We start from the raw sequence: 72,089 nt of genomic DNA on the forward strand, positions 1-72,089 counted from the left end.
TTATGGAATAAAAAATACTTGTTTTGATCCGCATTGATTGCACATGGGCTCGGGTCACCTGAATGGGACTTGGTTTTTGTTTTCTACATAAATATTCTCCCGAATTTTTGCCAGCTCGGTATAAACAGTAGATATCGAGATATACTTATTGAACTTTTTCTTCTTGCTCCCTTCCGTATCGGGAGCACTTCCATTTTTTTTCTTTTTCCAACATTATCGTTGGAATTAGGGACTCTAGTAGGAGTAGTTGAGTTCGCAACTGTTGTTGTTATACTTAAACTAGAAGTGGTTATAGAAGTTGGTGACATTAAGTATGCCGACCTAGCTTCTTCTACATTTATGAATCTTTGAGCTCGGTCAGTAAACTCTAGTATAGTTCAAACTGGTTTCTTTGTAGGTCATCCCATAAAGGGATCCCTCGTATTGTTCCAGCTCGGATAGCCATTATGTGGCTAATGTCATCTACATATTGAGCCCTAGAAGCCTCGATATTAAATCTCCCAATATATTTCTTAAAAGATTCTCTTGGTTATTGTTTAATATTTGCAAGGGAAGAGGCTTCGGGTTTTATGCTCCTAGCAGCTCATAATTTCTTTTTAAACTCCTTGGATAATTGCTCCCACGAGGAAGTTGAACGTTTTCAAAATTTATCGAACCAACTTTTTGTTGCCTTAATCAATGTAGCAGGGAAAAGCATACATCGAAGTTCTAAACCTATGTTGCTCACCCTCATAATAGTGTTAAATGTACTTAAGTGGCTTTCGGGTCGGTCATACCATCATAAGGTGACACATTAGGTATTTGAAATCCTGGGGGGAATGGTATGCTCAAAATATGTGGAGAAAATGGTTCGAGCTCCTCATCTGAATCATAAGCTTTCACCTTAGTATTTTCCTCTCGGAGGAGCCTAAACTGCTCCTCGAGAAGGTTGATCTGTTCTTGAACAGGATCATTAAGATGAGTTGCTCGTACCCTTGGGAGCTGGCTATTATTCTGTGGAACTCTAGCTCCATGTTGCAGTAATGGGTTGTAATTGTTCCCGTATACCGACAATATGAGATCTCCCATTTGGGCATTCAAGTGTGCTCTCAAGTCTGGGTTAGGCTAATTGAATTGCCCCCGAACTGGTTCAGGTGATCTCGAAGGTCAGGGCCATTGTTTGGGTGGTCGATAATATTGTGGTTCAATGTTGTACACGCTAACCGACCTACTCATGTCCTGACTCTTTTGATTGATTAAAATACAAAGACCAAGTGTTGTTACATAAGCTAAGTGTAAAACACTCAGGGGTCGTTTGGTATGCAGGAATCTTGAGACGGAATGAGAATCTGAACACTTTTTCATGTTTGGTACTGGGTTTGAATTTTTCTAACCCAAAAAACTGTACTCCAAGGGTTTTAACTTTTCCTGATTCTGGGCTCAAGTGAAACCTACTTGACATGTGATTTTCATATACCCAGGAATGTGAACACTACAAAAATATTATTTAAAAAAAAAAAGATATCTTAAACCAATAATTGTTTAGTTAATGACTTATTTTGTTTTTGAAGCTTATAATATCAAAACGAATATACATTATCAAACTATAAAATTATAGATAATGTTTGTTTATTTAAAACAATTGATTTGTAAAGCTTTTATATAATTACTCTAATTTAAAACAACAAATGAAATATTATTAAAAATAAAATAAGGGTATTTTTTGTATTTTTAAAAATTATACTAGATTCTAGTATTTAATAACTGTATTTTTTAATTATGTTAAAAAAAATATTTCATATGTAAATTGTTTATAAATTATAATCTAAGGGAAATTTTGGTAATTTTTTAAAATGTCATTTGCTATTTATAATTATATTATTTATTATTTTGATCAAATATATTATTATATTAATTTTATGAAAATATGAAAACTTGGCATATTCTTATGCATAACCAAACACAGAAAGTGATATTCTCAGGAATCATAGATTAAATTCCAGTGCACAACTAAAGACAGTGATACAAGTTTCTAGACTATCAGATTAACCTCTTCAACTTTCCCAGTAATTTGAAAATTGTGAACTTCTCATACCAAATGACCTATTAATGATTTCACATAGTGCAGATGTGAAATTTGAGTTTCTATTGTAGGCACTTAAAAATTGTGTTTTTGTGTCCAAAGTAATACAATGAGGTATCTAAGGATGCCCAAAAAGTTTGGAAGCATTTGGAGGTGTTCAATCCCAATTCTCATTTCCTCTTAGAAATGCCTCAAGCATTCATTAAGGTCAAAGAAATAGTTAATTTGGACAGCGATATTCCTCATGTATAAGCCTTGGTTGTGTTTTCATTAAAGAAGAAGAAGTTCAAGTGTAGTTTTAGCAAGGGTTTGAAGCTCTCAAGAAGATCCAAGAAGTTTGATATACAAACTAGGGTTTGCATTTTCTATCTCAATCTTTTATTGGTCTCTGTCAAGGATAATTGTGTGTAGATTCTTAATATTGTGGTGGTGTAATCTCACTCTCTCCCAACATTCAAATTCTCTATTATCTGAGATACATCATCATGGAAGAATCATCTTCGATTTTAGCCTTGAAATTCAGGACATAAGATTTTGTGAGATTGGATAGATTCGATGAGACTAACTTTGTTCGTTGGAAAGATAAGATTATGTTTTTGCTAACCACACTCAAAAGTGTTCTATGTCTTGGATAAGAATCTAAAAGCTATAGAACCTGTTAAGAAGGATGACACTCAATAAGTCATCAAAGAAAGGAAGAAACGCGAAGAATATGAAGTAATATGTAGGGGTCACATTCTCAATGCGCTATCAGACCAATTATATGATCTCTACACCAACACAAAAACTGCTAAGAAAATATGAGAATCATTGGAGAATAAGTACAAAGAGTAAGAAGAAGGTACAAAGAAATTTCTTATTACTCAATACATGAAATTTAATAAAATACCATAATATAACATAAAAATAATTAGTTAAGATGTCTACAACTAAGTTTTGGAGGTAACCAAATGACATTTTAAATAATATGATATAAAAATAAAGCTTTTTTATATATAAAAAAAGTAACCAATTAGTATCTTATTGGTATTGTAAGCAACTAAAATGTAACTTTTTATAATCTAGAAAAAAAATTAGGAAGCGAGACTTCTCATTTTTTTTCAAATTCTGGTATACCCAGCTAACATGGCACGACATATATGTAAATAAGTTATTTTAAGATATTTTTAGAATTAGTTTACATTTTTGAGATATTTGTGTAAATTTCTCAACAAAATATCATTATATTGGACACATCTTTGTTAATTTTTTTCTTTGAACAATTTCAAATAATGTTTTTCTTTTGACTAAGTGACAAACACTTTTAAATAGAAAGGGAAATTTGACTTTTAATACATTAAGTGACACTGTATTTAAAAAAATACCCTATCACTATATGACTCTCATTTTGGTCCTACTAATTACCTTACTACCCAAAATACCCCTGCCATTTTTTCCCACGGACTCTCCATATTCTCTCGGTCTCTCCCAAAATACCTTAGTCCCGAAGGAAAAAAACACTCAAACCCAATTGAATTCGTCAGAACCCAAGCATTGTCTTCCACGACCACGAATAAGGGCTCGGATATTGTCGGAGTTTTTGATCGGAGAAGGCGAAGGAGAAAACGTCAAGCACATAGACCAAACTTTGAGGAAACAACCCCAAAGAAAGCGAAGGTGAGGGATTTCGTTTTTAATCTGCAATATGTGTATGTGTCTGGTTTTTTTTGTTGATTTTTGTTCATAGGATAGATTGGGGCTGGGGAATGAAGAAATATGGGTTTTTTGGAGATTTTTTATGCACCTCAATAGAAATCGATAGGACTCGACAGTGTATGTTAGGGTCTGGATTTGATTGTGCCTCGATAGGCCTCAATGGGACTCGATGATATTTTAGGCATATAGAAAAATTTAGCATATACCTCGATAGGACTCGATGCTATTAGCCAAATGGCTGATTTAGTCTTTGCCTTGATAGGACTCGATGCTATTGGTCAAATGGCTGATTTAGTCTTTGCCTCGATAGGAATCGATATGCCTCAATAGGACTCGATGATATGGGTACATGGCTGATTGGAGCACCTGCCTCGATAGGACTCGATGCTATTGGCCATATGGCTTATGTAGCCTTTACCTCGATAGGAATCGATAGGACTCGATGATATGGGTTACATGGCTGATTTAGCACCTGGCTTGATAGTCCTCGATAGGACTCAATAGTAACCAGATGATATCAAGCTTTGGGATTGTTTATCACCTACCTCGATAGGCCTCGATGGGACTCAATAGGCCTCGATAGTAACTGCCTCGATAGTTACCAGATTGTTTTACATTTTTAACATTTTGTCTTTATTTTTTTTTCAGATGCCTGACCTGATTGTGTCGTTGGAGAAGCACTTTCCTGGTCGTGTCACTTATAGGGGTAGTGCTTACTTGGATACCCTTATAGAGCAGTTTCAGAGCCATGGTCTTATTGAAAGGACACATGCATGCCCGTTGGGACAGTTCTTTAAGGCGAAGCTATTTAGTATTTCTGGGGTTTTACTGCATCAACTAATGTTGTGTAAGGTAGAAAGCAAGAAGCCTGAAGAGGGTTAGTTCTACATGGGCAACACTCTGTGTAGATTTGGTATTGCAGAGTTTGCCCTAGTTACCGGGCTAAATTTTGGGAAATCATCGTCCCCAGATGAGTTGAAAGAGCATCTTTCAAGTGATCGGATCATCCAAGAATATTTTAATGGTGATTCGAAGGTGAGTTTTGGTCAGTTGGAAGATGCTTTGAAGGCCTCGACAAACCCAAAAGATGCATTTAAGCTGGGTTTGTGCTATTTGATAGAGGGGGTATTAAATGCCCTAGAGAAGACAATGATGATATGGGGTGATTCCCTGAGGATGGTTAAGGATCTTGATTAATTTTTCAAGTATCCAAGGGGGAAGTTTTCATTTAAGAAGGTTAGCAAATGAGTTCACAAGGACATGAAGAAGCAATTGAAACAATACGAGGAGAAGAAGAAATAGGGTTCAAGCAAAAAACAGAAGGAGGCGAAGTATAGTTTCTATGGCTATGCACCCGCGCCGGTGCTTCTTTATAGGGCTTTTGAGGCCATGCCATCTCTCGGGAGTAAGTTCGGTGAGAACAGTGGGAACCAGATTCTGAGGATGCTTAACTGGGCTACAAAGACTGATATCACTATTTCAACAGCTCAGTTGGTTCCTATATTCGCCAACCGTCGAGTAAGTTCCATTTTATCTTGTTAAATGTCACAAATTAATTGATTAACAATTTATTTTATTAAAGTTTTCCTAAAACATGTTATTCAACCATGCAGTTAGTGGTATTTTCCATGCTGAAGCCACGTCCTGGTGAGGTAGTCTACTACAATAGCCTCCCAGAAGTTGATTCCAGGTTATTCCCTGAGTTGGAATCAACTGTGGGGGAGGCTGGGACTGCAACGAAGGAAGTAGTAGTACCTGAGAAGGAGGCAGAGAAGCTGGTAAAAGTTGCAAAGGAAGCCTCCATTTTTTACGAGGATGTCCCGAGGGTTGAGGAGGGCACTTCACAGGCCTGTGTAGCTTCCTCTAGTCAGGTTGCCCAGCCTGATTATGAGCAATTGATGCAGAGGCTCAAGAGGGTTGAGGAGGGCCAGGGAACCTTACTTCAGAATCAGACTACGATAATGGATCAGTTGGCGCAGCTGCTTTCAGTGGTCTCAGGTCGATCCACCGACGTAAAATCAGATACAAAGTCTGATATCTTGCCTGCAGACTACGAGCCCAGTGATCAACCCTCCACTCCACAGGCCCAAACATCTGTAGTTGCCAGTGATGCTAACAGTCCCACAATGTTGCTGTCAGAGCAGCAAAGGTTAATGAGTTCGTGAGTCTTGTGCAGGGCAATATGACTGTTACTGAATATGCTCTAAAGTTTGATAGGCTTGCGAAGTTTGCACCAGATCTTGTGCCTACTGATGCTGCTAGGCAAGATCGATTTAGCAGAGGGCTTAATGCTATGATAGCCCGAGATGTCAGGATCACAACTGTACCTAGAGGAACAACTTATGCCCAGGCCGTTGAGAAGGCTCCTACTGCTGAGGAAACGGAGAACAAGATATGGAGGGAGAGTGCAGTGAGGCGTGAGGGCCGCAGAGCGGTGCCTCCTTATTCAGGGACAGGTAGGGGCGGAGGCCCCAGTGACTTCAAGAGAAAGGCTCCTGACACTTCGACCGCTGCTGGTCTTGATAGGAGGGGTCGGGGTGGTCATGGTGGCTGCTAGGGTGGCGACGAGGCATGGCGAACCTATCCAGAGTGCCCAAGGTGTAGAAGACGCCATCTGGGCGAGTGTCGGGCCAAGGCATGCTTTGTGTGCGGGGCAGTAGGGCATCTTAGGAAAGACTGCCCAACGGTGAAGAAAGGTGAAGCAGGAAAGGTGGATAGCTTGAGTCCAGCTCAAGTATTCACCTTGACTCAGGCAGAGGCCAAGGCTAGTCCCTCGGTAGTGACAGGTCAGCTTTCTAGCATTGGCACTCCTTTTACAGTATTGATTGATTCTAGTGCTACACATTCTTTTGTTTCTAGTAGAGTGATCGATAGATTGTGTAGACCTAGTGAGTATCAGACTGCAGGGTTTGGGACTTTATTGCCTACAGGGGAAATGGTAGTTTCTAGGAGATGGATTAGGGCACTGCCAGTGATGATTGATGGTAGGGAACTTTCGGTGGATCAGATTGAGTTAGATATGGAGGATTTTGATATGATTCTAGGGATGGAATGGTTGGTTAGATATGGGGCTACGATTGACTGCAGGAACAAGATGGTTACTTTTGAGCCTGAGGGCGAGGACCCTTTTGTTTTTGTGGGTGCGGTATGTGGACCCCGCGTACCCATGATTTCAGCGTTGAGAGCCAGGGACTTGTTGCAGGGGGGATGCATAGGTTTTCTGGCTAGTGTGGTGGATACTACTAGGGTTATGCCAGCAGGGCCGGGAGAGACCAAATTGGTGTGTGAGTTTTTGGATGTATTTCCTGAGGATCTACCAGGGTTGCCGCCGCGCAGGGAGATTCAATTTGAGATTGAGTTAGCACTGGGGATAGAACCAGTATCTAGGACACCGTACATAATGGCACCAGCAGAACTGAAAGAGTTGAAGATACAGTTGCAAGAACTTCTGGATTTGGGATTCATCAGGCCTAGTTATTCTCCATGGGGCGCTCCAGTGTTGTTTGTTAAGAAGAAGGATGGGACTTTGAGGATATGTATAGATTATAGAGAATTGAACAAGTTGACTATCAAGAATAAGTACCCTCTACCAAGGATGGATGACTTGTTCAATCAGCTGCAGGGAAAGACGGTGTTCTCAAAGATTGATCTACGATCTGGTTATCACCAGCTGAGGATCAAAGATGAGGATATACCGAAGATGTCCTTTCAGACACGGTATGGGCATTATGAGTTCTTGGTCATGTCTTTTGGTCTGACCAATGCCCCGGCAGCTTTTATGGATCTGATGAACAAGGTATTCAAGGATTTCTTGGATCAGTTCGTCATTGTCTTCATCGACGACATTTTGGTGTACTCCAGTTCAGAGGCAGAGCACGAGAAGCATCTTCGATGGGTTCTATAGAGGTTAAGGGAGCATCAGTTGTATGCCAAGTTTAAGAAGTGTGAGTTTTGGTTGCCAGAGGTAACTTTTCTTGGGCACATAGTTGGGGCAGAAGGGATTAAGGTGGATCCGTCCAAGGTAGAAGCAGTAAGGGATTGGTCGAGGCCAAGGAACGCCTCAGAGGTGTAAAGTTTCCTTGGGTTGGCTGGTTATTACCGACAGTTTGTAGAGGGATTCTCAAAGATTTCTTCACCGATGACAGAGTTGACAAGAAAGAATCATAAATTTGTTTCGTCAGAGAAGTGTGAGAACAGTTTTCAAGAGTTGAAGCGGTGAATTATTTCTGCACCTGTGTTGAGTCTTCCTTCGGAGGAAGGAAAGTTTGTGGTCTATTGTGATGCATCGAGGATGGGTTTAGGCTGCATGTTGATGCAGAATGAGAAAGTTATAGCCTATGCATCTCGGCAGCTGAAGGAGTATGAGCAGCGGTATCCGACTCATGATTTGGAGTTAGCAGCAGTGGTATTTGCACTGAAGGTGTGGCATCATTATTTGTATGGGGAGAAGTGCGAGATATACACTGACCACAAGAGTTTGAAATATTTCTTCACTCAGAAGGATCTGAATATGAGGCAGAGCCGTTGGTTGGAGTTGGTTAAGGATTATGACTGTGACATCCTTTACCACCCTGGGAAAGCCAACGTGGTGGCTGATGCGTTGAGCCGGAGGGGCCCAAGACAGTTGTATAGCTCCACCCAGATCTCGAGGGAATTAGCTGATGAGATGACCAGGGCAAGGATAGAACTGGTGGTAGGCCGGTTAGCTAATATTACCTTGCAGTCGACCCTATTAGAGCGGGTCAAGGAGGGTCAATTGGTGGACGCGCAGTTGCAGGAAGTTAGGTAACATGTCTTAGCGGGGACAGCTAAGGATTATTATGTTTCTGAGATAGGTTTGCTTCGGTATCAGGGACGGATTTGTGTTCCGGCAGATGAGGGGATCAGACGAGAGATACTGGATGAGTCTCACACTACGCCATACTCACTTCATCCGAGTACCACGAAGATGTATCAAGATCTACAATCATTATATTGGTGGCCCGGGATGAAGAAGGATGTGGTAGAGTATGTGTCTAGATGTTTGATGTGCCAACAGGTTAAGGCTGAGCATCAGCAGCCAGCGGGATTGCTTCAGCCCTTGGGTATTCCAAAGTGGAAGTGGGAGGATATTACGATGGATTTTGAGGGAGGATTACCTAGGACAGTTGGACTTCATGACTCGGTGTGGGTAATAGTGGACAGATACACCATGTCAGCTCATTTCCTACCAGTGAGGTCGACTTATATAGTGGAACAATATGCAGAGCTGTATGTGAGGGAGATAGTTCGTCTCCATGGGGTTCCAAAGTCTATTGTATCTGATCGAGACCCTATCTTTACCTCCAAGTTCTGGGGAGCTCTGCAAAGAGCCATGGGGACTCAGCTGAAGTTTAGCACAACTTTTCATCCTCAAACTGATGGACAATCTGAGAGGACGATTTAGGTGTTGGAGGACATGCTTAGGGCGTGTGTGATTGACTTCGAGGGGTCTTGGAGTAAGTATTTACCGTTGATTGAATTCTCGTATAACAACAGTTATCAGTCCATGATTGGAGTGGCCCCTTATGAGATGCTATACGGGAGAAAATGTAGATCACCCATACATTGGGATGAGATGGGTGAGAGGAGGAGCTTAGGACCAGACATGGTTTAGAAGACCAATGAGGCTATTGAGAAGATTCGAGCAAGAATGCTTGCTTCGCAGAGTAGACAGAAAAGCTACGCTGATCCTAAGCGTAGGAACATGGAGTTCCAAGTTGGGGACCACGTGTTTCTACAAGTTTCACCACTGAGAGGTGTGAGGAGGTTTGGAGTGAAGGGCAAGCTGAGCCCTCAGTTTGTTGGACCTTTTGAGATCCTAGAGAGGATTGGACAGGTGGCTTATAGGCTGGCCTTGCCACCGTCGCTATCAGGAGTTCACAATGTGTTCCATGTCTCCATGTTGCGGAAGTATGTTTCTGATACATCACATGTGTTGAAGTATGAGGACTTAGAGTTGCAGACAGACTTGTCCTATGAGGAGCGACCAGTTCAGATCTTGGATCGGAAGGACAAAGTCTTATGGAACAAGACAATTCCGTTAGTGAAAGTATTGTGGAGAAATAGCAAGGTCGAGGAAGCGACCTGGGAGTTAGAGACAGCTATGCGGGATCAGTATCCCGAGCTATTCAGGTAAATTTCGAGGACGAAATTCTCATTAGGAGGGGATAGTTGTAACGACCCAAAATCACTAATATGGCTTAAGGGCCTTGATTAGTGTGCCGGGAGGGCATAATTGGCTTATGTGTGAATTTATTGATTTAATGCATGATTACATGATAAGCATGCTTGTATGATTATCTGAATATAAATGTGATTAAATGGTATACTTGTGAGAACCACATTATTATGTGGGTAAATCTGCAGAGCACGACTCGAGGCGATCCTAGGGCTAAATAGCGGGGAAAAGTCACAACATAGCTTAACAGTTGACTTTGGATAAGTCAAGGTATTTTAGGTATCGGGTAGTTATTTAGACTATTGGGTTATGAAAATAAATATATGGAGATATATTTGAGGTTAGGAAGTCTAGGTGGGAATATTGAGGAATTTTACCATTTTGCCCTCGGGGACGTTTCGGTACCCCGAGCCTCGGCATTGACTCAATGGGATAAGAATAGACAGAAACTTAAGGAGAACAGTAGAACAAATATTAGACCGACCTATCTTTCTCAGCTCTTCTCTCTACTCTCTCTTTCAAGGAAAAACACAAGGAGGAACCACTGAAAATTTAGTGAATCAAGCTGGGAATTTCTGAGAATTGAGGAGGGGATTTAGAGGCTCAACTCAAGGATTGACCAAGGAACATTTAATCAAGGCTAAGGTAAGAATTAAACTGTGTTTTGAAGTTAGAAACTTTGAGTTTTTGACTGAGTAATGAGATGATTGTGATATTGATGTTAAGGTTGAATTGGAGCTGGAAAACTTGGGAATTAACAGGGATTCTGCTTAGAAAAGGAGTTCAGCTGAAGAGGTAAGTTATAATTCATGATTTAGAGGCTTAAATTCGAGTTTGGCATGGCTGGGTTTTGAGTTCTTAGGCTAGAAAGTTTCGGTAATTGAAATGGGTTTTTGATGGGTTTCTAGCCTAGGATTCAGCTGGGCTGTGTTGTTGGAATCTTGTGGGAAGTTTTTGGATAATTGAGTTGTGGATTTGAGGTGGTTTTGAGTGAGTTTGCATGAGTTTTGGGAGTTAAAAATGGTGGTTTTTCTGGGTTCGAAGGGGTAGGGTCGCGGCATAGTTCTTGGTGAGCCGCGGCCCTTCGAAGCTGATAGATGCTGAGAAAGGACGGCGGGCCGCGGCATGGTCTAAGTAGGGCCGCAACCCTTACCTGTTTTTGGGCTTTGGGTGGTCTCTGATTGGGGCCATGCTATGGCATGGATGGCTAATGCTGCAGCCCTTAAGGGATTGTGAGATTCTAGGCTTGGGAATTTAACCTAGGGTGCTCGGGATTGAATATTTTACCATGTTTGGTGAAATTCAATGTTCTCGAGATTAGAACTTTGTCTAGAAGCTCATTTAAGTTTGTTGATGGTATCCTTCACTTTGGTTGTGGATAGGTGATAAAAGCTAGGGCTCGGGAATGGAACGTGCTTGAGGAGCGTTGCTCGTAATCAGTAACCGCAAAGATTTAAGGTAAGAAAACTGCACCTGGTTGAATATATGTGATGGGACTAAGGGTTCCCTATTGTGTATGCTTGAATAGATGGTATTATGCCATGCAAGCTAATTAGTGAACCAACGACCTAAGGGTGCCAAGGGTTACACTAGTGCACAGGGCGCGCCACTGGTAGCCAAGGATAACTTAATATGCACTAAGCTCGGTTTAAGCGGGCCGGAGTCAGTGGGGTAAACAGGAGGTGCGGCCTAAGTTGTCGGCCCTGGTTATTATGTGATATGATTGTTATATGATTAATGTGGATTACTTGATGGGAGTTCATGCTTAGTGAGTTTGCTATCTGTTGTTACTGCTTGTGTTGCACATGTTTTCTTGCTGAGCCTTGGCTCACGGGTATTACGTGGTGTAGGTAAAGGCAAGGGCAAGTTTGATCAGCCTTGATTGGAGAGCTCTGCGAGCGGAATGTACATGGCCAGCTGTTCCGCTGCCACGGTTGAGGTTTAGGCAGGGACGCGAGACCCAAAGATTGTCTATTTTGCCTTAGTATGGCTAATATTTGTTTATGTACTTTTGGAAGTCTGTAAACCTACTTTTAACTCTATTTCTTTTGGGATCCTGTGTATATAACAGTTTAATTTTATAAAATGAAACTTTTGAGACCAAAACCTTTTTAACCCTAGCTCATACATGTTTAGTGACACGTTTTTAAATTAATGACTTGATTAGCAAGTCTTACACCTTTATAAGTACACAGTGTAGCGGTCCTGGCTATGCAGGGCGTTACAATACATGGGACGACGACGTGTTGAAAATGTTTAAGGGCGATGATAATCAATTCCTCGTATCATGGAAAAATATGAGTGAAATATATTTTTCCTTGCACGTCGAGAAAGCCGCACATTGGATCGCCATTGAAGTCTCCATTCCAACATGGTGCATCAACATTTATGATTCCAACCATAGCGTGCTTAGTCCGACTCTGTTGGAGGAAGTGATCAAGCCTTGGTTCTTATTGTTGTCTTCGTTGTTATGGTGTTCTGGCATGTTTGACGACCATGAGGACCTCCAGGTATCTCCTGAGCAGAACCCAAAGCCTTTTTCATATTGTCGTATTCCTCCAGAGGAGTGTCCTCAGATTAAGACAAGGCATTCCCGTATTTAACTATTGTATTTTGAAAATTGAATATCAAAGTTATTTTTATCTTGTATTGACACAAAATCGATTATATGCAGTGGGAATTATGGTATGTTTGCCATCAAACATATCGAGCATTTGGTTGCCAGGCTACCACTCAATACCGTTATCGATGAGAACATCCAGCATTTCAGGACCAAGTGGTGTGTGGACCTATTCTATCAGAATTTGTCCCCGTGATGCTCCTTACATTTTCTTGATACACATCTTGTATAGTATATCATTTAGTTAGTTTTGTATATTATTTTTTATGAAACAATATTTTTTTAAAAAGTTATTAAATAAAAAACTACTAAATTCACATAATGTGTCTGCCTCGACAAAACGCAATGGGTCAAACCAAATCTGCCTCGATAGCTACATAATAATAAATGCATATATTTAGATCAAAACCAACAAAGTATTAGAAGAAGTACTCCATATAATAAATGCAACAAAATCAATTGAATAATTACATAACACAAATTTTTAAATCCTAGCCTTACATGACTTCCTATTGTGCCCACTACCAACACATCTGCTACACTTACGTGGCTTGACAATCTTTTCCCCGCGTGAAGCATAGCGGTTTGTCTTTCGCCTACCCACTTTCTGCTTCCTAGGCCTTCCTACAAGGGTTTTCTCAATGGGGACGCCGACAACCGTATCTCTGATGTGATCAGGGATTACCCATTCATCCTCGTTCCCAACAGGGTAAATAGTATCCTTATAAGTGTCCCTCAATGCCTCGATTCTATAGTAAGGGGAACACAATGAGTAAATGTTTATGCTTCTTTTTCTGGCTGCAACAAAAGCATGTACACATGGTATCCCAATGGTTTGGAACATGCCACAAGAGCATGATTTTGTGGCCAAGTTCACCTCACCATCACCATTACCATTGACAACAAGAAATTCGTGATGACCAAGGACTTGGACATCCAGGAAAATTGCTTTATCACCTCTTTGCTTCAAATCATTTTCCATCTCAGGTGATAACACAGTTGTTGCTTTTGCAGCTCCTTCACGTCTATCTGCAAACCAAGACTAAAGAATGAATCTTATGAATTCAGGAAAAGTGGCGACTGGAAAGCTCCTTGCCTCCTTGGTTTTATTGTTAAAGCTTTCTGCGTAGTTACTCGTCATGATATTGTATCGATTACCAGGAAAATAAGCGCTACTCCACCTTTCAAAGCCAATTCCCTCTAGATATTGAGCAATGAGCGGATCAATTACCTTAATCTTGTCAAAGAACTTGTGAAATTTCGTTCTTCAAAATGCGTACGCTACCCCATGATGTCTTGCACATGGTCAGTTTTGAATTTTGCCACCACATTCATACAGATGTGATGGTAACATGCACCATGATAGGCATCTGGGAACACAGGCTCCAAAGCATGATTAGTGCTTTTATGTCTGTCCGATACAAAAGCAAGATTCTCAACGTCCCCTATGACTTCCTTCAATTTTCTCATGAAATAAGTCCAAGAGTTATAGTTCTCACTGTCCACCAATGCAAACGCAATTGGAAACAACTGGTTGTTTGCATCCAACGCAACAACACAGAGCATGTGGCCACCATACTTATTCTTCAAGAATCTGCCGTCCACACAAATGACAGGACGACAGTACTGGAAACAATGCCTAGAAACACCGAGGGAAAAGAAGCAATACAAGAAACGACCATCTTCTGCTACAAAATTAGTAATTCTACCTGGGTTCTTATGCTCCAACTGACACAGGTATCCAGGTAACTTGGAGTATGATTCCTTAGGTGTCCCTTTGACATACATAAGAGCCTTTTCTTTGCATCTCCTCGCCTTCTCATAGCTCATTTCGACCCCAAAATGGTGCTTCATGTCCTCCCTTATGTTGTTTTCCATGTACCAAGTACCATCGGTAGCAAATTTCCTCTTGATTAGGTGCCCAACAACCCACGGTGATGCTTGACGGTGGTCCTTATCTCGAATTTCTTGTGAGCATGTGTGTACTTCGTTGTATACAGTAATCTCGAACATTTCAGATTGCATTTTTTTCTTACCCCTCAATCTCCAACCACAATCAGGATCCTTGCAGGTAATTTACCACACATTAGTCCCAGATTTCTTCACCATAAACTCAAAATTATTCTTCATCACAAATATGGATGCTTTGGTTTTCAATTCAAGCTTGTTCTGAAAGAACTTCCCAAGGTGCAATTCTCCTGAAGCTTTGCTAGTTGAGGAATGATGTTGATGTGAGGCCTCTATATCCTCTTTGGTGAACATGGGAGCACTCCATGTTCTACGATCTTCACCTAAGTCCAATGGAGAACTCCATCTAAAACTATCATCGGTTCTACTTGGACCTGGACGACTACTGCTTGTCCCAGGTGTTTGCCGATCTTCTATTCTGCGCTCCTCATCTACCATAACATCTGAACTCTGTGTTGGCAAATCTGCCCTAACATCTAGCCCACCAAGATCTGTTGCATCAGCAATAGGATCGTCGTTGACATAAGGATCGTAGCCATAGGGATCGTACTCCGCTATGTCATGCAAATATGTCGGATCTCTAACCGGGATATCATCATGGACTATGTTGTCTGGATTTGTCTCGGGAACACATGTTCCAACGTCACCTTGAGTTCCTTTGAAACCATGACATGGAGGAGAAATGTTCTCTTCAAATTGAACTTTTTTATTAACGCTGGCAGAAGTCGATGCATTTCTTATACCTCCCTTCTTAATTAATGTCACACTTAGAGGAATCAGCTTCTCTACAGATTTCGATGCTAACCCAATGAATGCACGCACATGCCTATCATTTTTTATAACGGTAGGTTTGACAGATTGTGATAGGCGTGTGTACGGGACCTCAATTTTCAAGTCATGCACACATTTATCCACTTCAAGCTCATCGTACAAAATTTCAAGCAGTTGCTCATACGTCACACCCTTCTCCACGAGCAGAACTTGATTTTCAGCATCCCTGAAAATCCAATCCCTATTTTCGAGTTCCCAAACACCATTGAATGCAACAAATATGGAAACAGTCGAATCTGTAACAAAAAAAAGGTTAAAAAGTTAAACTACAACATAAAACAGCAAAATATCGATTCATATCGAGGTCAACCCATCGAGGCCCATCGAGTCCAATCGAGTCCCATCGAGGCATACACTACATAAATTAAGTTTTATGCCTCTATCGAGGTCCATCGAGGACCATCGAGTCTCATCAAGGTAGCCATTTCCCCCCTTATGTGATGGTTTTATCGAGGTCCATTGAGGAGCATCGAGTCTCATCGAGGTAGCCATTTCCCCCTTAGATGATGATGTTATCGAGGTCCATCGAGTCCTATCGAGGCAGACAAAAAAACCAAGAAATGAACGAAAATTCATTCCGACAGTGAAAAATTACAATAAAACATGAAAGCATACACATATCTGTTCGAAATATCAAAAGCAATGTTGATAAACAAGTTTCCTCACTACATATAACAAATATATACTTACCCATATAATTTTTTATTCGAAATCCAAAATGAAGTCCTTGCCTTCAAAGGATTCACAACTTGTCCTGAAATAAGCTCGAAAATTTGTATATATTAAGCTGTCTTTTTTTTTTTTTTTTTGTACAAGAGCTTGAGAGATAGAAGGGGAAAACGTGAGAGATAGAGAGGGAGAAAACAATGGGAGAAAAAGATAGGGAAATTTATGATAAGGGCATTTTTGAGAATCTAAATAATACTAGAATAAAAATGTGAGATTTTTTTCGATTGGTATAATTTTAGATTGGTATAATTTTATTATACAGTGTCACTTAATGCATTAAAAATCAAATTTTCATATAGAAATTAACTTTAAATAAAAATAATAAAAAGATTCTGTCCTTTTCCCTTTTAAACATATAGTCTTCTTATCAAATGCATTTTTCTTTTCTATTTTCAATAGATTCTTTGTTAAAGAATATGTTCGATTTTTTTCCCCTTCTCCAAGTAGAAAAGAAGTTCCTTCTACTAATAGTTCAATAATCGAAATAATTCACCTAAACAAGAAAATAATAAATTGCTTATGAAAAATTGTGTAATCCGTAAAACGACACAGTTTCAGACGCAGAATTAGGTGGCGGTAAGCCCAGAAAAGTGGTAAAATGTAGGGTCCATAAAATATCAATCTTATTTGACCATAGTGGTGATTCATTATAAAGGTAATAACCGATTGTCATAAAACTGCATCAGTACCGTTGGATATGTTGACCGAGCTAAGCACGTGAAATGACTTGACCCTACCCAGCATCTGAAGCTCTTGCCGGATAACAAAGCTCTCGCTCGCTCGCTCTGAAACCCTAGAAGGGCTTCAGTCATCCGTGATATCCTCTGTTCGTCATTTCAACAATTGCGATTTCAAGTAGGGTAAGTGTTGAATTTGATCATGGTTATAGATCTGACTTGCTTCAGCACTCTTAGCTTTGTTGGGGTCCCATTTCTATTCGTATTGATTGATCATATCCATTAATTTAATCTGTGTTAAGTTTAGTTTGACTTCTTTTTTGGGATCATTTAATTTTCTTATATCTTATATTTATTCAAATCATCTTCGGATGTAACTATATATGCACGCATATACGTATACATTTGTGATATGTGCTGTTAACTGTTATCGAATGGTTGCTTTGTCGTTTGATTTTATAGTTCTGTGGCTCTATTTGGTTTAACTTGAATTAAGGATTGAAGCCATTAACTGGACCCTGGAAAAAAAATGCATTGTAAGGTTAGCAGAAGCTGTAAACAACAGCAGGCCACTGTTTGTGTGTCATAATCTGAAATGCTCTTCACCAATTTACTACGAGGAGTGCCACAATATCTCTAGCAATGATCTTTTTCCGGTCCGACTATTATTAGTTTGTTATGAAAGCAACTTGGTTTAATGGAATGAAAATTTTATGTAGACAGTGCATTTTTTTTGGTCACTAGTACTAATTTTGTTCATTATGTTTTTCCTATTGTTTCAAATTAACAGCGAGAGCAAATATAATATTTGCCAGATTTGGATTTTATTGTCTATCTATTTCGTTTAAACCGATTCTATATATTTCTGGTTATCCTATTAAATTTGAGGCTATGTTGTGCCTCTTGTTCTCCTTTTTCATGTAATCATATGGAATGATGATTGCTCAAATCGATATGAGCTTTCACCGGTTTCCTTGCAAAACATTTAGCCAAAATAGAACAAGAGAGAAAGCAAAAACACCTATCACATACTTGATTTTTAGTGTTTTCTTTCCAGGGGTAGGGCGAGGAGGGTGGAATTAGTCTCGTGAGGTTATATGATTTGTTTTCTTCTTTGCAGCTATAGTTGTAAGTATTGCTACGGTTGAACTGTGCATGCCAGGTGTGTTAACTTTCTCCACAATTCGGCTTACATGGATAAGGAATCTACTGACTCATCTTCACCTCCTGTTAAAGCTCCTGAGGTACCTCCTGTTGCCACAGACTCTAAATCGGACAGTTCTTCCCATGACGAACCATCTAAACTATCATCATGGACCAAGAGTTTGAAATTGCCTCAGCCATTGGTGGGGACTCAAGATGGGTCGCCAACTGAAAATTCTGGGAAATCAACCTTTTCACGCTTTACGAGTGGATTAGGACTCCGCTTGTCTCCCAAATCTCCTCCAGCTGACATTTCTGATGGATCTTCAACTGAGACACAGCCTGGTTTATTTGGAACAATAACAAAAGGGTTAGTCGATTCTTCAAGGAGCGCAGTGAAGGCTGTACAGGTTAAGGCTCGCCATGTTGTCTCTCAAAATAAAAGAAGGTACCAGGTGGGTTTCTAGTTTACTTCATTGTTTTGTTTTTTGTCGTACTTATCTTTAGTTTAATCAAGTAGAAATGTAAAAAACTAATTAATGGTCTGTGTGTCTTGTAGAAAGTGATTCTCATCTATACCTTATCCAGCTAGTTCTATGATCTTCCAATCAATTGATTTTGTTATTTCAGGATATTTTAAGAGCACTTGATGTGCTGTATAGAAATAATTTAATCTTACTAGTTTCTATACGAGGCATACAATCTGTATCTTTTCAACTTTCGGAATCATGAATCTCCTGATAGTGGTTATCATAGTATCTTGACTTGGATGTGGGTACATATATGCACAAGTGGTATTCTTACCGTAAAGCATACATTATACTTGTTTTATCTATCCCTTGCTGTAGAATTTTCAGTATTTTATATTTACTTCCTTTTCTTTTCTTTTCCCCCCTTTCTTTCTTTTCTTTGTCTGATATGCATGTATGATTTGTATGGCCTTGAGTTTTCAGGAAGGGGGTTTCGATTTGGATATGACATATATCACTGAAAATATTATTGCTATGGGCTTTCCTGCTGGTGATATGAGCTCTGGATTTTTTGGATATGTTGAGGTTAGTAAGAAATTCAAGCTCTCCTTTTGAATTTTGTAGTTCCTTCTTGATGGAAAACCGTTTTATTATGTGAAATGCAGGGTTTCTACAGAAATCACATGGAAGAAGTCATTAAGTTTTTTGAAACTCATCACAAGGTAATGGGACTTTTCGATGGCTGGGGCATATCACATAAGCTTACTGCTCAATTATCTTGTATTTCTCATTTTCAGTTCCCAATATCTTATTTTTTCTTAGGGCAATTCTGATAATTGACTAGTGTAAAATATTTAGGTTTATATAAATGCCTTTGCTTAAAAGTTGGAATTCTGATGAGTTCTACCAATGATTTTACCTCACTTTTAATTCTCTCTATTTATGGCTGCAAATTTTGAAGCAGAAGGTGTTCTCTATTTCACTTATAACCAAAAAAATAATTTAGTGGTTGTGGCTCGTACACTAGTTTACAAAGTGGACAGAACTATACAAAATTAGTGTATAATATGTAGTGATGGATTAAGTTGTGTGCTCATCTTACTGAAGAAGTTGCTCTGTCTCTACTTGGTTCCAATTGATGGCGAATTTAGTGGAGAGAGAAATTTGGCTTCTTCCAAGAAAATTAATCTTCCGTCATGAATTGTTGTTTTTGTAATATCTGTTGTGTTTTAGAACCAAAAATATAATTGTCTTTTTTTTTTTGTAACTTTTGCTATTATGTTTCTTGTCATATGTGCAGGGCAAGTACAAAGTATACAATCTTTGTTCTGAGAGGTTATATGATGCATCATTGTTTGAAGGAAAGGTGAGTTCTGATGTGTCATTTAGTCATAGGTGGCAAATGATAGGTTTTGTTAGTTGATATTAGATATATCTAAACTGCACTATTGTTACAGAATATCCACTACAGTTAACATCATTTTGAATCAGATATATTATGGTAATGTGCCGAAGAAAATGGTGTTAATATAGCACTGGGCTCATGAAAAGATAGACTAGTTTTTGTCTAAATATAGCCATGTCTTCTTTGTGATATGTGATTGTACTTGTTGTTTAGGGAGGGAGGGAGTCTTATGTAGCACTTTAATGTATAAGTTCCAAGAAGGTAGTTAACTAAGTTTCATATGAAAATTATAAAAACTAAAAGCAATTATGTGTGATAATATAGTAGTTTTTGAGTTTCAGAACTTGATCCAAATTATTAGTGTCATTTTTTTTCATTATACATGCATGTAATATTCTGAATGGAGCAGGAAACGCTAATTTTTTTTTTCCATTTCAGGTGGCTAGCTTCCCATTTGATGATCATAATAGCCCCCCAATTCAGCTGATAACATTATTTTGTCTAAGTGCTTATTCTTGGTTGAAAGAAGATATTGAGAATGTAGTGGTAGTGCATTGTAAGGCAGGAATGGCTCGGACAGGGTTGATGATTTCTAGTCTTCTTCTATATCTGAAGGTAAAGATGTTGATGATGTGGTCCCCCAAAATTTTATGGTGGAAATTTTCATTTCTAATTCTTTTGTTTCACGTCTCTTCAGTTTTTTCCGACTGCTGAGGAGTCTATGGATTACTATAACCAGAAAAGATGTTTTGATGGAAAAGGGCTGGTTCTTCCAAGTCAGATTGTCAGTATATATTTCCATATTACAATTTGAATTGCACATTCTTGATAATTTTGAACTCGCTTTTACTATCACCTATCTGATAACAAATGTTTTTCTTATGGTCATGTAGAGATATGTCAAATACTTTGAACGTGTTTTAACATACTTCAATGGAGAAATTCCACCTGTACGCAGGTATGCTTTTCACTTTGTTTATTTTCTTTGCTTCTTTAAAGTTTTTTTTTTTTATATATAAACATATATATTTATATTAACATAACTTATTGGTAAATTTTGTGTAGGTGCATGCTTAGGGGTTTCCGGCTTCATAGATGCCCTTATTGGATCAGGCCCTCTATAACAGTTTCTGATCATAATGGTTGGTTGTGGCATTGCTGTTTCACCCCCACCACACACACACACATGCACACTAATGTCTTTAATGATGCGTTTTAAATACTAAACTTATCTCCACTACACAAGTTTTATATATTTTCTTAAAAAGCCCCGCTAAATGTGTAGGTGTTCTCTTCTCCTCAAAAAAGCATCCACGAACCAAAGATTTATCGGTAGGTCATATTGATTATTTTAAGCAATTATTTGATTTTTAAACTGGTCTTCTCAATATTCCATTTATTGCTTTTAGTGGTTCTTACGTTACTAGTTTTGGCTTTTGCACTTGCCTATTGTATTCACAGCCAGAAGATTATTGGTTTAGTGCTCCAAAGAAGGGGGTGATGGTCTTTGCTCTGCCTGGGGAACCTGGTCTAACCGAATTGACTGGTGATTTCAAAATCCACTTTCATGACCGCCAAGGAGATTTCTACTGGTATTCAATCTCACTTCCTCGCTGTCCATATATCTTTCTTTGCACATTCTTGTTCAGCAACTGAATTTGTTATTTGGTGGTTATGTTTCCCCCTCTTTTTTCTTTACAGCTGGTTGAACACAACAATGACAGAAAATAGAAAAATTTTAGGTACTGCTGACCTTGATGGTTTTGACAAGGTAAAAACTTATCACTGACTGCTGTCATCAAAATTTTAGTCTGTGTCACAAGTTACAACTCATAATTTGAGATATAATTTATATGTTTTTCCCTTCTTAAAAAGATACCTCTGGGCTTGGTTCAATTACAACATCCCAAATCCCAATTTGGCATTGGTCTGAAGCTCTTGGATCAAAAATTAAGTAGAGGGAACTGTTTAGGAACTTTTAGTCTTGATCATCGTTCTATCTTTGGTTTCTTAGTTCAAATGGCCATCATTTTACACTGATAATTTCATTTGGCAATGAATCTCTTTAGAGAAAACTGCCTTCCCCAGGATTTCAGGTTGAGGTTGTTATAGTAGATTATAATGGGACTGTTGCAACGACCCCTAAGGCTGAATCTACCGCAAAGACACCAGATGAAAGCTCCCAATCTAGTCCTGCGGCTGCAACTGGTGACGGGGTTGCCCCTACTCCAAACTCAAAGCCAACCAAAGACTCTGGAAATCAAGATGATGTGTTTTCAGACAGCGAGGCTGAGGAAACGGGCTCTTCAAAAAGTCAGCAAGCAGAAACAGCTTCCGCAGCCAGTGGAAATGTGGTCACTACTACCACCTCCACTTCTGAAAACAAGTCCAAACCCGATCAGATCACTAGTTTGACTAAAGCTACTGAACAAATCTCTATAGGAAATGTGGGTTCAACCCAGGTTCGTGCTACAAGTGAGCAAAACCCTGATGTTGCTGGAGCAAGTGTGCCCAGAATTGAAAATCCCAACTCGGAAAGTGAGTTCAAGGCAATGGCTGCTGATGCCTCTGTTTTTACATTTGGGGATGAGGATGATTACGAAAGTGAGTAATCCAGAAGTGAAATTTGGGAAAATCCATCTGTACATATATAGACTACGTTCAATCCGTTCCTTCAATTTGTAATTTCAAGGTTCTGGTAATTAGATTTGGTTAAAACGAAAAGATCATTTGAATGTGCAAAATAAGTCTGGGAATTTGTGACTGAATTTCGTGGAATTCATTTTAATGATTCCGAGGAAAAAAAGAAGAAAAGAAGAAACACTGTATTTTATTAGTCTTTTTATATTATCTAATCATGTTCTATATACGTCGTCTACCTTTCCGAATTCCAACGCGGCTGCCCTTAATACTTTTTTTTTTTTCTGGAAAGGCTGCCATTGTACATAATGATACAAATGTATTTATGTTCGATTATTCATTTTCAACAATAAATTCAATAAACTTGTAGACGGATCCCTAATTTTTTTTTATATAATTATATATTAAGTCAGTTAAAAAAATTATTTAATGTAAAATTTTAATAAAAATATTAATGAAGTTTTCTTAATATATATATATTTTTTTATATATTAGAGTGCTAAAAAAAGTGGAAGAGAGAGTGTAATATATAACATATTTAGCAAACATTTCATAAATTGATTCCCCCTCTAAACATTTCTTTGAATTTATTTTTTCCCTTTGCTTTTACGAAGTCAATGTCAATGACATTTTTTTATTGAGTGAGTGACATGGTCACTGGAGCTTTTTCTTTTAAAAAAAAGATTGACGATGAATTTACTCAATTGAATAAGATCAAGCAGAATCAATTTCATTATCTTATTAAGGATGAGTTATTATAGAAGCTATGGTATTGGTAGAAAAAAAGAGAAAGGATATTAGAGCACTTATATTAGCTTTGGGAAATTTATTGATGCATTAAAGGGTACCATAGCAAAATTATCCTACCCACTGTATACATATGCATTTGATCATAGTATTTTCATTAGTTCCAAAAATACCCCTCTCATTTATTTCTCACTTTCTCTCTCTACTCTCAATTCTCGGTCCTGAAACCAAAAACTCTCACTCTCCTTGCATTCACTGTGGCTTTGTCTTTTACGACCACGATAGCACAGAAAGTGGCGAGAAATCATTGCCGGAGTAGGCGGGTAGGCGAGAAAACCCACGAGATCGACTAAACAACCTCGAAATAGGAAAATGTGGGGGATTTACTTGTTTATTCTACAATAAATTGTCTGGGCCTAGTTTATTTGTTAATTTTTTGTTCATAGGATAGATCGGAGATGGGGTATGAAGAAATCTGGGTTTTTTTTCTTCGAGATTTTTATTCACTTCGATAAAAATCGATGGGCCTTGATAGTATCTGTTAGGTGTTGTCCTCGATAGGCCTCGATATAATAAGGCATATTTTTTATTTTGCATGTGCCTCGATAGTCCTCGATAGAGTTAGATATATTATGATTTTGCATTTCCTCGATATACATCGATAGGTCTCGATTGTGGTGCCTAGCATCAATATTGTTTGAGGCCTTGATAGATATAGGCATTTTTATGATTATGCATTGCCTCGATATACATCGATAAGCCTCGACAGTGGTGCCAAGCATCAACATTGTTTAAGGCATCGATAGGCTTGGATAGAATTATGCATTTTCTGATTTTACATGGGCCTCGTTAGGCCTCAATATGCCTTGATAGAATTGAGTATTTTCTTATTTTACCTATGCCTTGATAGACCTCGACAGTAATGGTCAGCATCAATATTGTGTGCTACCTCGACAGGCCTCGATAGGCCTTGATAGACCTCAATAGTTTATATGCTATTTGATTTTTTTAAACCTCGATGGGCCTCGACATGTCTCGATGGTCCTCGATAGTTACCAGATTGTTTAAAATTGTATTTTTAACAATTTTTTTTGTTTTTTTTTCAAACGTTTGATTTCATTGTACCATTGGAGAAGCATTTTCTTGGTGGTGTCATCTATAGGGGTAGTGCTTACTTGGAAACCCTTATAGAGCAGTTTAGGAGGCACAGGCTAATTGAACGAGTAGAGGCATGCCCGTTGGGACAGCTCTTTAAGGCTAAGCCCTTTACTTTTTCTGGGGTTCTACTGCATTAGCTTATGTTGCGGAAGGTGGAAAGAAAGAAGCCTGAAGAGGGCTAGTTTTACTTGGGCAACACTCTTTGCAGATTTGGGATTGCAGAGTTTGCCCTAGTCACCGGAGTGAATTTCGGGAACACCCCATCACCAGATGATCCAAGAATACTTTAATGGTGATTCCAAGGTTAGTTTCGGCCAGTTGGAAGATGCTTCGAAGGCATCAACAAACCCAGAAGATGCATTTAAGCTGGGTTTGTGCTATTTGATAGAGGGGGTACTGAATGCCGTAGTGAAGACAACACGAATATGGGGTGATTCCCTAAAGATGGTTGAGGATCTTGACTACTTTTTCAAGTATCCATGGGGGAAGCTTTCCTTCAAGAAGGTTATTAGAGGAGTTCAAAAGGACATGCAAAAACAATTGAAACATTATGAGGAGAAGAAGAAAGAGGGTTCAAGAAAAAAACAGAAGAAGTCGAAGTATAGCTTCTATGGCCTATGCCCTCGCACTTCTGTACTCATGCCAGCTATTAGGAGTAAGTATGGTGAGAATAGTGGGAACCAGATTCCCAGGATGCTTAGCTGGGCTACGAAGACTGATATCACTCTTTCAACAGCTGAATTGGTTCTTGTGTTCGCCAAGCGTCGAGTAAGTTCCACTTTATCTTATTAAATATCACAAATTAATTGATTAGCGGTTTATTTTATTAAATTTTTTCTGACACATGTTATTCGACCATGTAGTTAGTGGTATTTTCCATGCTGAAGCCACGTCCCGGTGAGGTATTCTACTACAATAGCCTCCCAGACAATGATTCCAGGTTATTCCCTGAGTTGGAATCAACTGTAGTTAAGGCTAGGACTGCAGCAGAGGAGGTAGAGCATGAGAAGGAGGTACTTCACAGGCCTGTGCACCTCCTCTAGTCAGGTTTCCCAGCCTGATTATGAGCATTTGATGCAGAGGCTCAAGAGGGTTAAGGAGGGCTAGGAAACCTTACTTCAAAATCAGACTATGATCATGACTCAATTGGTGCAGCTGATTTCAATGGTCTCAGATCGATCCACCCACTTAAAATCAGATACATAGTCTGATATCTTGCCTGATGACTATGAGCTCAGTGATCCACCCTCCACTCCACATGCCCAGACATCTCTTGTTGCCAATGATGCCGACAGTCCCAGTGTACGAGTACTACGCCGACAGTCCTGAGGAGGCAGTTGGCCTTAATGTTGTCAAGAAGAAACGCAGGCCCAAGCGTTTTGATGACTTCACCGACCTAACGAAGAGGGTGAGAGTAGATAAACAGGGGCTAGTTACTGAACCTTTGAGGAAGTGTAACCCCTAGCAGGATAAGAGCTTCCATAAGTGGATGATCGGGAAGATCGACAACAAGAGGGATCAGAACGTCCATACTGGGACGCATAGTGTGGCATGGTTCTTGCAGTTGCATATGGTTCAAACTTGGATTTGGGATTCGGTATGTAAATTACATTTATGCTTTCAATTCAATCATAAAATATGTTGATGGTACTAACGAATTTTCATGTTTTTACAGCATATTGATGCCGCTCTGCACATGCTACACCGCCGACGCCATTTTTATCATGCCGCATTTTGGGAGGATGCTGCGATCATTAACACCACCTTCCCCCAAGTGTGCCTAGGTCGTTGGAATCATTTCAAAGAGATCGACACTAAGTATACATGGGACGAGGATGTGCTAAAAATGCTGAAGGGCGATGATAATCAATTCCTCATATCCTGGCACAATGTGAGTGAAGTATATTTTTCCTTGCACGTCAAGCAAGATGTGCATTGGATCGCCATTGAAGTCTCCATTCCATTGTGGTGCATCAACATTTATGATTCCAACCATAGCGTGCTTAGTCTGACTCTGTTGGAGGAAGTGATCAAGCCTTGGTGCTTATTTTGCCTTCGTTATTGTGGTGTTTTGGAATGTTTGACGACCATGAGGACCTCCAGACATATCCTGAGCAGAAAGCAAAGCCTTTTTTGTATTGTCGCATATCTCGTGACGAGTGTCCTCAGACTAAGACAAGGTATTCCCATATTTAGTTAGTGTTTTTTGAAATCGGAATATTAAAGTTATTTTTATCTTGTATTGACACAAAATCAATTATATGCAGTGGGGATTGTGGTATGTTTGCCATCAACAATATCGAGCATTTGGTTTCCAGGCTACCACTCGATACCATTATCGATGAGAACATGCAACATTTCAGAACCAAGTAGTGTGTGGACCTATTCTATCAGAATTTGTCACCGTGATGCTCTTTACATTTTCTTGATACACCTCTTGTATAGTATAGTATATAGTTAGTTTTGTATATGATTTTTTATCAAACATTATTTTTTGATAAAGTTATTGAATAACAAACAACTAAATTCACAGAATCTGTCTGCCTCGACAAAACTCGATGGGTCAAACGAACTGCCTCGATAGGTAAAAAATAATACTTAACCAAATCTACCTCGATAGGACTCGATTGGTCTCGATAGGTAAAAATAATACTTAAACAAATCTGCCTTGATAGGCCTCGATAAGACTCAATTGGCCTCGATAGGTCCAGAGTAACACTTGACCAAATCTGCCTCGATAGACTTTGATAGGTCCGGAATAATACATAACAATATATGCCTCGATAGGACTCGATTGGACTCGATAGGTTCATAATAATACATAAACGATATCTTCCTCGATAAGCCTTGATAGAACTCGATTTTCCTTGATGGGTCCAGATTAAGGCCTATCGACGCAGTCTGACTACAGTGTCGAGGCCAATCGAATCCTATCGAGGCAGACATGAAAAATTTTGTGAAGACTATTTATTTAGATCAAAACCAACAAAGTATTAGGAGAGGTACCTGAATATAATAAATGCAGCAAAATCAATTGAATTATTACAGAATAAAAATTTCTAAAGCCTAGCCTTACATGACTTCCTATTGTGCCCACTACCACCACATCTGCTACACTTACGTGGCTTAACGATCTTCTCCCTGCACGAAGCATATCGGTTTATATTTTTCCTACCCACTTTCTGCTTCTTGGGCCTTCCTACAAGGGTTTTCTCAATGGGGACGTCGACAACCATATCTCTGATGTGATCAGGGATTACCCTCATCCTCATTCCTAACAGAGTAAATAGTTTCCTTATAAGTGTCCCTCAATGCCTCGATTCTATAGTAAGGGGGACACAATGAGTAAATGCTTATGCTTCTTTTTCTAGTTGCAGCAAAAGCATGTACACAGGGTACCCAATGGTTTGGAACATGCATCAAGAGCATGATTTTGTGGCCAAGTTCACCTCACCATCACCATTACCATCGACCACAAGAAATTCACGATGACCAAGGACTTGGACATCCAAGAAAATTGCTTTCTCACCTTTTTGCTTCACTTCCTTTTCCATCTCAGGTGATAACATAGTTGTTGCTTTTGCAGCTCTTTCACGTTTATCGGCAAACCAAGATTGAAGAGTGAATCTTATGAATTCAAGGAAAGTGGCAACTGGAAAGCTACTCGTCATGATATTGTATCAGTTTCCAAGAAAATAAGCGCTACTCCACCTTTCAAAACAAATTCCCTCAAGATATTGAGCAATGGGCAGATCAATTACCTTAATCTTGTCAAAGAACTTGTGAAATAATGTTCTTCAAAATGCGTACGCTGCACACCCCATCATGTCTTGACAGTGGTCAGTTTTGAATTTTGCCACCACATTCATACAAATGTGGTGGTAACATGCACCGTGATAGGCATCTGGGAGCACAAGCTCCAGAGTATGATTAATGATTTTATGCCTGTCGGATACAATAGCTAGGTTGTCAATGTCCCTTATGGATTCCTTCAATTTTCTCATGAAATAAGTCCAAGAGTTATGGTTCTCACTGTCCACCAATGCAAACGCAATTGGAAACACTTGGTTGTTTGCATCCAACGCAATAGCACAGAGCATGTGGCCACCATACTTATTCTTCAAGAATATGCCGTCCACACAAATGATAGGACGACAGTACTGGAATCCATGCCTAGAAACACCGAGGGAAAATAAGTAATACAAGAAGCGACCATCTTTTGCTACAAAATCAGTAATTGTACCTGGGTTCTTATGCTCCAACTGACACATGTATCCAGGTAATTTGGAGTATGATTCCTCAGGTGTCCCCCTGACATACATAAGATCCTTTTCTCTGCATCTATATGCCTTCTCATAGCTCATTTCAACCGCAAAATGGTGCTTCATGTCCTCCCTTATGTTGTTTTCCATGTACCGAGTACCATTGGTAGCAAATTTCCTCTTGATTAAGTGGTCAACAACCCATAGTAATGCTTGACGGTGATCCTTATCTCGAATTTCTTGTGAGCTAGTGTGTACTTCGTTGTATACAGTAATCTCGAACATTTCAAATCACATTTTTTTCTTACCCCTCAATCTCCAACCACAATTAGGATCTTTGCAGGTAATGTACCACACATCAGTCCCAGATTTCTTCGATGCTTTGGTTTTAAATTCAACCTTGTTCTGAAAGAACTTTCCAATGTGAAATTCTCCTTAAGCTTTGTCAATTGAGGAATGATGTTGATGTGAGGCCTCTATTGTTAGGAAAACTCATACAGGATCTTTATTTATTTTCATGTAGATCTAATATTAAACAAATTAATATGAGATAACCTAGAACACGTTTCTCAAATTGAATTCAAAGAGAAACAATGATAAGAATACTTACAGTATACTCAATGGAATGATGACTCATTCCTTCAGTTTCTCTAACCCTTGTATCATTTCTGTCGCAGAGTATTATCAAGAAACTGAACCGATCTTCTATTATCTTCACAGTCTTCTAAAGTATCCTTAGAATCGCCTAGACTATAGTGAAAAATTCTCAACACATGAGATAGATACATAGAGAAGAAGAGAAAATAACAAAGTGGCTTAGAAAATGACTTGTGTTTAGAGATGATCCAAAAAACTATCAGAAAATTTGACTTGTGACTTGTGTGTCTTCTCTGTCGTTTGTCGTTTGTTATGACTTCTCTCTAAGCACTCCTTTTATAGACTCAATTAGGTCATTTAATTTAATTAAAAAATAAATAAAATAATAGTCAATTAATAGCCCTAGGTCGAAATTATCATGGGCTTTAGGCCCATAAAATTTCCCATTTGATTCTAAGCCCATTGGACTTAAAATCAAGGCCTATATATTTTCTATTGATTTAATTAATTAAATAATTATTTAAATTATTTATCAAATTAATTATTTAAAATTTGAACATTTCTTTAAACTTATTTATTAATTTAGATACCAATTTATCTTAATTAATAAACCCGCCTTAATTTCTATTTTCTTCTCAAAATTACATAACATTGTGAAACTATCCAAAATTGACCGGTCAACTTTGATAATTCTAATTGATAATTAAATCAATTAATTGAGACTATCTAGATGATTTTATCCAAGGTACAATGGGGACCATGGACATATGAAATCAAGCTCCAATAAGTTATCATAAATCTAACAAATAAATTTACTAACTTATTAATTCATCGTGACTCCACTAAAGACTCGAAATTGCACTCTTGAATTCATAGAAGGCTCTATAAAAAATATAGATACACAATTAATTATCCATTGTTACAACCATAATTGTCACTCAATCCTTTATAGACGGTCTACAATGAGATGGGACTAAAATACCATTTTACCCCTCATTGTATTTTATCCTTAAAACACTTAGTTCCTTGTAAATGATATTTCAGTAAACTAATTTAATTAATGAAATGAGATCTCTATCATTTAACACCATGAACCAAACTAAAAGGAAACCATCATTTCACTTCTTCATCATAAGCTATAGATGTTCATATCTATGATTAACACTCACACTCAATTATACTACCGAGTTCCCAAGATGTAAATATGGGCTAGTTCGTTGGGTAAGCTAGAAACGAACAAGTCAAAATACTCAAATAATACAACCAGTTAGAATACTAACCACTCAGAATTGAGATTGAATTGACCTATGGTCAACTATATGATATGACTAGAATTGATAATAACAGTATGTTTACTTATCTTATCAACTGTCAATATCGGTCCTGTCCGATGTAACAAATACACCAGATATTATCTACTTTGCTAATAAGAACATAACACTGTAATGCGTAAGTAGATCATATCGTAGATTGGCAAGTCAATGTAAATCCTGTGCACTGACTAATCTTAGAACTAACTTATTTTGAACATATAATCATATTTATATTCCACTGTGATTACGTCATTATAAATATGATTAGCTATATGCTCGAGATTTAATAGAAGTTTATATTAAACAAATAAGCATGAAAATAAAACATGTGAGCAAAGTGATTGACCAAGTCAAAAAATGATTTCTATTCTTTTATTGATAATAAATGAGATTACAAAGAAATTAGGTTTTAATTAGGGCATAAAACCCCAACAAACTCCCACTTGCACTAATTGAAACTAATGCCTTAATTATACTAATCCCATTTCCTTGATATGCTTATCAAATGTAGCTTCTGGTAGTGTCTTTGTAAACAGATCCACAAGATTGTCTTCAGATGCAATCTTCATAACCTTCACATCTCCCTTGGCCACATATTCTCGAATAATGTGATACTTCCTTTCTATATGCTTACTCCTCTTGTGACTACGAGGTTCTTTCGAGTTGGTTATTGCTCCTGTATTGTCAAAAAAAAACACAAGCGGTTTATCCATTTCTGGAATAACACCAAGATCCAAATATAACTTCTTTAGCCAGACTATTTTCTTAGCTGCTTCTGACGCGGCTATGTACTCAACCTCCATGGTGGAATATGAGATTGCAGACTGCTTTACGCTTCTCCATATCACAGCTCCACTCCCAAGAGTAAACACCATTCCAGAAGTAGACTTCCTGTCATCGACATCAGTCTGAAAATCTGAATCGGTGTAGCCTACAGGGTTCAGAACACCACCCTTGTAGATTAACATATAATCCTTAGTCCATCTTAAATACTTCAGGATATGCATAACTGCTATCCAATGTTCCGATCCTGGGTGTGACTGATACCTGCTCACTACTCCCACTGCATAGCAGATATATGGTATAGTACAAAACCTGGCATACATCAGACTTCCAACAGCAGATGCGTACGAAACTTTTCTCATTGCATCTTCCTCTTCAGGAGTCTGGGGAGACTGCTTCTTTGAAAGATGAATTCCACGGCGGGACGGTAGACGCCCTTTCTTGGAATTTTTCATTGAGAAACTTTCAAGCACTTTATCAATGTAAGCTACTTGAGATAGAGCTAAGAGTCTGTTCTTTCTATCCCCGATGATATGGATACCTAGAACATAACTTGCTTCACCCAAATCCTTCATTTGGAATTGAGTGCTCAGCCACTTCTTCACATCTGATAATTTCTTAACATTGTTTCCAATGAGTAAGACATCATCTACATAAAGAACCAGGAATACCACTATTTGATTTGCCTTCAGTTGGTAAACACTGGGCTCATCAATATTTTGTTCAAAGCCATAGGTTTTGATTATTTCATCAAACCTAAGATTCTAGGAACGAGAAGCTTGCTTAAGTCCATAAATGGACCTATTCAACTTGCAAACTTTTCCTTTTTGTCCAGCTACTTTAAATCCTTCTGGCTGATCCATATGAATGACTTTGTCAAGCTTTCCATTAAGAAAAGCTATCTTGACGTCCATTTTCTAGATCTAATAGTCGAGGGCGACTGCTATGTATAGGAGGATGCGAATGGACTTGAGCATGGCTATCGGACTAAAAGTTTCCTCATAGTCCACACCTTCTCTTTGGGTATAACCCTTTGCCACTATCGAGCTTTATAAGTCTCAATATTTCCATCAAAACCTCATTTCTTCTTGTAGATCCACTTGCACCCAATGTCCCTAAAGTCACTAGGTGCTTCCATAAGATCCCAGATGGAATTTGAGTACATGGACTCCATTTCCTATTTCATGGCTTTGAGCCATAGTTCCTTTTCATGGCTAGCCATTGCCTGTTTGAAAGACAACAGATCATCATCACTAGTGTCACCATCCAACCATATTGTTTTCACCATCCAACCATAGCGAACTGGGTTCCTAGAAACCCTCCCACTACGACGAGGCTCCGTGACTGTTTGCTCAGGAACAGTGGTACTTTCTTCATTTAAATCGACTTGCGTCGGTTGGACATGAAGAGTGGTAAATTCATCATCAACTCACATTGATGACGATGGAACTTTGGTTGGAGTCAATTCTTTAACCATCTCCTCTAAAACTACTTTGCTGCGTGGTTTGAAGTTTTGGACATAGTCATTTTCTAGAAAAGTGGCATTCGTAGAAGTAAGCACTTTCTTTTATGAATGACTATAGAAAAGTCCACCCCAAGTACCTTTAGGATAGCCAACAAACATGCAAACTTTAGTTCGCGGTTCTAGCTTTCCTTTCTTTTTCCTCAGGACGTGGGCGGGACACCCCTAGATTCTATAATGGCATAAACTAGGTTCACGATCATTCCAGCGTTCTAAAGATGTTTTGGGGATTGATTTAGATGGAACGACATTGAGAATGTCATTCGTGGTTTCAATTGCATTTCCATAGAACGAAGTTGGTAGAGTTGAGTAACTAAGTATGCATCTAACCATTTCCAATAAAGTTCTGTTCCGGTGTTCCGCTACACCATTTTGTTGCGGAGCCCGAGGCAGTAAGTTGTGATAAAATCCCAAGTTCAATTAAATGATCTTGGAACTGCATATCCAAATATTATCCACCCCTATTAAATTGCAAGATCTTTAACGTTTTACCTAATTGGCTCTGAGCCATTGCTAGTGTTGACTGTGTTTTTAGCCAACGACGTGAGAACGTCAAAAACGAGAAACCTTCAAGAGAATTTAAACGACACAGACAGTTTTATCAAGAAAAGTAAATAACACACAAGATTTTTATAGTGGTTCAGCCCCGATCAATCGGTAATAGCCTAATCCACTTAGAGTTGTGATTATAGATTTGTACTCAAGATCAGATGGACTGAGCCAACTGAGTTTCTTCAGTACAGATTGCAAAAATACAAGAATCCTTTCAAATACCAGCACTTTCTCTCTCTAGAATACTCAGACCCAAATTTTCTCTCTCTAGAATACTCAGACCCAAATTTTCCCAAAAGTCTCGAAAGAAGAAGCCCCTCTCTAATCCCATAAGCCCTCTATTTATAGGCTTAGGGTCATATATCTGATATCCCCTAGAATCGGGATATTTTATTATATTTATTACATTTAAATTACAAAAAACATTCAAAATGTAACAAAACCCCCCATTTGTGGGAAGAATGAGAGATTCCCGCGTATCTTGTTGATGCTGTTTCTGGGAATCTTGACTTAGTCCTCCTCTAGCTAGTTGATCCACCTCACCTCCACTCTGGTCGATCATACACATGCTGGTCGGACATACACTTGCTGGTAGGACATACACTTGCTGGTAGGACATGCAAGTGCTAGACATGCACTTCTCTCCTCTAACATGACACTCTCCTCTAGCATGCCATTTCTTTATTTGGACAACCATGCACTGGTTGGATATATGCATAAAGACCAAATACTTGGGCTCTCCTAGGACCACTCTCTTGGGGTCTCCTAGGACCACTCCCTTGGGCTCTCCTCGGACCACTCTCTTGGGGTCTCCTAGGACCACACCCTTGGGATCTCCTAGGATGCACTCTCCTTAGCTCTCCTAGGATGCACTCTCCTTGGGGTCTCCTCAGACCACACCCTTGGGATCTCCTAGGATGCATTCTCCTTAGCTCTCCTAGGATGCACTTGGCTTGGTTATGACATCTTTCAAGCAGTCCAAACTCTTCACCAGTCTACCGGGTCACTTTATCACAACTCTGAGGAGTCAATGTATTTATTGACTATTAATATGTCTTTTACTGACCATGCACTGCCATTTGTCACCTTTATTGCCACGTCATTGATCTCTAATTTTTGGGGATAACAGCTAGGAATTCCTGAAACTTTGAAAATGTTTCTGATTTCCTATGCATTAGGTAAAGACATGAGTATCTAGAGTAATCGTCAATGAAAGTAACAAAATACTCAAAACCACCCTGGCTTGTACATTCAAAGGTCCACAAACATCTGAATGCACAAGTTCAAGTGTGGTTCTTTGACCCTATCACCCTTTGCAGAGAATGGACGCTTGGTCAGTTTGCCTTCAAGACAAGATTCACAGACAGGTAGTTCACCTAAGGTGAGTTCCCTCAAAGGTTCGTCCTTTGTAAGTCTTTGAATCCTGTCATAGACAATGTGGCCTAGTCTCAAGTGCCATAAATACGTCATATTATTGTTATCGGTCTTTTGATGTTTATTGGTCCTAGGTTTAGCTACTTTGAATAAATCATTGTTAAGAGCAATGGGTTCGTTAGGTCGCAGAATATAAAACTCTTTTTCCAAACATGCAATACACAATTGTGATTCATTGAAGGAAATAGATATATTAGAACTTGTAAAAGTCATAACAAATTGATCTAATTGCAACATGGAAACTGAAATTAAATTTCTACTAAAATCTGAAATAAAAAATACAACATTTAAAATTAAGTATTTATTTCTGAACTTCAGACGAGCTATTCCTCTAGCTTGGACTGCAACGAATGCTCCATTCCCAACTCTAAGCTTTAAGTTGCCTTCATCCACTTCCTCCCATAATTCAAGAAGTTGTAAAGAGTTGCAAACATGGTTGGTAGATCCAAAATAAATAATCCAAACAGGTTTATCATTCTCTAAAACACATGTTTCTAAGATAAATGAACTATAATCATTTCCTTTGTTTTTAGCTGCTAGAAACTTGAGGCAATCTCATTTCTTGTGCCCCTTCTCTTTGCAGTGAAAACACTTATCTTTACCTTTATTTTTTTTTCTTGTTCTTCCCCTTAGGCGTCTGTGCATTTGGTTGTGCACTCGTCTTTGCAGGCTTGGGGTTGTTGTTTTGTCCACCTTTCCTCTTGTTTCCAGCTTTCGAAGACGAAGCTGGGTTAGCTTCAGCCATAGCTGGATCAGCAGCAACAACAATAGTCTTCTTTTATCCTCCTTTACTAGGTCCACCCATGACAGGCTCAATAATTTGAAGCATGTTCATGAGCTACATCAGACCATAGTTGATTTGATCACAAACGTGCGGACATGGTGCCATCCAAGCATTGACGGTGCCATCATGAACGTGCGGAGACAGTGCTATCCAAGAATTTACAGTGCCATCATGAACGTGCGAAGACAGTGCTCATTCTGGGGATTCCTCAATCGTGACAAACTCGGCGTTGTCACCAATCAACACCGTGTTGATGTTCTGGTTCCATTTAAGGAAGTTTTCTCCAGTGAGTTTCTCCATCGAAAATTAAGAAAGGATGGGAGTTGACACAGCCATAATTGTACTACAAATTATAAATAAAATAGAAATCATTCACTTTTGCTCAATAAAACTCCTATTCACACAAATTTCAAGAAATAGCACAACATACCAGAATAATCATATCTCTATTTCTTTAGGTTTTTAACTAATCTATGATATCCTTGTCCCGATTAGCAAGAGTAAAAAATAATACTAGTTAAAATAAAGTTGTAAATTTATTTAATAATGGAAACCACTATTAACAACCTACTATTTGATCAAAATAAGAAAACAAAATCTCTTATTTTATGAGCTAGACCCACGATTTCGATAATCAAAGATTTAGTCCTAGTAGTCACCGTAGGGGTGAGTCTAGTAGAATTTTGACCTATAATTATCTATCTTTCAAAATCTAACCTTGTCAAAATAACTAATGAACACCTTCCGTAGGGGGACGAATCAAAGCGTCTTGATGCCCCATTAAGCTATTGACTATGTTAAACCAACGGTGGAGATCGAATAAAAATACTTAAAATAAGCTCATTATAAAATTAAAAAAAATAGTATTTTTATTATTTTTCAAAAATTAATGACTGGTTCCCAAAAAATTGTAAGATTAGAATTTTTAATACCAAAGTCCTATAATTTCCTATTAATTCTAAAATGTCACATTGAAACAAATTCAATTAATTTAGAATTAATTTGTTGCTAATCAATATTTAGGTTTAACTAATATAATGAACCTATACAATTAAGTCCAACTCAGGTAAATGGGCATTAACAATTGGACTTGTATGGAGGAGGGCTGGGTCCAGTATGTCATTCCCACTACAGAGGCTCCTAGTCTCCCATACAAGGTCCAAAAGACAGGAATTTAAACCTTCGTTTTATTAATTGTTATTAATTAATTAGGCCCACTATAGTCATGCAAAGTAAATGGGCATTCACAAATGGAATCACCCACAAGAGAGGAATTTAAACTTTACATTTTTTAATGGGCCCAAATAAAACCTATCATTTTATGAATATTTTCTTTGGCGAAAACCATATATCTAACAAACATATGGGCCACTATATGCATCTAAGCCCAATTACAAAAATACCACATATAGTGCAAACATACATGTTATAATTGGATGGACCTAATCATGTTACTATATGAGCAATTCTATGAATTTATGCAAAAATACCACAAATTATTTCATTTGCAAAAAAACCACAATTAATTTTCTAGAATTTATCAAAAAATTCGAATTAATTAAATTTTACAAAAAATAAGTCAATTTAAATGAAATTTATCAACAATCAACAAAAGTTAATTTAAATTTCATTTATCAACAATCAACTTGATTTAGGTTAATTTAGAAAATATTAATTTAATTTAAATAGGATTTATCAACAATTAACCAAAGTTAATTTAAATCCCATTTATTAAAAAATATTTTATTAATTGGTTGAAAAAATGATATTTTTCAAAATTTAACCAATTTTAAATTTTAAAATCAATATCTTAACTGATTTTCAAAAATATCTTGTGTTGTTACAACTATAAAAAAATATTTTAACTATTTTAAAAATAAATAAAATATTAATAGTAATAACAACCCTAAAATATCTTAAAACTGTTAAACAAATTCAAATATCCATGAAAATATCTAACTAACAAATTTCAAATAATTTAAATATTAAAAAACTATAGAATAAACAGCTATTTATATTTTCAAATAAAGATTTAATAAAATATCAAGAATTTAAAAGAAAATATCTTAAATATCTGATATCTTAATTATAATATTTTAATATATTAAAATATTTAAAATTAAGTTGTTAGTCTATTTTTAAATTTGAATTTGAATCTTTGTAGAGAATATCTAATTATTTAAATCTCAACTAACAAAATTATCTTATTTTAAAAAATAATTTTAAATGATAAAGCAAATATGATATTTTTGGTTTTGATTATAAATAATTAATATTCACAATTTTAATTTTCTTTCTTAAAAAAAAAATAAAAACAAAAAAATTCGGATGAACAGTACCCGGGACTGTTCATCGCGTGCCCCCCCGCATGTGCATGCGATGGCAACCAGGCAAAATTTTTCGGAATTTTTTTTTTGTTCAAGTTTTCAAACCAAAAACGTTTTCGAATTAATTTTTAACATGTTTTACACAAAATAAAGCATATATAAAAATTAATAGCATAGAAAACACAACAAAACAACCTAAAATTGCTAATAATCACATAAAATCATATATGCTTCATATAAACTTGAAAAACCATCCAATTATTCAAATACATCAAATAATCCAATTTTTAACATGTTCATACATGAAAATAAAGATTACCAAAGGCTCTGAGGCCAGTTGTTAGGAAAACTCATACAAGATCTTTATTTATTTTCATGTAGATCTAATATTAAACAAATTAATATGAGATAGCCTAGAACACGTTTCTAAAATTGAATTCAAAGAGAAACAATGATAAGAATACTTATAGTATATGCAGCGAAATGAATGAGTCATTCCTTCAGTTTCTCTAACCTTTTTATCCTTTCTGTCGCATAGTATTATCAAGAAACTGAACCGATCTTCTATTATCTTCACAGTTTTCCAAAGTATCCTTAGAATCGCCTAGACTAGAGTGGGCAATTCTCAACATATGAGATAGATGCAGAGAGAAGACGAGAAAATAACAAGGTTTAGGACCTTGATTAGGAGGCCGGGAGGGCCATAATTGATTTATTATGTTATTAAATGATTATATGCATGTTAATGTGAATTATACTATAATATGATGATAAATGCATTCATATGGGTTCATTTGTAATTATAAGGGCATTTTGGTAATATGGCCCGTTGAAGGCGTAATTGTGTATTTTCATGCATGTGGGTGAATTATGAATAATACCACATTATATGTGGATTTGTTTGAGCCATTCGGCATGAGACGATCATGGAATGCAAGTTTTCGGTCTGGTCATAACGGGGTAATTTCGGGGCTTGAGGTGAGTCTCGGGGTGATTTGAGGATTAGATCATTATCAGGAATTAAAGGATAATGGGATATGATTTATTAGCATTTGAGAATATTGAGAATAATGGGATTTGGAGGGTGTTAATTATGATTAACGAAATAGGCAGGAAAGGACAATTTTGCCCTTGGTGGCCTTAAGAGGATTTGAAATGACCTAAGGGTATATTAGTTTTTCACCCTAAAGATATATATTAGCCATTATATTGCTGTGGAAGTAACCAAAACTGAGCAAAGGTTTCTCCTCTCCCATGCACCGTTTCTCCACTTTTTCTCTTTGAATTTTCGAGCTTATTTGGGGAATCAAGCTAGGGAACCAAGCCTTGAAGGTTTTGGGTTATGCTCTACCATTGAAGAGGGTCCTAGGTTGAGATTGAGGTGAGTTTCTGGCCATTAAAACCTTAGTTCTTGCTCTGTTTTCATTTGGTTTTCAGTTTGGTTTTTGAGTTGGAAAGTTGAGAATTTGATGGGAGTTTTGTCTAGGGTTACTTGGGTTGTGATGCCTAGGAAATATGTAGATGGATTTTGGGTTCAATTGGGACTTAAAATGAGGTTTGGAAGCTTTTGATTTAGGTTGGAAATGGTGGAGTCAAAGGGGAAAAGTTTTGGGGCAAGTCTGGCTAGGTGTAGTGCTACAACGCCCACAAGGGGGCGCTACAACGCTACTCAGGGTGGTTTCTTGTCTATCTTGGGCGTTGGGGAGCTAGGGGGGTAGCGTAGCGCTATAGTGCTACCCTACTTCTTCAGATTTCTGTTTTGCGTGTTTTTAAGGGTTTTTGGCTCAGGGTTTCAATTCCTAAGATTCGGGATCGAATCTACTCACCATTTGGGTACAATTCGGGGTCCCGGGAGTGAGGTTTAGCACAAGAACCTTTTATTGTTGATTTCATTAATTGGAAATTGTATTTGGTTATGACTAGGTGACTGCCAAGGAATTCAAGGATCGACTGTTCTCAAGGGTCTTTCAATTGTTATTTCTCGCTGAACCAGAGGTAAGAAAACTGCACCCAGTAAGTGATGCATGTGATGCACGAGAAACATGTGGTTAGGGCATGCCATGAATGTTGAATATGAGCTTGAGTCTCTGTGTTCGTGCATGATCCTAATTATGCTAGAAATTGTTAAGTAAGCATGATGAATGCCCGACATTTGGATATTTGACATATGATATATGCTTGGAAGCATTACTTATGCGTGGCACTGACTTACTAGTCAGAATTGGTAATGGTGTCAGAACTGGCTGTGAAGCTATGACTTATTAGTCAAGTTCGACAGCAGTACTAATCACTAGTCGTATGTTATTGACCTATGAGTCAGGAGTGGCATAAGCGTCATGAACGCAGAGCCGAAAAGATTTGATCTAATCGGCATCTGCATTGAATGACTCATCATGAGCATTAATGCCGGACCGACCTCAAGTTCGATGAAAACTATATGCGCTTGTCTAGTCTATGGCTAGTTACTCAGAGCCAGGGAGAGAAGGCTCAGATGACTGTATCATCACATGACTAAAGGTACAGAACCCACACTAGTGACTCCTCAGTCACTCATCTAATGGTGCAGATCCCATGTTTGTGACTAGCTCATCAGTCACTCATCTAAGGGTGCAGATCCCATGTTAGTGACTTACTCCTCAGTCTCTCATTTAATTAGGGCTATAAGCCCAGCATGGTTATCAAAACCTCAAGTGTTAATCAATCATCTATTTAGGATTGACTTGATAGTCATCAATACAGGAGGGCAAGGCCCACAACCATCGTTATTTGAACTTATTTGCATGCGTGATTAAGGCTAATTATTGCTAGGCATGCACATTATGATTTGATAACATGTTATTACTGTTCATGAGCATATTGAGTTTTCTTGCTGGGCTTCGGCTCACGGGTTCTATGTGGTGCAGGTAAAGGCAAAAGAAAGCTGGACCATCCTTGAGTTGGAGAGCTTAGGTGACGTTGTGTACATATGCGGCTGCTCGACCGCCATGACCAAGGGTTGAAAGAGGAACTAGGGTTAAACCCTATTTTGCCGCTTAGATCCGATGGTTGTAAATATTTTCTTGTGATTAACCTTTAAATTATATTTTTGGGATCCCAATGTATACAGTAAATGTTCTAGTGAAACGTTATATCTTAACCAAAATTTTTAATCCTAATTCGCTAATCATACTTAGTTACACAATTATTGCCAAATGACTCGATTAGACTGTTTAAAATGCACACCGTAACAATCCCTAGAGTTTAGGGCGTTACAACTTGGTATCAGAGCGAGCCAAGGTTAAGGGTTCCTGAAGACAAGCTAGGCATGTACACTCGTTACTAAAGATAGCTTCACTCAGGGAATGGTAACTATTTCTGTAGTTATGTGTTTAACTGCTTAAATAGAATGTACATGCTTTACCTACACATTGTACTAGGGAGCATGAGATTTTGATAGAGCATGGCTCTTGATTATATGATTACATGCTCCGTGAACATATATGAATGTGATTATATGATTACCTGCTCCGTGAATATATATAAATATGTTATTTTTATGCTGGAGTGGGAGGCATGGCAGGTATGTTGAAAGAGCAGGGATTATGAATGATGTACGAATGCCATGGCCATGTTTCTAGCACTACAACGATTAGTGAATGTGGTGTGGTAAGATTGTTCCCATGGGAAAAACTCTTGATATGCTCATCATATTTAATGGGTCAAGTTATTGACTGCAGATTCAACCAGCAGGTATGTATCCAAGGCAGATAATGATGCCTGATGGTGGTTATATAGAGGCTGGGAGTTTCAGCCAGGGGTTGAGTTCTTCATTTGCCCCTCAGAATTTCCAGCAGGTGCTTACAGATGTACAATTAAGATTGTAGAGGCAGGAGGAAGAGATCAGGTGTTTGAAGCAACAACAGAACCTATTGGGGAACACCTCTTCCTTTGCTATGCCAGGAGTGACACCAGTTTTGGCTCAGCCTAGGGTTGAGAGCATATGAGAATTTCTTTGTGGAAGATTCCAGGAGTATTACCCTCCAGTCTTCAAGGGAGGCCTAGATCCATTCAGTGTTGAGCAATGGATGGGCATGATCAGTTCCATTCTCGATAGTATGGGGTTGGTAGGTCATGATAGGGTGATCTGTGTGACATATGTACTGCGAGATGATGCCTGAACATGGTGGGAAGTAGTATCCCAGACTTGAGACACATCTGTGATGGATTGGAAAGAATTTAGGCAGCTGTTCAATGAAAGATATTACTGTGATGTGGCCCGGACTGCTAAGATGAATGAGTTTATGAATCTTCTTCAGGGCAATGCAACAATAACTGAGTATATTAAGAGATTTTATGGGTTGACCAAGTTCGTTGTTGACATGGTACCCACAAATGCAGCTCGAAAGAAAAAAGTTTATTCAAGGATTGAATCCCGGAATATCTCAGGGCATTAGAGTTGCCCCAGTGCATGAAATCTCTACATACGCTCAGGTGGTAGGGAAGGCTCTTTCTGTTGAGAGCGCAGGAAATCATATTGGGCAGGAGAGTGCTAGAGTGTATGGAGCTCAAGCAATGATACCTCCATTTATTGGACCAAGCAAGAAGAAGGAGTGGAGGACCCGTCCAATATGTGCTCACTGCACGAGGCCCCATCTGGGAGAATGTCGAGCAAAGGCATGTTTCTTATATGACATGGTTGGGCATTTCAAGAAAGATTGCCCAAGGCTAAGAAAGGATGAGAAAAAGGGGATGGAAAACTCGACTCTAGCTCGAGTGTTCATTCTAAGGCAATCAGAGTCAGAGACTGAGACTGAGACCGAGGCTGGTTCTTCAGGGGTGGCAGGTCAGCTTTCTAGTTCTGATTTTTGTATTGTGCTAACTAGTTTTGTGCCATGTTGTTCTTTGTTTGTTGCATCTAGAGAAGCATAGAGATGATATGCAGATCACATGGTTATGTCATGATGGGAATGCGATACTGTATTGGTGATTTAAGACATGAATTGGGTTGTGATAAAAAGGACTCATTAGTGATTTTGATAAAGATGGTTATGACTAGCTTCAGTATGATTCAGGATATGGATTGGTAAAGTAAGTGTGAGGCAATGCTAAATTGCAAGGAAAGGATAGTAACTCTTGGGTTTGAGAGTGGGAAACCCTTGTGATGGTTGGCACTGTGTAGGGATTTTGTATGCTTATGACATATGTCTCTGGAGCTAGAGAGCTATTGCAGGGAGATGTATAGAACTCTTAGCTAATGTGGTGGATACCACATAGGTTGTGCTAGTAGGATCAGGACAGACTGGATTAGTCTGTGAGTTTCTAGATGTGCTTCCAGGGAATTTTCCAGGGTTACCTTCATATGAAGAGATAGAATGGTGATTGGATTAGTGCCAGTGGATGGAATCAGGTCTAGGGCACTGGGAGTGCTGAGTATATTTTGAGGATTTGGTTAATGACAAGATTGCTTTGATGAATTAGATGAACATAGTATTTCAGGATTATTTGAATGGAATTTGTGATCGTCTTGAACGATGGTATCGTGATGTATTCTCTACAGAGATTTGCCAAGGTCAAGGAATGCCTTGGGGCAGGAGTTTCCTTGGATGGGTCGGATATTATATGTACTTCATGGATGAGTTCTGAGTCTTCTTACAGATCAGAATTAGTTTGTAGGTTGTTATGACACCTCAGTGACAGGGAATAGCAGTTGCCTATGCATCATGTTGGTTAAAGGATCTGACAGAAACTGGAGTAGACCAGGTGGCCAGTTTTATGCTGGAGATTACTATTTCAGAGATGATCAAAATAAAAACAATTAAGTGAACCACAGAAAGGAAGATTGAGTGGAAAGTCTTAGCTGGATTAGCTAAGGGTGTTGCAGTGTCAGGTATGGGCTTATTATGGTATAAGGATCAGATTTGGAATCTAATGGACACTGGGATTTATTGGGAGATTCTGGATGAATCTCATGCTACTCTCCTATTCTCTTCATTCAGGCATCATGACAGTGTACAGAGTTTGAAAGCTTCATATTGATGGCCTGGGATGGAGAGGGACGCAACAGAATACGTGGCAAAGTTCTTAACCTGTTAGCAGGTCAAATCAGAGCATCGGAAATCAGTAAGGCTATTGTAGCCTTTGAGCATTCCACAGTGGAAATAAGGAAACATCGCGATGGATTTCGCGATAGGGCAGCCTAGGATAGTGGGCCAGTATTAGTTGGAATTGGGTCATTATGGACCAGTATTCCAAGTGAGTTCATTTCTATTAGTAAGGACAAGTAACACAGCTGATCAATATTCAGATCTTTGTGTGAGAGAGATAGTGCGCCTTTAAGAAATTCAAGGTCTATCTTATCAGATGAAGGCTCTATTATTACTTCTAGGTCTTGGAAGGGTTAAGGAAGGTGATGAGTATATAGTTGGATGTGGTACAGTTCATTATCCTCAGACTGATGGTAAATCAGAGAGTGAGCTACCCAGTTATTGGAAAGGTACCTTATGAGATGAGGTATGATAGAGAATGTTTATCAACCGTTCATTGGAATGAGATGGGTGATGTAACGCCCTGGCTACCCCAGAACAGTTACGGTGAACGGTGGACCGGAAATTTGACTCATTGCCTGAGTCCTTTGGTCAAAAACGTGCTCTAAGTGTGATTAACAGGTTAAGGTACAAAACCAATAAAAAGGAAATGGAGATTTTATTACAAACTGCTCTGCAGAGCTAAGCAAAACATTTACAAGTGGTTCTCTGTACAAAATGGTCATTATAGTTGTAAAGTTACAGTCCCGCCGACCTAAGCGGCAAAAATAGGGTAAACCCCCTAGTTCCTCTGAGAACACCTTGACCGTGGTGGTCAAGCGGCCGCATATGTACACATCACCACATCAGCTCTCCACTCAAGGCTAGGTGAGCTTCTCTTTCCCTTTACCTGCACCACATAGCACCCATGAGCCAAAGCCCAGCAAGAAAACATAATACTTTTCATAACATCATCAAATGATTATCATTATAATCACATTGAGCATAAAGCTTTCAAACAAATGAATAACACATGGTTTTAGCGGGAGAGTGGCTGTTAAGTAAGCCACTAGCCTCCAAGCTCTCTTTTCTAGCGGGAGAGTGGCTGATGGGTAAGCCACTAGCCTTCAAGCTTTGTTTTCTAGCAAGAGAGTGGCTGATAGGTAAGCCACTAGCCTTCAAGCTCTGTTTTGTAGCGGGAGAGTGGCTGATAGGTAAGCCACTAGCCTCCAAGCTCTGTTTGTTCATCGACCCTCAGGGTCGGTCAGGCATTAATGCTTCTTGAGTCATTCAATGCTAATGGTCGATTAGATCTAATCTCTGTTGGCTTGCGTGATTCACGCTAAGGCCGTTCTGACAAGTAAGTCAGCGCTTCTTGACCTGTGTCCAGTAACACTGCCGATCCTGACAAATAAGTCACAGCCTCATAGCTGATACTAACACTTTTTTCGATTCTGTATTCAATCCATATCCATATTTATACAATCAACATGCCTCACAAATATCCATTCATGTCACACTTTGGGTGCAATTTTCTTACCTTTGATTCGAGCTAGAATGAGCAAAAGAACAACCTTTGAGAACAGTTTAGCTTTTAGTCCTTTAGCGGTTACCTAATCACAACACATTTGGGATACCATTAATAATCAAGATAATCAAGGGTTCTCAAACCATTATCTAACCTCCAAGAGGTTAATCCAAACTAAACCAAGTAGCAAGGACACTCTCGAGACCTAAAACTAGGTTTCCGGGGTCAAAACGAGCAAACGGGGCGAAAACAGGGCAAGGGCTGCGGCCCTAGCACCTTGGGCCGCGGCCCCCAGAATTTTTTAGAGGCAAGCGTCGCGGTGCCCCACACAAGGGCCGTGGCGCCCCACACAAGGGCCACGGCGCCCCACACAAGGGCCGCGGCGCCCAGCGAAACAGAAAGGCCACCTGCTTCTTCAAAGAAAGGCCGCGGCGCCACAAGAACAGGGCCGCGACGCTCCGCCCTGGACCATTCCCAACTGCGTTTCTAACACTTCAAAGCCTCCAAAATCATCCCTAAACATTTCCCAATCATCAAAACAAAGTTCCCAAGCTTCCCCATGCATCAAAACCCTCAAAACCCAAGGCTCGAACGAATCGAAAACTCAAAAATTCACAAATTCAATTCAAAGCTTAGAAACTCGGAAAAAATCAAAACTTAAACTTCGATTACCTTCAATTGGGTTGTTTTCCGTCGAATCCTTCGGTTAAGAAGCTTCTAATCTTCCCTAGGATCGCTATGCCTCGATCCTCACTCGATTCTGACTCCTAGAACTCAAGATTTCGTCAAAAAGGCTTAAACGGTAAAACGAACTTTGAAAAGGGAGAACGGAAGGTTTTCTTATCGTATGTTCTATCTGATAAGCTACTTCAACCTTAAGTAACCTCAAATAAAACCTAATGCTCGGGGTCCCGAAAACACCCCCGGGGACATTATAGTCAAAACCTCCAGAATTCCACCCTGATCTCAAATATTCCCAATGTATCATCAAATGAACATTTCTATTACCCCAAAATTGACCCCATTATGGTAAAACCGCTAATCCACTAAAAATAACCGTCTCATGTCAAATAGCTCGAATATATCTCCATAATAATGGAATCTCATTCACAAATCACATCATGCACCCAAATACACAAATTGCCCTCAACGGGCCAAATTATCATCATACCCCTGTAATTGTAAATATGGACTCATATGCATGCATTTCACATCATATCATAATATAATCAACATATACATGCATTTAATCAATTAATAACATAATTAAGCAAGTATGGCCCTCCCGGCCTACTATTCACGCCGTTAAACTCATCGGAGAATTCAGGGCATTACAGGTGAGATGTTATATCTGGATCCTGGGGTAGTTTAGGGAATCATTGAGATTATTAGAGGTTAGAGCTTGGATGCTCACTTCTCAGAGTAAATGGAAAAGTTTTATTGAATTGAAAAGCAGGAACATGGTGTTCCAAGTAGAAGATTATATCTTCTTTCAAGTATCACCATGGAAAGGAGTGAGGAGATAGGGACAAGTTGAGCCCCAGATTAATATGACCGTTTGAATCCGGGATAGAAAAGGTCAGGTTACCTTTGGATGGGCCTTAGTTTTGGCACTGTCAGTTGTACACAGTGTATTTTAGATTTCCTTGCTGAGGAAATGGGTTAGAAGGAAACTCATGAGTTGAGTTATGAGAATTTGGAGATTGAGGCTAAGTTATCGTTTGAGGAGTAGCCAGTCCAGATATGGGACAAAAAGAATAAGGTTTTAAGGAACAAAGTTATACCTTGGATTAAGGTATGTTATAGAGATAGTGAGGTTGAGGGAACGACCTGGGAAACTGGAATCAGTTGTGCGGAATTCTTATTTCGGGAGGTTCAGATAAATTTCGAGGACAAAATTTCTATAAGGAGGGGATAGTTGTAATGCCCCAAAATCCCTAATAAGTTTTAAGACCTTGATTAGGAGGTCGGGAGGGTGATAATTGATTTATTATGTTATTAAATGATTATATGCATGCTTATGTGAATTCTATTATAATATGATGATAAATGCATGCATATGGGTTCATTTTTAATTGAAAGGGCATTTTGGTAATTTGGCCTATTGAGGGCGTAATTGTGTATTTTCATGCATGTGGGTGAATTATGAATAATACGACATTATATGTGGATTTGTTCGAGCAATTCAGCATGAGACGATCATAGAATGCAAGTTTTCGGTCTGGTCATAACGGGGTAATTTCGAGGCTCGGGGTGAGTCTCGGGGTGATTTGAGGATTAGATCATTACTGAGAATTAAAGGGTAAAAGGATATGATTTATTAGCATTTGAGAATATTGAGAATAACAGGAATTCGAGGGTGTTAATTATGATTAACGAAATAGGCGGGAAAGGACAATTTTGCCCTTGGTGGCCTTAAGAGGATTTGAAATGACCTAAGGGTATTTTAGTTTTTCACCCTAAAAGATATATATTAGCCATTAGATTGCTGTAGAAGTAACCAAAACAGAGCAAAGGTTCCTCTTCTCCCCTGCACAGTTTCTCCACTTTTTCTCTTTGAATTTTCGAGCTCATTTGGGGAATCAAGCTAGGGAACCAAGCCTTGAGGGTTTTGGGTTATGCTCTACCATTGAAGAGGGTCCTAGGCTGAGATTGAGGTGAGTTTCTAGCCATTAAAAACTTAGTTCTTGCCCTGTTTTCATTTGGTTTTTGAGTTGGAATGTTGAGAATTTGAGGGGAGTTTTGGCTAAGGTTACTTGGGTTGTGATGCCTAGGACATATGTAGATGGTTTTTGGGTTCAATTGGGACTTAAAATGAGGTTTGGAAGCTTTTGATTCAGGTTGGAAATGGTGGAGTCGAAGGGGAAAAGTTTCAGGGCAAGTCTGGCTGGGTGTAGCGCTACAGCGCCCACAAGGGGGTGCTACAACGCTACTCAGGGTGGTTTCTTGTCTATCTTAGGCGCTGGGGCGCTAGGGGGGAGCGTAGCGCTATAGTGCTACCCTACTTCTTCAGATTTCTGTTTTGGGTGTTTGTAAGGGTTTTTGGCTTGGGGTTTCAATTCCTAAGATTCGGGATCTAATCTACTCACCATTTGGGTACAATTCGGGGTCCCAGGAGTGAGGTTTAGGTCAAGAACCTTTTATTGTTGATTTCATTAATTGGAAATTGTATTTGGTTATGACTTGGTGACTGCTAAGGAATTAAATGATCGACTGTTCTAAAGGGTCGTTCAATTGTTATTTCTCGCTAGAACCAGAGGTAAGAAAACTGCACCCAGTAAGTGATGCACGAGAAACATGTGGTTAGGGCATGCCATGAATGTTGAATATGAGATTAATCAGAGCTTGAGTCTCTGTGTTTATGCATGATCCTAATTATGTTAGCAATTGTTAAGTAAGCATGCTGAATGCCCTACATTTGGATATTTGACATATGATTTATGCTCGGAAGCATTGCTTACTTGTGTGTGACATTGACTTATTAGTCATAATCGGTAATGGTGTCAGAACTGGCTGTAAAGCTATGACTTACTAGTCAAATTCGACCGCAGTACTGGGCACTGGTCATATGTTATTGAGCTACATAAGCGTCATGAATGCCGAGCTGAAAAGATTAGAACTAATCGTCATCTGCATTGAATGACTCATCATGAGCATTAATGCCGGACCGACCTCAAGTTCGATGAAAACTATAAGTACTTGTCTAGTCTATGGCTAGTTACTCAAAGCCAGGGCAACAAGACCCATGTGACTGTATCGTCACATGGCTAAAGGTACGGAACCCACACTAGTGACTCCTCAGTCACTCATCTAAGGGTGCAGATCCCATGTTAGTGACTTGCTCATCAGTCACTCATTTAAGGGTGCAGATCCCATGTTAGTGACTTGCTTATCAGTCGCTCATCTAAGGGTGCAGATCCCATGTTAGTGACTTACTCCTCAGTCACTCATTTAATTAGGGCTATAAGCCCAACATGGTTATCAGAACCTCAAGTGTTAATCACTCATCTATTTAGGATTGACTTGATAGTCATCGATACAGGAGGGCAGGGCCCACAACCATCGTTATTTGAAATTATTTGCATGCGTAATTAAGGCTATTATTGCTAGGCATACACATTATAATCTGATGACATGTTATTACTGTTCATGAGCATATTGAGTTTTTTTTGCTGGGCATCGGCTCACGGGTGCTATGTGGTGCAAGTAAAGGCAAAAGAAAGCTGGACCATCCTTGAGTTGGAGAGCTTAGGTGACGATGTGTACATTTGCGGCTACTCGACCGCCACGGCCGAGGGTTGAAAGAGGAACTAGGGTTAAACCCTATTTTGTCGCTTAGATCGGCTGGTTGTAAATATTTTCTTGTGATTAACCTTTAAATTATATTTTTGGGATCCCAATGTATACAGTAAATGTTCTAGTGATACATTATATCTTAACCGAAATTTTTAATCCTAATTCGCTAATCATACTTAGTTACACGGTTATGGCCAAATGACTCGATTAGCGAGTTTAGCACTGTTTAAAATGCACACTGTAATGGTCCCTAGAGTTTAGTGCGTTACAACCGAGTTCCCAAGATTTAAGTATGGGCTAGTTCGTAGGGTAATCTAGTAACGAGCAAGTCAAAGAACTCAAATAATACAATCAGTTAGAATACTAACCACTTAGAATTGAGATTGAATTGACCTATGGTCAACTATATGATATGACTAGAATAGATAATAACGATATGTTTACTTATCCTATCAACTGTCAATACCAGTCCCGTCCGATGTACCAAATACATCCGGTCTTATCTACTTTGCTAATGTTCTGGAAAGAACATAACACCACAATGTGTAAGTAGATCATATCGTAGATTGACAAGTCAGTGTAAATCCTGTGCACTGACTAATCTTAGAACTAACTTATTTTGAACATATAATTATATTTATATTCCACTGTGATTACGTCACTATAAATATGATTAGTTATATGCTCGGGATTTAATAGAAGTTTATATTAAACAAATAATCATGAAAATAAAACATGTGAGCAAAGTGATTGACCAAGTCAAAAAATGATTTCTATTCTTTTATTGATAATAAACGAGATTACAAACAAATTGGATTTTAATTAGGGCAGAAAACCCGAACATCTATATCCTCTTTGGTGAACATGGGAGCACTCCATGTTCTACGATCTTCACCTAAGTCCAATGGAGAACTCCATCTAAAACTATCATCAGTTCTACTTGGACCTAGACGACTATTGCTTGTCCCAGGTGTTTGTCGATCTTCTACTCTGCGCTCCTCAACTACCATAACATCTGAACTCTGTGTTGGCAAATCTGCTCTAATGTCTGGCCCACCAAAATCTGTTGCATCAGCAACAAGATCGTCGTTGACATAAGGATCGTGGCTATAGGGATCGTACTCCGCTGTGTCATGAAAATATGGCGGATCTCTAACAGAGATATCATAATGGACTATAACGTCTGGATTTGTCTCAGGAACAAATGTTCCAACCTCACTTTGAATTCCTTTGAAACCATGACATGGGGGAGAAATGTTGTCTTCAAATCGAACTTCTTTATTAACGCTGGGAGAGGCTGATGAATTTCTTATACCTCCCTTCTTAAACAATGTCACACATAGAGGAATCAACTTCTCTACAGATTTCGATGCTAACCCAATGAATGCACGCACATGTCTATCATTTTTTATAATGGTAGGTTTGACGGATTGTGAGAGGCATGTGTACGAGACCTCAATTTTTAAGTCATACACACATTTATCCACTTCAAGCTCATTGTACAAAATTTCACGTAGTTGCTCATACGTCACACCCTTCTCCAAAGGTAGAACTTGATTTTCAGCATCCCTAAAAATCCAATCCCTATTTTCCAATTCCCAAAAACCATTGAATGCAACAAATATGAAAACAGTCGAATTTGTATAAAAAAATAGTTAAAAAATTAAAACTATAACATAAAACAGCAAAAAATCGATTTCTATTGAGATATGTCGAGGCTTTTCGAGGTCTATTGAGTACAATCGAGGTACATCGAGGCAGACTGCCCAACAAGTTTCTTATGAACCCATCGAGCCCCATCAAGGCATATACTACATACATTAAGTTCTATGCCTCTATCGTAGTCCATCGAGTCTCAACAAGGTAGTCATTTTTCTTAAATGTGTGAGGGTTTTATCGAGGTCCATCGAGGACCATCGTGTCTCATCAAGGTAGCCATTGTCCCTAAATGTGTGAGGGTTTTATCGAGGTCCATCGAGGAACATCGAGTCTCATTGAGGCAGACAAAAAACCTAGAAAGGAATGAAAATCCATTCCGACAGTGAAAAATTACAATAAAACATGAAAGCATACACAGATTGTTCGAAATAGCAAAAGCAATGTAGATAAACAAGTTTCCTCACTACATATAACAAATATATACTTACCCATACGATTTTTGCCTCTATATTCGAAATCCAAAATGAAGTTCTTTCCTTGAAAGGATTCACAACTTGCCCCTAGATCTGAAATTCAAGCTTGAAAATTAGTATAGATTAAGATAATGGTGGCTGCCTTGTTTTTTTTGTGTATGAGAACTTGAGAGATAGAGAGGAAGATAATAGGAGAAAAAGAGAGGAAAATTTATGATATGGGCATTTTGGGAATTCAGGGAAATACTAGGATAAAAATGTGATGTTTTTTAGATTGATATCATTTTGTTATATGTGCCACTTTTATGCATCAATAGTGAAATTTCCCTTATCTTTTCCAATCTATTTTTCATAAATCTACTTTTTTTAATTTTATTTTACATCCAATATTTACATTACTCTATGCATTAACTTCTTTATATTTTTCTTTACATCATTTAAATATTGTATTTTTAAACATTATTTATTCATTTAAATAAAAAATACTAATTAAAAAGTCTTCAAAGGATAAACAATAAAATATTAATTTTTTTTGAAGGAGTTGTATTCCCTTCTCTATTGAATAGTAAATTTTAGAGAATCTTTAAAATGAAAATAGCTTATGAAGTATTTGATGGACACATATTTTGACATATTTATCTATTATTTTAGAGAATTCTCTATTTTAAAGCTTTTGATGAGATTACTCTTAGAGGAGGATGGGTGAGATTTTCGCTAACAGTTTTTATTTTATTGTGGGTTTATTCATTATCATTTGTGTTATGTAGAATACAACTTATTTTCTTATATGTTTACGAATTGATAGAGTTTTTTCTAACTTGTTATACAACAAGTTGATAAATGGATTAGGATAAGTAAATTAAAAAATAGATATATTACAATGAGTCAAGGTTATGATTGACTGAGCAAAAGTAGACTTTTAAAATTCTTCTGGAAAATATAAGGACAAAATGCAATTTTTTCCCTTGAACTATAGTCTTTGCCCCGGAATTATTTTTTGTGGCAAAAATAACACATGAACTTTGAAAATCAATGCAAACATGCTCATTTTATTACATCCTATTCATTTTTTTAAAGAAATTTGCATAGTTACAATACGATGGTCTATTTAACTAATTGAAATTAGTCGAAATCGAGTTTATTAACGCTAAACATATAAAAATTAGTTCTAAAAATACAGATTCATATTATAAAAATTTGTCATTATATCATTTTGTATATATATATGTATGCATTTTCCTGTTAGGACTGTCGAATTTTACCACATTAGTACAACATCAATGCTACATGAGAGAATTTTTTTAAAAAAAATAAGGGTGTTCATCGGTTGGTTTGATCGGGTTATAATATATTTTAATCAACCCAATGTAAAAACCGGGTTGCAAAAATCCAATTCTAACCCATCCAATTAAGAAAAAAAATGTTTAACCTGTCCAATGTTTTAGGCAGTTTGGTCGGGTTAACCCGCCCAAACCAAACTTTAGTTTTTTTTTTTTTTAAAATTGCTCAAATAATTAGATTTAACAAATTAAAAGTATAGTAACATCTTTTAAATTTAGACATATTGTTCTAAATTGAAACTTTAAAACATTATTCTAAATTCATTGTTAAAAATTTAAAAGCAATATTTAATATTACATATAAATATATGTAATAATATATGTATAAATGAAAAAAAAACCCTTAATCGATTTTATTGGGGTTATATTGAGCGGGTTGATATGGTTCTCAAACAACTCAATATAATAATTGGGCGGTTTGAAAATTTGTCGGGTTATTCGAGTTGCATTTTTTGTCGATTTTTTCGACTTGGTTTGAGCGGTTTGCAAAAACTTTTGCACAACCCTAAAAAAAAAGGACGAAATGAAAATTAGGGGGTAAAACTCTATGGATGCCATAATTTGAGGGGGAAATTTCCTATTGTTGATGCGGTTCTTCGCCAACAGGTAATTAAGAAAAGAAGAGAAAGGGATTAGTGCTTAGGTTGAACCGAAACAGATAAATGATCTTAGGAATGAAAGGTGACTCAAAATACGTTTTTTAAGTGGTTCAAAGGTTAAAATCATTCTACTCCACTAGTCAGTATTATTGCTATATACTGGGTATTTGATTACAGGGTAATTCTTACAATCGAGAATCCAACCACTATTAACTCCCATGGTCTCCATATTTATAGGAGAAGGCACCTGGGAGTTGGTAAGAAGGTCATCCCGTGACCTTCTTACCTATCATGTCAACTCTGTGGCATTAATGATTAATTCATAAACCTGACACATAAGTGTGGTCAAATCAATAGATAAGGGGATAATGGGCCGCACGGCCAAAACCAGTCGTGGATGTCTGAATACACACGTTCCTGCTGCGTGTCCGAGAAGTCAGGGGTATATTAGGCACGTGATGTTTGATATATGTATGTTTACCTTGCGTGGCTGACTTTATAAGAGGTCACAACCCTCTTCTCCAGCTCGTACCACGAGCTGGATGCTTACCTCGACTTGTGAACCTCAGAGTCCAGACTCAGTCTTTAAGCAATCTTGGCGAACCCTTGGGTTACCTCGAGCTAAGGAGGTAGGACCTTACGATGGTAGCTCCGGTCTCGGGGAGGTCCACGTGGTAGTCATGATTAGGCCGTATCTCAGCTCGTTAATCAGCCCGTGGGAAAATCAGGGCGTACATCTGCCCCCAAGCCTCTGCTCGTGGTACACGACGTCGTGTAGGGCCATAGTAGGGGCTTTTAGGCTTCCCCATGAAATCTTCATATTCCACATTCTACGCAGGCGCCGAATACGTGGAACATCGTGGTTGGTGACGGTACGTCTTCCGAGAACCGCATTAAATGGCCTAGCCTATGCCCAGCCGTCGTTTCATCTTTCGAGTGGAGGGCCTTGGATCCCACATCAGGGAAATCCAACGGCCCTCTTCACGTGACCCTTCACGCATATAAAAAGGGGTGGCCACCTTACGCATGGGCCACCCGTTCATTCGAAATTTTCCAAAATTTTCTCTTCTTCTTGCTCTCAAAAATCCCCCCTTTTCCTCTTTCCAGTTACTACCTTCAGCGTTCCAGAAGCTCAGGTGCAAGGACTCCTTCAAAGCCTTGAGACCAACTACTCCGACAAAGTTCCAACCCAGGCGATTCCTTCATCCACTTCCCAGCCAAACATTCTGTAAGTCTCCTGACTATGCATGTTTTGAAATTATTTTCACTGTAGCTTAGGTAAATATTTACTGTAGCCGCATGCAAGGGTTTGCTAGGTTTTGTGGGAATGAAGGGTGAAAGCCTTCTAGGTTAGGGTATTGTTTGTAGTAGGAAGCCGTTTAGGAGCATGGTTTACAGGATGCATTTTCTGGGGAAAATTTCTGGGTAGGATTTTTGGGACATTAGTTCAAAATATCCAGTATTTTGGGTGCAAAACCAGGTAGCTTAGGGGACACGCTTCACAGGTGGTTTTTCCTTTCTTGCCTATTGGAACTTCCCCTCCAAGGAAAAATTTTAACCTGACCCTCTTGACACACGAATTCCGAGTAATCGGGGATCTGTTGGGAGCACAGGCGCGTGTTCATAGAACCGCGTGGTCTCACTTTCCACGAGCTGGGCTTACCTCAGCTCGTGCAAAGAACATTTGATTTTTCCTCATGCTCAAGTCGCCTTTTCTGAAATCTTTTCTTTTGTTGGCTAGGCGACCAGATGGCACCGAAGAAGAATGCCCCAAAAAGGATTGCCGGCAGCTCAGCCTCCCAGCAAGACAAAGGAAAGGCGGTGATGGCCGAATCCCCAATCCCCCACTTCGGGCCAGCGGTGGAACAGGAGCTCGAGGTGGCTCCTGACGCGTTCTTTGAAGCGGAGAGGATCGTCTCAAAGATTACTGACCAGACAAAGGTCAAGAAATATTCCTCTCCCACAACATCGGGCTGGGGAGAGCATCAGTGATTGCCCGACCTCCCGCAGAGGGCAAGCGGAGCTGCGCACCACTTGACGAGGCATTCGCGGCCTGGAGCGACGAGCATTTCAAGGCGAGGGCCTTCCTCCCGTTGGACCAGTATTTTGCTGACTTCCTCAATTACGTGAAGTTGGCCCCCTTCTAGCTCCCCCCTAACTCATATCGGCTGTTGGCGAGGTTAAGATATTTATTCTTGAAACAGGAGTGGGAGGTCCCCACTCCTGCAGACATTTTGTACTTTTTCTGCCTCAAGGCTAGCCCGGAGTAGCGGGGGCGAGGCAACGGGTTTTATTACTTAACCCGATTCCCCAACACGGCTACAGTCATCGAGCTGCCCAGCCACCCCAATGACTTCAAAGATCAATTCTTTATGTCGACGGGGTTCAGAAACTGCGAGCTCCATTACTTCAATCGTCCTCGTAAGTGCTTTTCAACCTTAGCTCGTAAGTTAAGTGTCGTTTAGCTCCTCCTGTATCCCTTTCTGACTTAGATTAATCCTGCAGCTATCTTTGCGAGGACAGAGAAATCTGTGACCCTCGGGGCCCAATACGAGACACTGGCGGGCTTGCCCCCCAGCGAGAAGGATTATCGCGTGCTCGTGACAGACGAGACGATGGTGGCCTGCAAGCTGATCTTCCCAAATCAGACTCTGAACTTAAGGAGGCCCCGGGGACTTCCCCCAGCTTGCGATACCAGACCTACCATCATGGAGGAGGCCGCGGGGGAAGAAGAGGAGGAGGATGAGGAGGACGAGGTTCCCCTTGTGAGGAACAGGAAGTGGGCGCTGGAGGTCGCCCAGAGAATGGACGAGGACAGGATCCAGTCTGGAGCAGCCGCGGGTCCTTCTGGCCAAGGTAACCCTTACATGTTTAGGAATTTAGATAGGGCCATTGCCGACCCCCAGCTAGCTAGGTTCAATCCCAGACAACTCGTCCAACGTCACCGAAGTGATCCGGACCTGGATACAACCCTGCTCCACTGTGTCAACCAGCTCGTGCTGGATTACCAAGATAGCCGACCTAGGGGTACCGTAGTCGTAGATAACACCCTAGCCTTTAGGTCAATCTTATTTGAGGAGTATGGGACCAACCTTCGGTCATGGCCATCACTCTGGAGGGGTGCCGTAGCTCCAGGGCTTAGGCAATATGTAGAAGAATCTAGCCCGGAACCAGAGTCGGATCCAGAACTTGCGCCAGCTCGGGAAATAATCGACTTAGATTCTCCCACAGGAGCTCCGGGGCCGATGGTCGTAACCATAGGTTCTTCTTCTAGCTCGGGGGGTAGGATCCATTTTAATATATATACATACTTGAATTTCTCCTGTTTCCCCCTTTGTTTTTGAATGGCTGTTAATTCTTGTACTAACCATGTCTTTGCTTTGACCGAAGAGATGTCTCAGCCCGATGGGAGTCTGCGAGCTGCGTTCGCCGGGGGGAACCCCTCAGCCGAGGCCTCTGGGCCAAAAATGAAGAAGCTCCGAACATTGAAAAAAGCTGCCGGAACCCCAACTAAGTCTCCTGCAAAGGAGAAAGAGCAGCCCCCAACCGCTCAGGTCGCGGGAACTGTTCCTCCTGCTGCAGGGGGGAGCAACATGCCCCCACCCCCTCCGTGAGCTCCGGCCCCCGTCCGGGACGCAGGGGCGGAGCTCGAGGCTTCGACGATTGTACCCTCTGAGGTACGCATCCCAGTCAACCCCCAGGACCTGGAGAAGATTCCAGAGGCCTTCCGGGGAACGGTGTATGAGTCGGCGAACTACGCCGTCAGCCACATATACAAGTTCAACGAGAAGAAGCTAAGGGCCATCGAAACCAGGAGCCCGGTGGGCGTGCTGGAGTCTTCACTGGGCATGGCCCTAACGGTAAGCTAACCTCAACCTTTTATGGTTTTTGATTATTACACCTTGCCCTGTTTTTTCTTTCTTCCTTTTCCCTAAGGCAATTGCCTCTCCGCTTTCGCAGAGCATCGTTGCCCTTCATCGGAGCATCGCCAGGACCAAGACTCAGCTCAAGGAGGTGAGGAGCAAGCACCAGGCGGTGGTGGCCACCCACCAGACTTCTCTACAGACAGCTAAGGATGCCTTGGCGGTCTCGCAGGCCGAGCTGGAAGAGACTCGCCCGAAGCTTCAAGAGCTCGAGACCGCCCTCGCCACTGCACGGGCAGACCTAGATACCGCGAAGGTGGAGGCCAAGGCCGCCCTGGTGGCCGAGCGAGCAACTTCAGACGCCGCCATGGAAGACATGTTCTACCATTGCTGAGCCTATAACCAGGACGCCGACTTCTCTTTCCTGGCAGCGGCCGTCTGGGAGCCCTTGCTGGAGAAGTTCAAAGCTCGCCTCGATAAAGAAGTTCCCTCCGAGGCTGGGGAAGGCTCCGGCGCAGCTGAGCAGGGCGAGACAGCGACCTCCAAGTGGCCAACTGGCAGAGCTTAGGGCCTTCCTCTTTGTGCCCTTTTCTTGAATATTTTTAAATTTTTCTGTGTAACTTCTGCATGAGGTGCTTACACCTCGAGACAATTTAACTATCAATTTTTTTTAATTGATTTACTGCCCTTTGCCTCTACGCATTTTAGTTACTATTTTGAAAAACTTAGTTCGCGTTAATCTTTATCTATATCTCGAGCTCTTTAGGAAGAACAACGATCAATAGATTTAAATTAACTTCTAAGTTTTATGACCTGGTTATATCCAGGAACTTAATTTGAAAACTTAGTTCGTGTTAATTTTTATCAATATCTCAAGCTCTTTAGGAAGAACAACGATCAATAGATTTAAATCAACTTCTAAGTTTTATGACCTGGTTATATCCAGGAACTTAATTTGAAAACTTAGTTCGTGTTAATTTTTATCAATATCTCGAGCTCTTTAGGAAGAACAGCGATCAATAGATTTAAATCAACTTCTAAGTTTTATGACATGGTTATATCCAGGAACTTAATTTGAAAACTTAGTTCGTGTTCATTTTTATCAATATCTCGAGCTTTTTAGGAAGAACAACGATCAATAGATTTAAATCAACTTCTAAGTTTTATGACCTGGTTAAATCCAGGATAGGACTTAGTTCGCGTTAATTCTTACCAATATCTCGCGTTTTTTTTAAGAAAAACAACGATCAATCGATACGAATCAACTTCTAAGTCATTAAGGCGACTTGGTTATATCCAGGTACCATATGCCCCCCAAGTAACTGAGAAAGGGCCTTTCGTGGTTACTTTAGATTACACTTGAAAACATGTACAAATATAAACAAAAAGTTGATTCTCATTGCTTAATACATAAAAAATGGCCTTTCAGGCCTTACAAGTGAATCATTGATAGTATCTCTTCAAATGGTTGGTGTTCCAGGTTCGTGGGACTGCCCCTCCATCAAGCCGAGCTAACTTATAAGTTCCCTCCTTAATGACCTCGATGACTTGATATGGTCCTTCCCAGTTCGGTCCCAAGACTCCATCTTTGGGGTCCTTACTGGCCAAGAAAACTCTCCCGAGGACCAGGTCGCCAACGCTAAAGGCGCGATTTTTGATTTTTGAGTTGAAATAGTGAGTGATCTTCTGCTGATAATGGGCGAGCTGGAGTTGCGAATCTTCTCGTCTTTCATCAATCAAGTCTAAGGAAGTGTGAAGTAGCTCGTGGTTGCGATCCTGGTCATATGATTGGACCCTATGTGAAAGTACCTTTATTTCCACGGGGAGGACTGCTTCACTCCCAAAGGTCAGGGAGAAAGGAGTATGACTCGTAGGAGTCCGATGCGAGGTCCGGTATGCCCAGAGAACCTGGAGGCACTGTTCTGGCCAGACTCCCTTCGCTTCATCTAGTCTCTTCTTGAGGCTCACCTTGAGAGTCTTGTTGACAGCCTCGACCTAGCCGTTCGCCTGAGGATAGGCCACGGAGGAGAAACTTTTCACAATTCCGTACCTTTCGCAAAATTCGGTAAACAGGTCGCTGTCGAATTGAGTCCCATTGTCGGAAACGATCTTCTTGGGCAGCCCAAATCGGCAAATAATGCTCTTAACCACGAAGTCAAGGACTTTTTTGGAAGTTATCGTTGCCAGAGGTTCTGCCTCAGCCCACTTCGTAAAGTAGTCGATGGCCACCACGGCGTAACGGACCCCGCCCTTTCCAATAGGGAGGGCGCCAACCAAGTCGATCCCCCAAACTGCAAACGGCCATGGGGAAGAGATCATCTTCAGCTCGACTGGAGGAGCTTGGGAAACTGTGGAAAATTGCTGGCATTTGTCGCACTTCTTCACGTATGAGATTGAGTCTTTGGACAGAGTTGGCCAGTAATAACCTTGCCTCAGGACCTTTAAGGCCAAGCTTTTTCCCCCCAGTGTAATCTCCGCATAAACCCTCATGCACTTCCTGCAGGATGGCCTTTTCTTCGCCTGGAAGAACACATTGTAGGAGAGGTAGGGAGTGCCCATGTCAGTATAACACCCCATCTATTCTAGCGTACCTGGGAGCTTGATACAGAACTCGTCGTGCATCATTACGCCCTTCAGGTAGCTTTCCCTCGATGAGATACTCAAGGATGGGGGTCATCCAGGTCGGCCTGGCGTCAACCATTTCGACCTCCGCCCTGACTTCTTCTCTACTAGGTTTCTCCAAGAATTTTACTGGCACTAACCCCAAGGTCTCTGTTTCCCCGGAGGTGGTGAGCTTAGCAAGAGCGTCTGCAATCGTGTTCTGCTCCTGAGGTATCTGCTCGATCGAGCCCCGCCCGAACGCGGACAGCTTAACCTTTACCATTGCTAGATAGGCAGCCATCTTAGGTCCCCGTGCTTGATATTCGCCCAGAACCTGGTTTACCACGAGCTGAGAGTCACTGAAGCACTGAACGGAGCTCGCCTTCAGCTCCTGAGCTATCCTTAGCCCGGCCAGCAAAGCTTCGTATTCGGTCTCGTTGTTGGAGGCCTTGAACCCGAACCTCAGAGCCGAGTGGAATCGATGTCCTTCAGGGGATATCAAAATGATTCCAGCTCCGGAGCCGTTCTCGTTGGATGAACCATCCACGAATATCCTCCACGATGCCTGGGCCGAGGCGACCTTGGGTGGCCTTCTACAGGATCCTCCCGGAATCCTGTGCACTGTGCTATAAAATTTGCCAGGGCCTGACTCTTTATAGCAGTTCGCGGAGTGTACAAAATTTTAAACTGGCTGAGTTCGATTGCCCACTTTAACAAGCGTCCCGATGCTTCAGGTTTTTGCAAAACCTGCCTTAAAGGCTGGTCGGTCATGACGTGTATTGAGTGGGACTGGAAGTACGACCTGAGCTTTCGCGAGACCGTGATAAGGCAGAACGCCAATTTCTCCATCAACGGGTACTGGGATTCAGCTCCGAGAAGTCTCTTGCTGATGTAGTAGACTGGCTTCTGAATCCGGTCTTCTTCCTGGACCAACACGGCACTGGCTGCATCCTCCGTGACAGCCAGGTATAGAAAAAGAGGCTCTCCTGCTTTTGGTTTGGATAGTACGGGTGGCTCGGCCAGATGTGCCTTCAGGTCGAGGAAAGTGCTTTCTCATTCTCCTGACCATTCGAACTTCTTATTTCCTCGGAGTAGGTTGTAGAATGGCAAAAACTTATTTGTGGACTTGGAAATAAACCAATTGAGAGCTGCTACTCTTCCTGTCAGGCCTTGGACATCTTTGCGCGACCTGGGTGAGGGAAGCTTGAGCAGCGATCTGATCTTGTCGGGGTTTGCCTCGATTCCTCGGGTATTGACGATGAAACCCAGGAATTTTCCCGATGCGACTCTGAAAGTGCACTTCTGTGGATTTAGCCTCATGCCATACTCCCGTAGGATCTTGAAGCATTCTTCCAGGTCGGAAACATGGTTATCGGCAGTCTTTGACTTGACTAGCATGTCATCAACGTACACTTCCATGTTTTTTCCGATCTGGTCTGCGAACATTCTATTCACCAACCTTTGATACGTAGCTCCGGCGTTCTTCAACCCGAAGGGCATGACCTTGTAACAATAAACGTTAGTCGGGGTCATGAAACTGGTGTGCTCCTGGTCCGCTGGATTCATGGCGATCTGATTATAGCCTGAGTACGCGTCCATAAAGGACATGAGCTCGTGCCCCACCGTGGCATCCACCAACTGGTCAATCCTTGGTAATGGAAAACAATGCTTGGGGCAGGCTTTATTCAGGTCGGAGAAGTCGATGCAGGTCCGCCATTTCCCGTTGGGCTTCGGGACCAGCATGGGGTTGGCGACCCATATTGGAAACTTGGCTTCACGGATAAAGCCGCATTTTTTGAGCCGGGCCACCTCTTCCTCCAAGGCTTCAGCCCGGGTTGTTCCTAGGCGTCTCTGCTTCTGGGACTTTGCAGGAACGCTTTTATCCAGATGAAGTGTGTGCATGATGACACTCGGGATGATTCCCACCATGTCCTCGTGTGACCACGCAAACACATCCAGGTTATCCAGCAGAAATCTGACTAGCTCCGCCTTCCTCTCGATGCAGAGGTTTTTTCCGAGCTTGACCATGCGTGATGGATTCTGCGGATCAATGTTTACTTCCTCGAGCTCCTCAATAGCTTGGAGCTCGAATCTGTCCTCGCCTATTCGGGGGGTCAATATCCTCACTTAAGACGATATTTTCCCCTTCGGCGCTTTGAAGTTTTTCAATCTCAGGATAAGCTAAGGGTTCTTGAGATTCCTCTTCACCACCTTGGATGGCCATTGTCAGCTGCCCGGGTTTAGATTTTCCCTTCATGGAAATGCTGTAGCATTCCCTGGCAGTGAGCTGATCGCCATGGACAGTGCATATTCCTGTGGAAGTAGGGAATTTCATCGCGAGGTGGAGAATGGAAGTGACGGTCTCAAAAGCTATGAGCGTAGGTCGTCCCAAAATTGCGTTGTACGCAGCGGAGCAGTCGATGACCACAAACTCGAGGAGTTTGGAGACTGTCCGAGATCCTTCTCCCATGGTGATCACCAGCTCGATTGTCCCTAGGGCCGTCGATCCTTCTCCCGAAAAACCATACAACATCATGGAGGTCGCCTTCAGCTCGGCGACAGTCAAACCCATCTTTTCTAATGTGGACCGGAATAGGAGGTTCACCGAGCTCCCATTGTCGATCAGCACCCTCCTAACCCTCTGATTAGCGAGCTGAATTGCTACGGCCAGAGGGTCATTGTGCGAGAGCTGGACATGGACCGCATCATCTTCTGTAAAAATGATTGGTTGCTTCTCCAATCGCTGTTGCTTTGGCAGGCGCTGTTCCGGGACGAACTCTACTCCATTGTGCACCTTAAGTTCGTTTACATACCTCTTCTGGGCACCCCTGCTTGTGCCAGCCATATGCGGACCTCCAGAGATGGTGGATATCTCCCCTCCTATCATGGGAGGAGGGACATCCTGATCTACCCGAGACCCGGGCTGACTGGCCGGGACTTCTGGAGCAGGTCGACTTTCTGGGACCCTATTCCACGCGTACTGAGCTAAGGGGCCGGCTTGGATGAGAGTCTCAATCTCATCCTTCGAATGCCTACAATCATCATTATTGTGGCCAACATCGTTGTGAAAACGGCAAAACTTGGAGGTGTCTCTCTTCCCCTTCTGGTGCTTCAATGGCTCCGGCCTCTTCCAGGGGAGGCGAGTAGAGTTAGCTAGGAAGATATTCTCCCTAGACTGGGTGAGCTCTGTATAAGTCGCGTAGACGGGCTTGAACTTGTCCACGGACTTATTCTTCTTTTGGCCGTGGTGGCTGCCTTCACCATTCCCCTTTCTTTTGCCTCCACCGAGCTGGTTGTTCTGTGTGATGTTTTGGGTCGCTGCCACGTCCTCCGTCCCCACTCCAGCGGGCTGATCAGGGACCTGGCTGGTTCCTGCAGCTGAGGCTTCGACTTTCTCCAAGTTGATCCATTCCTGGGCCCTGTTGAGGAACTCGTTAACCGAGCTAACTCCCTTTCTTTGTATATCTTTCCAGAGATCCCCTCCGACGAGGATTCCACTTCTCATGGCCATGAGCTTGGAGCTATCATCCGCGTCTCTGGCCCGAGTAGCGACGTTCGCAAATCTGCTTAGGTAGGCCTTCAGAGTTTCACCAGGCTGTTGCCTCACGTTAGCCAGAGAGTCGGCCTGAACGTGGGCAGCCTGGGAGGCTCAGAATGCCCTTTTGAAATCAGCCGAGAAAGTTTTCTAGGAGCTGATCGACTGTCTTTTGCCTTGCTTGAACCACTGCCTGGCTGGTCCAACCAGGGTGGAAGGAAAGATTAAACACCTCAGCTCGGGGCCAATGTTGTGAGCCATCATCAGGGTGTTGAACATCCCCAGATGATCTGACGGGTCTTCGTCTCCATTGAACTTAGACAGGTGCGGCATACGGAAGCCAGGTGGGTACGCCGTTGCTGCTATGCTGGGGGCGAAGAGCTCCATCTCGTCCCCCGAATCCTACTCATCTTTCTCTTTCTCCGACAGGAGCTTCCTCATCAGCTCCTCCATCTGGGCCAAGCGCTCGAGGGTTTGGTCCTGATGTCCTTGGTTATTCCGGGGCTGTTCAACAGCTCTGGATCCATTGTACATATTTGGTGGGTTATTGTCCCTCCTATCTTGAGATAGGTTATTTGGGGCATTCCCGCCGTTACGTACTTCGGACAAGGCTCCCCCTAAGCGAGCATGGCTGTCTCCTCCTGCTGGCTCCCCTCTATGAGACTTAAGGCGATCTCGCAGGTCGCCCCCCTGGGTGGCTTGTGGAATTTGTGCCGAGCTCAAACGCTGACGCAGGTCTCCGCCAGAAAGGTCACTCCGGCGACTGCCAGTCCAGTAGCTCTTGCTAGAGAGGCTTGGAGCTCGCCTTTGGTGCTGAGGATCTGGGCTTTCCCTTAGCGCCCTGCTACGTCGGGAAGGCCCGGCTGATGGTGGGTTTCTCCTGCTACTTCCATAGGCTGGGATATCTCAGAAGGGCCGAGGAGGAGATGGATATCTGATTGGATACGAAGGATGCCTGACCGGAGAGGCGATCCTAGTTTCGTCAGGACGGATCAAATTAGGTGGGGGCCTTTCGGCCCTGCCAACTTGCGGGTTCCGCGCCTGGCGGTCTGGACGAGGCGCAGGATGGCTGTTGGGGACAGGCTGACGTTGCGAGCCCTCCCCGGACCTCCTTCTGGAATTTCCTCGAGCTCCCCTGGGCGTGCTCGAGGCTGGTTGGGAGCTAGGAGTTGAAGTCCTGACCGAACGGTTGTACTGCTGTTGTTTGGCTCTAGGCATTCCTCTGAAGTCTGCCTCTCGTCGGTGAGACGAGGGAGTGGAGTCGGCTGTTGGAAGTCTGTCCGAGCGGCTATGCCTGGACCGATTACCCCGGCGAGACTTAGGAGCCTCGCCTTGCCTCTCTCCGACGTTAGCGTCGGTTGTGAGAGGGGGTAGTCGGGCTAGCACACCCTTGATCTGCTAGTTAGCTATTGCTAGCTGGCTCCTCAGCTGAGCAGTCTCCATCTCCACCGTAGTGTAATAACATGGGTTCAGATTAGGTGGCCGGGGCGCCAAACTTCCGGTGTCGTCTTGGCCCGCCGGCTGCTTGCCGGGCCACTGCTGGACTTCAGGAATTTGTTCACCAGGAATGGCAGTATGACGAGCCTCCTGCCCATTATGCTGTTCTGTCTCATTACTGTGCCTGGATCGAGTAGTCACCATACTTGGGTGTTTGCGACAGCACTAATCGAACTTGCTCTCAATGAAAGCACTAAACTGTTGACGCGGTTCTTCGCCAACAGGTAATTAAGAAAAGAAGAGAAAGGGATTAATGTTTAGGTTGCACCGAAACAGATAAATGATCTTAGGAATGAAAGGGTGACTCAAAATACGTTTTTTAAGTGGTTCAAAGGTTAAAATCCTTCTACTCCACTAGTCAGTATTATTGCTATATACTGGGTATTTGATTACAGGGTATTTCTTACAATCGAGAATCCAACCTCTATTAACTCCCAAGGTCTCCATATTTATAGGAGAAGGCACCTGGGAGTTGGTAAGAAGGTCATCCCGTGACCTTCTTACCTATCATGTCAACTCTGTGACATTCATGATTAATTCCTAAACCTGACACATAAGTGTGGTCAAATCAATAGATAAGGGGATAATGGGCCGCACGGCCCAAACCAGTCGTGGATGTCTGAATACGAACGTTCCTGCTGCGTGTCCGAGAAGTCAGGGGTATATCAGACACGTGATGTCTAATATATGCACGTTTACCTTGCGTGGTTGATTTTATAAGAGGTCACAGCCCTCATCTCCAGCTCGTACCACGAGCTGGATGCTTACCTCGACCTGCGGCCCTCAGAGTCCAGACTCAGTCTTTAAGCAATCTTGGCGAACCCTTGGGTTACCTCGAGCTAAGGTTGTAGGACCTTATGATGGTAGCTCCGGTCTTGGGGAGGTCCACGTGGTAGTCATGATTAGGCCGTATCTCAGCTTGTTAATCAGCCCGTGGGAAAATCAGGGCGTACACATATTTACCCAAAATATAATATTTTGTTTACAAATATAATAAAGGTTTTTAATCTGCAAGGTGAATTCAGAATTTTATATTTTATTTAAAAAAATGCAAATTACAAAATAAAATAATTCCACGGATGACTTAAGTTGCATTTTATGAACATGTTTAACAACTAGAAAAAGGGGCCAAGAAGCAGCCGCATGATTGCACCACTTCCTACTTTCTTTTAATAAAATCCCACTTCCACTTGATTTATTAATTATTCTCTATTTTCTTTTGGAAAGATAAATCAAATTGAATCTTTTCATAACAACCAGATATCAACATGAACCCAAAAAAAGAAAGAAAAAAAAAAAGACCAAGTGATAGCAATTCAACTTCATTACAATCATTATTAATATTTTTTTTTGACAAATATTATCAATAGTTTGTGAATACCTTACTGCAATGAAATAAAAAGTAAATCATATGAAGAAATTATCTATGTGACAAGAGGTTCTCGGAGGCTGATGCCACATCGCCTATCCCAGATGAGTAATTGACAAGCGCCATAGTATTTATCCCTCAAGAAGGGAGGTTGGAAGGGCAAACCACTGCCTGAGAGATCGTTAGCGAGGACTTCTCGGGAAGTCTCCTTTGGAAGATATATTTGGGAGTGAGTACATGTGTTGACTCCTCAGAAGGCTTGAAAAACCTCCTCAAGAGACAAGCTAGCAGATTTTTCAAATGGCCGGGGACCACAAGAGATACACCCATTCTTACCACGTGCTAGAGGTGTTCGTGGTGCGGGCGATACAATTTTTTGCTAATTTATTGGACCGCACCGCATATGCAGTTTGAGCAATTTTTCAAGCCGTAACCCACACCACATAGACCTCAAACCGCATTGCAAAAATGTGGTGTGGTGCGGTGTGAGTAGTTTAAACCTATCGCAAAATAATTTATCAATCAAACATTATAATTAATAAAGATTCATCATAAAGTTGATATCCAAAGATTGTTTAACAAAACAATAAATATGCAACAAACTAATAAATTTTTAGCAAATCAATAAAAAAACAAAAAACTAATAACAAAGAAAAATGTGATATAGAAGTAAAGATTTTGATTCAGAAAAAATATTTTTAGGTTGAAGTAGAATACATGTTAACATCCTATGAAATATAATAGTTTTTCTAGATACTGTGTATATTATGATATATAATATATATGCATTAAGTTTAAATTTAGTAAAATTAAAAAAATATTAATATATAACGATGTAGTGCGGTGTGGTTTGTACCACATTTATAAAATTCAAAACCGCAAATCGCAAATTGCACCGCGCAGTTTAGAGAAATTGCAAACCGCAACCGTACTGTGAAGATTTCCAAACCACAAATTGTGGTGCGGTGTGGTGTGGACGGTTTATGCGATGTGGCAGTTTGATGAACACCCCTACTGCGTGCCCACCTACCTTTGCATTTCGGTGGACCATCGCCCTGTACACGGAGCACCGAGCGCTGACTTCCCCCTCTTAATGGTCCCCTTCACCTTTCTGTTTGGATATGGGGACATTACCTTTTCCACAAAGGATTATTCTAGAGGCCATAATCCCCCACTTAATTCTTCTAGGCAGCCTATAAATAAGGCATCGATGGGTCATTAAAGGATCCGGAACCCTAAGTTTGGAATCCCTTCTCTTTACTTGGAGCAAGATTATCTTTTGCCCAAGTTGTAAACCCTAAAAATGAATGTGATTCCGGCGAGCCTTTTTCAATACAAGTGACTCGTGGACTAGGCCTCATTAACGGCTGAACCACGTAAGAATCCTACTGATTCTTTCACTATTTTCTGGAAGCTTTCTTTTCATTTTGTAGTTTACGGAAATTTGGGTCAACAAATATATATGTATTATACAATTTAAAATTTTGTTCAAACTTTTTTCCTAACTTAATAGCATTAATAATTCTCAAAGGAATTTTTCAAGAAAATAAAAAATCTCAATGGAAATATAGACATTGAATAATTCTTAAAAAGAAAAAAAAAAGAGAAGAAGAAGAAGAAAGAGAGAATGAGAAACACTCCATTAGTTTCCATACTAGCTAATAATAATTAAATGAACGAAAAGGATAAATAAATAACCTTATTTTGCTTAATTAATTATATGTACATTTTTTAAAAACGAAGAGTAAGAGGGTGTTTGGCACCTTAACTAAAAAAAAGTTTTTTGTTTTTAAAAGCTAAAAACTGTTTTTTGAAAACAAGTGGGGGTGTTTGGCATTGTTTTCAGAAAACAATTTTTAAAAACAAAGTTACAAAAAACAGAAAATTTTGAAAATAAGAAAAAGTTGTTTTCTGTTGTTCTCAAATTTTCTCATTTCTTATTTTTCATCATTTTTTCTTTTAAATTATTTTATTTCATTATTTATTACAAACTTTTAAAATATTTTTCTTTTTGTAAATATATTTGTTAATTTTTTATTTAAGATTTAAAAAAAATAAAACTAAAAAATTGTTTTTAGAAAATATTAACCAAACACCTCTTGTTTTTTGAAAACTACAAAAACAGTTTCTGTTCTCATTTCTAAGAACACAATTTTGAAAACAAAAAACAGAAAACAATACCAAACAGGCCCTAAGAAACTTGTTTTGTTTTCTTCTTACCGCGTAACATACATGAAATTATGTAATTTGCAGATAAAATACAAATGAAAGACGCAAGACTTACATCATACATTAATAAGGAAGCAAATCTTCTCTCTATTTTTTTATTCAAAAAATTATCGATCCAATATCAATTTTGAGCAGATAAAATTGATTAAGAAAAAGTAAAAATTAGATTAAAGATAAAATACATTTAGTCATTGACAATTGACAAGTGCTTAAATTATTTTTCCCTCATTATATTCCATTATTCTTAGCATTAAATTGATATGGGAAGGTCATCTCCCAAATAAAGAATTTTTAAAGGAAAAAAAAAAGAAAAAAAAATTAAAAAAATAAAAGGTAAATAATTATTTAATATTTGTGTTTTATTAAAATAAAGACTTGTTACCCTATATTTTTAATAATGCTCCACTCATATTTTATAATTTGAAATCGTATATATTTGATACACTCACCCAAATTTGATTAATAAAATTTTACTAAACTGTAATCAGTTATATATATACTAGATACAAGCAACGTGCAATATACATTTTCTTGATTTTATTTATAGAATTCATTAATTATTTTAATTAAATTTGTATTATTGTTATATAAATTTCAAATAAATAAAAATATTATATATAAAAAAATAATATAAACATGATAAATGAAAAAGTAAACCAAAGCATTGTTTATGATTTTTAAAATATATATATGTTGACAGATTAACACCTAGAAAAAGCAGGCGAGTAGAACATCTAGCTAATGTTGATGTGAGCAGCTCGAGTTAGGATTTGGCAGTGCGACATGTAGATAATCTCATGATCGCCTCGTGGGACAATAATCCAGTTCGAGACATGTAATGGCCAGATCACCTTTAGGGTGCTCTGAACTTAATTCGAACTAAAGTTCATTCACTCTTCAATCTCCAGCTCGATAAAGACCTTCAGCTCGTGGAAACCTGGTCATGACGCACAGTGAAGGATTCCGAAAGACTTGGAGGTTCTTTATATGCACATTAATGCCTAGGCTATATTACATATCTATTGCCCGAGATAACAAGAGTAATTTCCATAGGCAATCATATCCCTATGTAAATGAGAATTATCTTGATTAATTGTTTATCATATTTATGCACACGGTTACCCAAACCTGTCCAGGAATATCCACTATAAATATAAGGGATAATGGACAGGAAAACAGACTGCTTTTTTAAGATACAGAAACTCTACAGAAATTGTAAGAGAGATCAATAATATTGTCTCATAGACTATGTGAGTTTTTAACCACTGAACCACGTAAAAGTGTGGGTATGAGAACTTATTCATCTTGTTAATCATGGTTTAGAAAATAACACTAATATCTTTGTTGTCGGATTTCTTAATCCATTGTTGGCAAAAAACCGCGCCAACAAATTGGTGCTTTCGTTGAGAGCTCATTAGTGCTTAATCCTCTATTCAAAGTTTAATTCGACATCCATCATGGTGGTCACCTGATCCATGCACGACAATGAAATGGAGTAGCTTGGTGATCAAGAGGCACATCATACGGTCGTTTCGGCTGGAAAAGGCCTAGACACTCAGCAATGCCCTGGAAAGCAACATGTGGGCCAAGATGACATTGGGAGTTCAGTGCCACACCCATCGAATCCTAATCTAGGATATCTAACAGCCATCGAGATGGAGAATGCCCAATTAAGGAGCCATCTCGCTCGGGCCAATAGGCATGTAATGCCCTACTACCTAGAATAGTTACCATGTGATTTTAAAATGTGTATTTGACTTGCTAATCGAGGTGTTAGACTCAAAAGTGTGATCAAATTAAAGTAAAGACTCATTTAATGAAACTTTAATATAAAAGGTTCAGACATTCATTAAGATCATAAAAGAGTTACACTGGTATCCCAAAATATTGTTTAAAAACATATTTTTACAACTCAGATGTCATTATACACTCGACCCAGGCGACAAAATCAGACATTTACATGGCATTCCTCAAAACTATCCCAGTCGTGGCGGCCAGGTAGGCAAACATGTACGCACCACTCCATGCCCTCCAAGTCATGCTTGGTCGGCCTTTCCCTTGCCCTTACCTGCATCATAGAACACCCGTGAGCCAAGGCCCATAAGAAAAATTTACTAGCATAGCATATAACAATTCATTTCAATAAGTGCATAATTAAACAAACACAACAGACAATTCGCAACAACGGCCTAAGCCGATCAAGGTGCATTACCAGGCACCAAGTTCACGGTCCTAACAAAGCGGGTGAGTACAACACCCTTAGATGGCCATGCCATGGTAGCCTGCATTCAACATGCTTATTACCGATTTCGGCCCTTGCCGAGCCCGACCCTTGCCCCTCAGTCACAACATACGTATACAATGTATTGCAGACATATACACATAACACTAAACACAATACAAGCACAAATAATCAGGCCATGCCCTGCTTTGCGAGCACATACAGTTTTCTTACCTTGAGTCCCGAGCTAACAGTACAAGGCGATCCCAAGCACGATCCCTAATCCCGAGCCTTAGCTGTAAAACCTAGCGACAACGTAATAATAAATAACCATCACAATCTAAACTGATTAAATGATTCAGAATAATATACTAGCCTTCAAGACCTCGAATTCTACTAATTTGGGTAGTAGAATCCTTCCCGAGCCCTTAAGTTTGAGTTCCCGAGCTTAAAAATCTGTTTTGGCTAACATTTTCTATTTGAGCCGCGACCCTCCTCAAAGGCCCTGAGACCCTCTACAATTCAAAGAGAAACTGTAATGCCTTGGATAGCCAAGACCATTACATTGTGTATTTTAAATAGTGTTGGAATTGCTAATCAAGTCGCCTGGACATAAACGTGCAACTAAGGTTAATTGACGGATTAGGGTTAAAATATTTTGATCATAGAAATAGTTGTTTTCATTAAAAAGTTGAGTTTGTACATGGGATCCCAAAAATAAGTGTTTACAAGGAATTTACAACTCTCAAAATGATTACAATTTAAGCCACCCTAAGTGGAAAAATCAATTTTGGCTCTAGTCCTTGTTGATCCCTCAGCCGTGGCGGTCGAGCAGTTACAAATGTATACGCCGCCCCTAAAGCTCTCCAACTCACGACTGGTCTAGCTTTCCCTTTCCCTTACCTGCACCACATAGCACTCATGAGCCAAGGCTTAGTAAGAAAACTTAATGCATAAAC

At 40.0% G+C, this 72,089-nt stretch overlaps 1 protein-coding gene across 2 annotated transcripts; it reads left to right on the forward strand.

Annotated features, from left to right (window-relative positions):
- The first annotated feature begins 16,790 nt into the window (after positions 1-16,790).
- On the forward strand, positions 16,791-22,666 carry LOC133796925 (phosphatidylinositol 3,4,5-trisphosphate 3-phosphatase and protein-tyrosine-phosphatase PTEN2A). 2 transcript variants are annotated; one of them, XM_062234638.1, is made up of 13 exons: positions 16,791-16,964; positions 17,944-18,379; positions 18,878-18,979; positions 19,060-19,116; positions 19,695-19,760; positions 20,238-20,414; positions 20,497-20,583; positions 20,693-20,757; positions 20,865-20,941; positions 21,085-21,131; positions 21,261-21,391; positions 21,501-21,570; positions 21,869-22,666. In XM_062234638.1, the coding sequence occupies exons 2-13, from the start codon at positions 17,975-17,977 to the stop codon at positions 22,409-22,411; spliced, it is 1,827 nt and encodes a 608-aa protein (XP_062090622.1). In that variant the 5' UTR covers positions 16,791-16,964; positions 17,944-17,974; the 3' UTR covers positions 22,412-22,666. The 2 variants fall into 2 exon arrangements, with proteins under 2 accessions (XP_062090622.1, XP_062090615.1); XM_062234631.1 differs by having other exon boundaries at positions 16,792-16,964; positions 17,902-18,379.
- Positions 22,667-72,089: the final 49,423 nt, after the last annotated feature.

This window comes from Humulus lupulus, chromosome 1, assembly GCF_963169125.1.
Source record: "Humulus lupulus chromosome 1, drHumLupu1.1, whole genome shotgun sequence".
NCBI lineage: Eukaryota > Viridiplantae > Streptophyta > Magnoliopsida > Rosales > Cannabaceae > Humulus > Humulus lupulus.

What these genes read in the sequence shown, in the direction of transcription:
- LOC133796925 (XM_062234638.1), top strand. Translation starts at nt 17,975, where the DNA reads ATGGATAAGGAATCTACTGACTCATCTTCACCTCCTGTTAAAGCTCCT. An exon ending in GAAATTCCACCTGTACGCAG is followed by an intron (nt 20,758 to 20,864) that starts GTATGCTTTTCA and finishes AATTTTGTGTAG; the next exon opens with GTGCATGCTTAGGGGTTTCC. An exon ending in CGCCAAGGAGATTTCTACTG is followed by an intron (nt 21,392 to 21,500) that starts GTATTCAATCTC and finishes TTTTCTTTACAG; the next exon opens with CTGGTTGAACACAACAATGA.